The 71,262-nt window shown below is 44.7% G+C and overlaps 1 protein-coding gene across 14 annotated transcripts; it reads left to right on the forward strand.

Moving 5' to 3' along the window:
- The first annotated feature begins 20,945 nt into the window (after window positions 1-20,945).
- On the forward strand, window positions 20,946-55,117 carry FAM204A (family with sequence similarity 204 member A). Of its 14 annotated transcripts, XM_008270593.5 has the most exons (11): window positions 21,164-21,212; window positions 21,759-21,939; window positions 22,921-23,234; window positions 23,422-23,506; window positions 26,666-26,907; window positions 27,686-27,773; window positions 27,906-27,936; window positions 28,116-28,215; window positions 39,475-39,564; window positions 54,040-54,146; window positions 54,463-55,117. In XM_008270593.5, exons 5-11 carry the CDS (start codon window positions 26,674-26,676, stop codon window positions 54,512-54,514), a joined length of 702 nt encoding a protein of 233 aa, XP_008268815.3. In that variant the 5' UTR covers window positions 21,164-21,212; window positions 21,759-21,939; window positions 22,921-23,234; window positions 23,422-23,506; window positions 26,666-26,673; the 3' UTR covers window positions 54,515-55,117. The 14 variants fall into 14 exon arrangements, with proteins under 14 accessions (XP_002718729.4, XP_089170073.1, XP_008268815.3 ...); XM_008270592.5 differs by lacking the exon at window positions 23,422-23,506; XM_051824214.3 differs by lacking the exon at window positions 22,921-23,234.
- Window positions 55,118-71,262: the final 16,145 nt, after the last annotated feature.

The following is a 71,262-nucleotide window of genomic DNA, read 5'->3' on the forward strand; positions in this document are numbered from 1 at the left end:
CTGGTCAGGAGAAAGAGCACACACAGCAAATGTTAGTGTGCCCCCGGCATGATGCTGGGCACTGCACAAGGCGTATTTCCCTCATAATATCCCGATCGGGGTAGGTGTGGTAGGAGGAGAACTGAGAAGATGCCGACATCTGGGTCACACGCAAGGATCTCTCAGGACAGTGGCTCATTTGGGGACCCGGCCGACCCAGAAATCGGAATACCCCTTGATGACAAAATCCAGGAGTGAAACCGTAGGCTGGCTAGGCTATCAGCTTATTCGTTCATCCATGAGTACTCACATCCTACTGGAGACGGTTCAGGAAGCATTTTCCTGCACACCTAGAATGGGTCTAAGGCCTCGGGAACAAAGCTACAGAGGAGGACATGGCATTTGCATTGAAGGGACTTTCAGGTTAGTCAGTGCGTGGCTCTGAGGGGTCAGGGCTGGATGGAGATGGTCAAGGGCAACCTCAAAGTGGACGGTGTCCCCGGACCATTGCAGAGAGCTCATCTGGAGCCTGCCTGTGTGACAGAATGGAGGACTCCGAGCTCTTGCACTGTTCCAGCTCCTTCTGAGATCTGGACCAGCAACGGGGACGGCTCCTACACACTCAGAACTTCAGCCTCACCCAGTGCATCCTTGACCTGATGAGTTGCATCTGAACTCCTGAGTGTGACAGCGGAGGCCTTCTGTGGTTAAGCCCTACCACGATATTCTAGTTTTTTCTGCTGCGTGTGCACCCCCACCTGCAGCCCTACTGTGCTGCTCGGTGCTGCTTCCACTTCCCAGTGTTCGATTCTCCCAGTTTCCCCCCTACCCCCAGATGGCCTCTGCAGCACAGACCATCACAATACTGGCTGTCAGCTCAGGCCCCGCTCCCATGCCGAAGTCTGCCTCGAAAATGTTCCTTGGTGGCCTTTCTCTTGAGTGCCTTGAGAAATCCACCTTAATGCTCTCAGGATTGTAAAAATCCAACATTGCTTACTGTGGATAACTCAAAACAATAATGTCCAGGTTTTTGCAGACACATCACAGCCCTCTCATGGTTTCAAGTTCCTCAAGCACAGGACGGGTTTTATCCATCCTTCTATCTCGCCCAGATCTGCTCGCTTTAGCGCCGGCGTGTCTACCTGAGGCTCGGATCATAGTGAGAAATGAATAAGTATTTATCTGAACGAATGAATTATGCTGAGGACTTTTTATAGCTAAATGTAGAGATTTTTAAAAATGTATGTGAGATTTATGGTCAACGATGTTATTACCATGCCTTTCTTGCTAATTTCATAATACTCTAAAGAAATTACCAATAAAATTATTATGTGGTGGGATTAATGAAGCGCTTGTGCTTTCTTCGAATGTCAGGCCAAATCTGTCTCTGACCATTGGTTATTGCTGGAAATTCTACTGCCTCCACCTTCGGAACAAACCACTTTAGCGATGAATTATTTAATTCATGCTGAGAGCATTTCAGGACTTCAGGTTGTTCACCTTTCAGAGTTCCTCAGGTATTCTGCAAGAATTGATGAGCTAAAATATTCCCAGGTTAGAGGTCGTAACGTCACTGAAGATTGAGTGCACGTTTTTGTCATCCAATCATAGCATCAGGTGACGCGCATTCCTGCTGCAGGCATGGTTCTTATTAGGCCAAAGCTTTTCAGTCTGTACAATTAATGGTTCATTGCACACTAGGGAGCATTTATTAATTTTCATTTTACTTGTTTTTTGAAGGTTATGGAGGTTAAGGGTTCTAAGTTGGAGTTATTGAAATTTTAAAAGGTGTAAATAGGTAAATATTATGGTTCCTGGAAAAGTGAGACGTTTTTCCCTTTAAGCTTGTGATTAATATGACTAATAAAAATGTCATCAGCCTTCGCTGCCAAGGTGACACAGTCAGAAAGACATTTCCAATGTGAGTGTGTGGTTGGGTTTCCATAGCAATAGGACATTTTTGAGAGACTGTTTCAAATAGAAAATTACTTTTACAAATAGATTCATGATGCTTTGTTGTTTTTACACAATAATTATAAATAAAAGCCGGTATCTTTCTATGGGTTAACTAAAGATTTTTGCTTGACTACATTTGTTAGCTTGTATCAGTTCTGGGGACACAGGGACTATGCTTTCTCTTATCAGATCAGGCAACATGAATACTATTCTTGTTTGAAGCCTTAATTTCTAGAAAGTGAGCTGCCTACCTGTACTTTTGTGGACAGGTAACTCATTTATATTTTAATTTAGTAGTGAAGTAGTCAGCTCCTTATGCTACTAAGCAAAGGTGTCTGGTGTTGGCATTTGGATATCTTAATACATATTTAATTTTGGGATAGGCCAAGCAGGATTTTCTAAATGGCTTTATTGAGAAATAATCACATACCATATAGCTCATCCATTTTGTTTTAAAGATCGTTTTATTTATTTGAAAGGCAGAGTTACATAGAGGCAGAGGTGGGGTGGGGGGTACAGTCTTCTCTCTGCTGGTTCACTCCCCAAATGGCTGCAACGGTCAGAGCTGCACTGATCCGAAGCCAGGAGCTTGGAACTTCTTCCAGGTATCCCATGTGGGAGCAGGGGCCCAAGGACTTGGGCCATCTTCCACTGCTTTCCCAGGCCATAGCAGAGAGCTGGATCAGAAGTGGAGCAGCCAGGACTCAAACTGGCACTCATATGGGATGCTGGCACTGCAGGCGGCAGCTTTACCTGCTATACCACTGCACTGGCCCCAGCTCATCATTTTTGAAAAGATTTATTTATTTTATTTATTTGAAAGGCAGAGTGACAGAGAGGTTTTCCTTCCACTGGTCCACTCCTCAAATGGCCAGAATGGCCATGGCTGGTCTGGGCCATGGAATTAGGAACTCCATCCTGGTCCCCTACATGAGTGGCAGGGACCCACACATCAGCTGCTTTCCCAGGCACATTAGCAGGGAGCTGGATGGAAAGTGAAGCCAGTACCAGAACAGATGCTCATAGTGGATGCCAGTGTCGCAGGCGGCAGCTTAACCTGCTGCACAGTCACATCAGCTCCAGGTCATCCATTTCAAAGCACACATTTAATAGCTTTTAAATTTTTATTTACTTCTTTGTTTTTATTTGAATGGGAGGGAGGAAGGGAGGGAGAGAGAGAGAAAGAGAGAGAGAGACTGTCTTCCATCCACTAGTTCACTTCCCAATGCCTGCAATGGCCAGGGCTGAGTCAGGCCAAACTGGGGGATGGAAACTCCATCCAGGTCTCCCGTGTGAGTGATGGGAAGCCAAGTACATGAGTAATCACCTGCCACCTCCAAGGGTGCACACTTGCAGGAAGCTGGAATTGGAAGCAGAGCCAAGACTCGAACCCAAGCACACCAACATGGGACATGGGTGTCCCAAGCAGTGCCTTAACCATTGGGCCAAATACTTACTTTGAAATCTATTCACAAGTTGTGCAACTATCACATTTTTAGCACCCCAAAAAGAGATCCTGTGCCCATCAGTAGCCACTCCTCATTCTCTTCACCCTACAGTCCTGGTCAACCACTAATCTTATTTCTGTCTCCACTGATTAAGGAGCATTTAGAAAACAAATTTCAATTATCTCAAAGTTTTGGTGGTTTTATCATTTCATTAAAATGAATACATTTAATATGGCCATTGACCTGAAACTCCGGCCATTTTTCATGTTAGAATTTTTATTTTCAAAATAATATAACAGGTTTACAGTTATTTCAAATCCACTGGTAAACTGCATACGTTAGGTTTGCCTGTGTTCCTTTTCTACTTGGTTGGTTCTACGGGAGTTTTATATTTATGCCTCCATAAATGCAGAAATGCTAAGTAAGAAAGATGGTGAATATGTAAGTCAGCTTGAAACATACTCAGAACAGCAGCTCAATGCAGGCCACGGTTTCAACCCTCCTTCTTCTTCTCCAGCTCCTTCTCTCTCACCAACACACACACACACACACACACACACACACAGTAGGCATGGTCACATTTAGTGGGCAGACTTTCTGCAGTGACAAGAAACAGAAATCCATGTCCAGTATTGACATATTTTTATGCGTTCTGTAAAAATAGCATGTGTTGTATGTTTTGCATATGTATATGGTTTATTTTCAAATCACAAGAGATCTTCTAGAGGCTAGAAATGCTAAAGCAGAAATATATAAAATAGTGTTCTAGGTAGATGCTGCTTGGTTCTACTGATCTCATTCATGGCATTATTAAAAAACTCACAGTTGGGGCCAGCACTGTGGCACACTAGGCTGATCCTCCACCTGTGGTTCTGGCACCCCATATGGGCACCGGTTCTAGTCCTGGCTGCTCCTCTCCCAGTACAGCTCTCTGCTATGGCCTGGGAAAGCAGTAGAGGATGGCATAAATGCGTTGACCCATGCACCCACATGGGAGACTCGGAAGAAGCTCCTGGCTCCTGGTTTCGGGTCGGCACAGCTCTGTTTGTTGCGGCCATTTGGGGAGTGAACCAACGGAAGGAAGACCTTTCTCTCTCTCTCTCTCTCTCACTGTCTGTAATTCTACTTGTCAAATAAATAAATAAAAATCTAAAAAAAAAAAAACAAAGTCATTTATTCATTCACTCATAACACATTGGTCAATGAGTGACAGTGTGAAGGGCACAATGCAAGGCCCCATGGGATAATGGACGGCTGAAACTCTGCTCCCTCGGGGACTGCTTTAGCACATAAAAGGGTGGCTGTCTTCTCAGAAGGAAAGAGCGCGATGAATCATGCATCTTTTCCTTTTTCTGGAACAGCTGTAGCTCATATTTTGCAGGAAAATTCAGCATAATTGGTGTATACCCATCTTTTTAGGTGAATTAGGCCTTCACTGACAGATAACCCATTTTGTTCTAAAATTCAACAAACTCTCGGAAAATCTTATTCCACAGGATCTTTTGAATATGTCATTTGCCATTTATATTTGATGGCCTTAAGCAAAAAAAAGTTATAAAAAGGTATTAATGCAAGTAGATAATAAAGCTGCATTCTATAAATCTATAGCAGCTTACAGTAATCATTAAAGCATGCACAAGTCTTTCATCTATTCAAAAATATGCAGTGCACAGAATGTCTGCTAAGGTGCATGACAAGTCAGAGTTAAATATATATTAATAAATGAATTAGCTTCATAAATAATAGCCATAATGACATTTTAGGAGACAATAAGTCTGAGGATTGTCAGAAAACGGCTGATGTATGAGCTTCACGTCTCAGTGATTCTTCAAAATGAACAGGCTCTGTGAGATAGTTCAGACCCGCGACCAGCCTATTTCCTTGAATAATTTACTTGTTGTCAATTTGTACAGCCACATTACACATGCAAATTGTGCTGCCTGTGCAAACACCACTTGGAGATGATAAAAACAAATTTACGAAGGCTATAGAAGAAGGATTTATTTCACTTTCTCACCCAGGTCAAGCAATACATGTATCTGACGATTGTGTGTACCCAATTTTGTTGTAATTATATCAGCAAATTATTCCTTATAATCTTATTATTTTTAGCAGTCTCCTTGTGCTTGGGATAATTAGCTTTCTTCACTCAGTGTAAAAACAATTCAACTTGCCAGCCAGGCAGGGCATAGCTCCATTATCTGTTTTGGGTTTAAATTTATTCCCTATATTCTTGGACACTTTGTGTAAATTAAAAATTTCATAGTCCCTAATACTGTACACGCTGTTCATTCAGTGATGAATTAAGGCCCCTAAACCTCTCCGTTTGCTATTAGATATCTCACCCACTTTATATGTTAATCTGTGCTAATGAATTCCACAACCCCTAGCCACAGCGAGATGACTAAAATTATTACCACTTACAGAGATATGCCTTTTTCATTTAAAGTTCAATTCAAATTGGTCCCATAAACAGTCTGCCACACAAAGATACCTCCTATAAAGGGGAGTTACTTACCTATAAGTACGCTTCTCTGAAGGTAGTATTATCTTTGGCTGCACATTCCCAGGTCATGTGCCCTCAGGGCCGTGGCACAGGGAAGAGGACTCGTCCCCCACGGGCAGGTCTTTCTCTCCTCGGGGCTCCTCAATCGCTCTGTGGCCTGGATTCCCCGGGGAGTTCCTGTGCCACACCCCTTTGCCCAGCCAGTCCCGCTCTGAGATCCACAGGCCCCAGGTCTAGTAGTAGGGTTGTGGGTCTACCAACTGGCAGTGGAAGGACTGGTTATCAACAACATCCTGGAAGCAGGAAGCAGGGCGTCCATCGATGCAGTTACCTGTGGAGTGATGGGCTGGGTTCTTCCTGCAACATAGAATGTGAAATTTACAATCTATATGTGTCTATGCTTTAAATGAATAACATTTTTATGGAGGAAATAATTTGTCTCTTTATGGAAGAACTAGAAAATATAAACAAAAAGGATAAAAATCACACGTATTCCCACAAGTAGTCTCACCACCCACTGATGGCCACAACCGGAATCTAGTGTCTGTTTTTACAGATTTTCTACTTAGAAACCCTCTGAAGATGACAAGAAAATCGCCAGTCTTGTCACGTCCCCTTCCCATTCCAGCCAGAGGTCCTACCACAGGGTGCCTGCCCTATTTTCCCGGAAGCCTCCACCTTAACCCATTTGAAGAATGTTACTTGCTGGGATAGGTTTCTCGCACAGCGATTAAGACGCTGCTTGAGACAGAGGTACCCTGCAGTGGAGTGTCTTGTTTGAGTCCTGTCTCTTCCGCTTCTGATTCAGCGTCCTGCTAACGTGCATCCTGGGAGGCAGCAAATGACAGCTGAAGTACTTGTCCCTGCCACTCGTGTTGGGGACCCAGATGGAGCTCCTGGCTCCTGGTTTCCACCCGGCCCAGCCCTGGCTGTTGCAGGCATTTGGGAAGTGAGCCAGCAGGTGGAAGATTGCTCTCTCTCACTCGCTCTCTCTCTCAAATAAAATAAATGTAAAAAAAAATCAAGGCATGCTATTTGCTGTCTTCTCTAAAGTGGAGTGATCCCTAGAGTTGCAGGTGCTAAGCCTTCGGGCTGCACTCGCCTGTCATCAGCAGAACATTTGAGCAAGTTCTCCGGCTGCTTTAGCTCCAACGCACCTGTAATTCCCGCTTTCTGAAGTCAGTTTTCACAGACACCACAGCAAGGCAGAGCGGAAGGCGCTGTCGCGAGGCAGGCTCCTCATACGGGCCTCCTCATTCCCGACGCGCGCGCGGAGTGATTGACAGGTTTGGGAAGTGTCTCAGCTGCCTGGCTGGCCCCGCATTTGAGCTTCAGAACCTTGGCCGGTGGAGAATGGAAGGGAACTCGGCAGGTCCAGAGGCTTCCATAACCTGTGAGGACAGGATTAGCGCCCAGGTCTTTGCGACTCCTTAACACGATGCTTCCCATTTTTAATTGTTGCCCTTAATTGTCACTTAGGACTTGGGCATGGAGGGCATTGGTGCATTTTCAGTGTTTCTCCTGGAAGACACATCGTTTCCAAAGGTAAATCTTTGGAAAGCTTTTTGGTTAGAAATTCAAAGCTTCATTGACCAGTTTACTTTGAGCTTCCTTAATTATTCACCATCTGGAGAAGGCTATTTACATACAGCAAACATTTTGCTTCCAGACAGCTTCAAATAGTCTACCTTGTAGAGGACCCTCTACTTAAAAGTCAAAATAACGGACCGGTGTTGTGGTGCAGCAGGTTAAGCTGCTGCTTGCCAACAGTAGCATCCCATGTTAGAGAATGGTTAGAGACCTGGCTGCTCCGCTTCTGATCCAGCTCCCTGCTAATGCTCCTGGGAAAGCAGTGAGGATGGCCCAATGCTTGGGTCTCTGTCACCCATGTGGGAGACACAGATGGAGCTCCTGGCTCCGGCCTGACCTGGCCTGGCCATTGTGGCCATTTGGGGAGTGAACTACAGGAAGGACGATCTCTTTCCCTCTTTTGCTCCCTCTCTTTCTGACATTCTGCCTTTCAAATGAATAAAAATAAATCTTTTTTATATAAGTTGAAACAAGCTCTTGAGAATGAATTTCCCCCCCGCCCCCATCTGTGGTTACGAAAATGCCCACAGAGGAAATTGATTCAACATCACATCTGGGAGCAGCACAGTTAGGGCCCCGCCGAGCCCTTCCCTCTGCTTTGCCTCTTAGCCAGACACAGGCTCACACACACATGCAGTGAGGATGGCGACTCAGGTGTGGTATGGCGTGTGGCAGTAACTTGGACTTTGAGGAACAATTTAACATCATTTTAAAATCTGAAGTCATCAAGTGCACGAAGGATTGAGCAGCCTACAGTTCCCATGAGCTAAAGCTCGGCAGAGCCCGATGGCAGCTCCTAACAGGGCATCTTTCTGCACGTGTGGTCTGTTCTTCCGTGAAGCAAATTCCTGAAGACTAAGCATGTGCCCTGGAACACGCGGGTGTCCCCAGGGCCTCATCCCCCGTGGGAACCTCCAAGGGCAGTTTGACTCTAGCAAGGCCAAACCCAGAGATGTACGACACGGATGTGGCGGGCTCTCTGTGCTCGGCCGTCCTCCAGAGCATCCCCACCTTCTCGTCTAGCTGGGCCTTCTCAGTGGCCTGCGACCACCTGCTCTTCCTGCCACTGGTTAAAGCCACCTCTCTGGAACCTGGCTGGTCAGGTGGTCACACCGACATGCACTGGACTGACAGTGTTATGTGTTTACTCTCAGGACCAATTTCTGTTGACTGGGAGAAATTCTGCAGATGGTATTTAGGGGCCATGAAAATGTTCCCAATGACCATCAAATGATGGGATGCAGCTCAAGGTTCTCTGTGGTTGTGGACATTTTAGTGGAAGAATAGCTGGATGCCGTGTGGGAGAGCTGGGGACTGTTCCCAGTTGACGTGACAACTCATTCTTTCGGGGAAATGGCTTACTTACCTGCAAAGGGGATAACAAGAAATGAATGGGCCAGCATGTGTGCAAGCACTTGGAATGGTGCTGACATTAAGGACGTGCTCAGTTCAGGTTAGAAAGATTCTCGATTCTCCTCCTTGTCTTCCTCCTCCCATTCTTCCCGGGAGAGGAACCTTGGGACAGAAGAAAGCACATAGGCTCGGGAGTCCGGTGATCCTGGCCTCGGCTCTGGACTCTGGCACTTGCCAGCTCTGTGACTGTGAGTGTTCACCTCTCTGAACTTTGACTTCCTTTTGTAGAAAATAAGGATATTAAAAGTCTCTCTAACTGCTGTAAACACAGAGTGCGATAACGTATGTGTTATGTTTATCAAGATGTTCTGTGCCTGACAGACACACATTAGTGGACTTTTATTAATACTAATAAAGGTAAAAGGCATGAAAACATTTAAATTCTACAGCACAATTTTCTAAATATTAAATTGCCTCTTACTGTCACTTAACTAAATATGAATGTTAGCTTGTTTGAATTTAAATAGAGTTTCCAGGTTTATGAACCATAAATATAATTTCTTTTATGCAAACATTTTCCTACTATCTAAAACAAATAAAAACACAATAGTACTAGACAGAGGAGACATCCCAGTGATGTTCTAAGGAGATGCTAGTGAGTGGATTGTTGCTATAAAAATGCATTTCATACTCGGAAAATATGCAATACATGCTAATAAGATTTAATGAATTTAATAGCTAGAAAAAAGAAAATACAGAAATCCTACTATTGGGTAAAATTATGGAGGTAAGTCTTTGAGTTTCTATTTATCTGAAAATATAGACAACTGAAATTTTTTTCTCAGCATCTTTTAAGTCCTATTACTAATTTGAAAAAGTTTACGATAATATTGTTATAAAATATTAGATAGTTGCCTTTACATCAGAAAAAATGAATCCTCTATATTCCATACTAAAATAATAACATACAATCTACTTTGCAATGATAGCTCAGAATATGCTTCTTTAAAAGTTGTTTTAACTTTTAAAAATTGTTCTAGTCCTATCCATCATACTCTCCAGTTTTGCTTCTTTTCTTCCTCCATGGAGTCAGTTCGCAAACGCTTTATATTAATCCCCTTCTAAAATTTTTTCCAGGGTCTGTGGTTGAAACTGAGAGTATAGTCTTTTGTTTTTGTATTCAGTTCTATTGCCAGTTTTTTTCCTCTAGTTTATTGCTACAACCAACTGATGAGCTTCTCTAAATCTAGATGGTTCCATGAGCCTGGCATTTAAGGGTCTACACAACTAGATGGTTAAACTTCCCCATTTTTTCTGGGGAAATTCAGGTTCAGGGAAGCTTGAACAGTTGAGCATGGTCACACACGTCTGTGACTGCACAGCGAGGCCCCGTCATTAAGTCATGCTACTTTTCAAACCTAAATATGGCATATAATCCCTCAAGTTTTCCTAAAATGAATTTCCCTATTGCATACATGTAACACGTTCCTTAAATCCTCTTAAGACAAGTGCAGATTCTACTGTTATCAAGCAGCACTCCTGGAATCCCAGTCTGATTCCGTTTCTTTCCACTTGCTACAGTCATGGCACATAACATTGTCTGCTTTACATTAGGGTTATTTACATCTGTCTGTCTTGGATGCCAGGAACCATGTCTTATCTGTCTTATTTAATCATCCTTCCCTTTTATCCTAAAACATTCAGTGTTTCTCATACTACATAAATCGAATTCAAATTCCATTTTAAAGAGAATAAAGTGAGATGCCATGATTTTGTAAGAAATTAAAGTGTTTTTTTCTCAGTTCTAATGGCAATTATTAACTAGCTGTTACTGTATAGAATAATTTTTCTCAAAAAGAAAAATATTTCTCAATAAGACAAAATAATAGATAAGGAACATTTATGCCAAGTGTACTCATTACTTATCACTTAAATATTTGCCAGAATCCCACTGTCTAGCACGGTAGTTAATGCAAATGTCAACGCCCACTTCAGGTCATGGAGAAGTAAGATCCGCCTGATCCACCTTTCCGCAGATATTGGCTATAGATTCTGGAATGTGCAATAACGACTTGAAGGCACTGGAAAGACATAAAAGCAAGTGGGTCCTGGAAAGGCCAGATACTTGGAAGGAGAGGGCTGCTGGGGTGAGTTTATCATTGTTTTTCACTTTTTGTCCTAAGACTGGGTCACAGCCAGCACTGTGAAGAGAGACTGAAAATTGAATAGAAACCTCGTCTTAGATGGGAAAGAGTTTGGGTCAATTGCAACTGCTAGAAAAATAAAGAGGAATGTTGGAAAGGAGAGAGGCAGAGAAGACTCTACATATACACAAGGCTGTAGTCCCTGGATGACACTGGAACTATGCAAGTGTGGGACAGACTCCTCAGAGGCCCCGAAGGCTGCAAACAGAACTCAGATGTGCGCTGCCTCCTATTTCTGGGGAGACTGACTTGTGCTTCAGGCTCAGCCAAGTTAACTGCCTAATTTTTTCATAAATCAATATTCTTTAGGGAACATAATAAAATGCAGAGTTTCTATAATATATTGTTCACAATTTCCAGAATAAAATCCAAAATTACTTGTGATATAAAGAAACAGGGAAACATGAACCATTTTCAAGAAAGAAAATTCAATAGAAAAGAATCCCAAAATGACCCCAATGTTGGAATAAAAAGATAAAAAAAATTTTTTAAAGATGTATCTATTTATTTGAAAGGCAGAGTGACAGAGAGAGAGGTGGGGAGAGACAGAGATCTTCCATTCACTGGGTCACTTTCCAAATGACTGCAACAGCCAGGGCTGAGCCAAGCCAAAGCTAAGAGCCAGGAACTCCATCTGGATCTCCTTCATGGGTGGCAGGGACCCAAGCACTACCATTTTCTGCTGTTTTCCCAGGCATATTAGCAAGGAGCTGGATGGGAAGTGGAGCAGTTCAGACATGAACTGGTGCCCATCTGAGATGCTGGCATTGCAGGTAGTGGCTTAACCTGCAATACCACAATGCCAGCCCCAAGAATTTCAAAGTAGTTATGTGTAAGCAGGAAAGGGAAATACAATAATGAAAAGGTAAGAAACCTCAAAAAAGAACTAAATGAAAATTATAGAACAGATTAATAAAATAAAAATTTCAATAGATAGCTTGAAATTAGAATGTATTTGACAGCAGGAAGAATCTCAGAACTTGAAAATAGGCAAATAAAAATCATATACTTTGAAGAACAGAGGAAATATTACCTTGAAAAATGACCAGCACCTCAGTAGCCCATAAGTAAATAACAAGAGATCTAATACTGGAGTAAAGTAATAAGAGAATGAGCTAGAAAAACATTTGAAGAAACAGTGACTGAAAATCTCCTAAATTTTGTAAAGACATAAATTTTACAGTTCGAGAAATTCAGTGAACTTGAAGCAAATTATTTAAAACACGACTAGCACATGTAGAAACATTACAGTCAAACTACTGAAAAAACAAGAACAATCTTGCAAGAAGCCGCAGGGAAATGATACAGTTCATACTGAGAGCAGTGACCCAAAGGAGCTGTAGCAGAAACAACAGAGACCAAAAGACAGTGGCAGAACAGCTGTACAGGGATGAAAGAAGCAGCCTCTATCCAGAAGAAGATGCTTCAAGAATGAAGGTGATTCCACTTCCGAGGAGATGATAAGCCAGGAAGAGGGGCCAGTGTTGAGATGCAGCCGGTCAAGTCACTCTTGTGATGCATATCAGAGTTCCAGTTCAAGTCCTGGCTGCTCCTCTTGATCCAGCTTCCTGCTAATGCACCTGGAAAGGCAGAGGAAGATGGCCCAAGGGCTTGGACCCTGCCAAACATGTGAGCAACCTGGATGCACACCTGGCTCCCAGTGACAGCCTGGCCCACACCTGGTAGTTCTGGGCATTTGGGGAGTGAAGTGGCAAATGGAAGATCTCTCTCTCTCTCTCTCTCTCTCTCTGACTTTGCAATAAATAAATAAGTTTTTCTGATGAGAAAGCTATAAAGAGCATTGCTCATAATTGTGTGTAAATGGCAAAATTATAGCTCTCCTTGAACCCACAGGACAATAATGCACAGGGAAAACCCGCAGCTGCAGACCAGGGAGAACGGGCTCCTTCAGGGGCAGATGAGGCGGGAGCACTGGCTCGCCCGAGGAAAGCAGGGAGCAGAGAAGGAATGAGGAAAAGAGAAAACGTCTGGAAAGCTGTTAACTTAAATTTGATCATGCCCATAATTACATTAAATATAAATGCTCTGGCTACAACAGTTAGAAGAGATTGGCAGGATAAAAAAGCAAGGTCTACAAATGGATTGTTTAGAAGAAACAAATTTTAAATGTAAATGCATAGATACATGTAAATGCATAGTCCACAGTGGCATGAAGGAACTTGAGTTGATGGCAATATTGTAGATAGTAATTTTGATAGTGTTTACATGACTATTTGTATTTGTCAAATCTCATAGTGAACACATTATAAGGGTGAATTTGGTTTGCATATAAATTAGATTCTATGTAAATTACACCTCAATAACTCTGACTTAAAAAAAGAATGAAGGCAAAATATATTTATCAAGTAAAAGAAAACTAAGAAAATATATCGCAGCAAACCTACAAGACAAGCCAAAGAAGATTCTTTAGAAAGACAGTAAGTGAAAGCAGATGTAAACTCAGATATATAGGATGGAATGGAGATCATGAGAAATATTAAATACGTGGATAAAGGTAAACATCCATTTTCCCACTTTATTCCATTAAAATCATTTGAATTAAAGCAAAAAATATAATTCAATGTGAGACTTACAACATATGCAGATGTAGGACACATGACAATACAAGGCTTGGGTCCTGTACAGTTCCAAGGTTTCTAATTTTACGCAAACTGTTAAAATAACTAACTTTAATAGTCCATGAAAACTTGAAGATAGATACTGCAAGCCCTCGAGTTACCATAACAATAAGACTGAGAGGTAAAGATAAAAAGCCAAAGTGTAAAGTAGAAAGAATTTCTAGAAAGGACCTGCAAGTGAGCTTGGGAAGTGGACATTGCCATTGGTGTGGGCAGGCCGTGAGCAGGTCTGTGTGGCTGGTTTGGTTGGGTAGGCAGAGAATATGTGTACAATTCCAAGACCATAGAACAGATCCTGCTCTTCCTAACTGGAATTAAATAACAATTAAACTTGCCTAAAGTTCAAAGATACAAAGCAATCTGAATAATTTTAGACAAAACAGTGAGGGGAAGATTGTGTGTGGTGGATCATTTAGGATGTCCTCAGTTTAGCAAATACACGGCTTCTAAGTGTCTATTTCTAAGAAGTATAGCAAATCTAAAAAGATTATTCATTAGTGACCATGTTCTGACTGGGATTAGATGATGCTATGGAAGATGATGCTATGTTGCAACACAAACCAAACACAATAAATAACAACACTAAAAGAGAAATGATCCCCCTTGCTTTGAAGGATGGAAACTTTGGAGCAGATTCTTCTGGCCACATGCAAAGTGAGACGCTAATTCTTTAATTTTTTCACTTTAGACTTACAGTTCTTTTTTTTTTTTCTGCAAAAGCACATCATCACCTTGTGCTTGGCAGTTACGATTACTGTGTGGGGCTCAGTGTTTCGTGGGTCACAAAAGAGATGAGAAGAACACACTGAAGTTACTTAGCTACAAATGGAGAAGAGGCTTCGGGGTGTTGTGCCTGTTCTTTGCACCTGCATCTATGGGTAAGTGGCTGGCTGACCACGGAAATGCCATACTCTGGACAAGAAGAATCAAAGAAGAGGCAGAGAGCTCTTTTTAGGTTCTATCTAGACCAAGAAGAAAGTGTGTTGGGTCAATTCCCAAGAGTACCACCAGGAGGCCACCTACAGGACCACCACTCACTGGGACAGCTCTGTCGTTTGGAATAAATTGAAGACATGGTGGGGATGGAAAGGAGGGAACCACTGATGGACAGCAGTTTGTCTGTAAGTCAGATTTAATTGAAGATGTTTTACAATACAGGAGGTATCCCTACAGGCTAGGTTGGTTTCATAAAACTAAACAAACAATATGAATGGGTAGAAAGCTGGTGGCAATAATAAGAGCAGAGGCATGAAAGCTGAAATGGGAAGCACTGGATAAATGAGGGGAAAATATCAGACTTGATAGTTAGTACTGTCCCTTATCCTCTCCTCATTGCCTTTCTTCAGATACTAATCACTGGCTCCGTAACAGCCCGCTACCCAGGAGCCTTTCATGTTGGTTCAAAAACCTCCAAATCATCTTTCATGTTCACAGACTGAAACACTAATCTCCCTGAGCACTTGCTTCCCTGTGTCACCTCTGGATCAGAATCCTGTAATTCAAGTTATTCTATCAGGTCAGAACTTACTGTCTGCCTTGGGGGAGGCTCTGTCAGTCTAGCCCAAGTTGGTTTCTTAAGTCTTTCCTAACCCATCCCAATCCTGCCACTCTGCATTTGTTCACATGATGCCCCTAATCCACCTTCCCCGTTCCTGTTCATCCCATGCAATGCCATCTCCATGTCGGCCATCTTTCTAGCCTCTTCACAACCATCGGCTCAGCACCTGCTACACAACAAGCAGTGTCATGCGGGAGCTCACAACCTTGGAGGAGACCAACCTGATACAACCTTAGCTGTGCTCTGCGGCAACCACTATGAAGGCAGAGGAGGAACACGTGAACTACAGGAGTCAGGAAGTGCGTAACTCAGGAAGCAATATATGGAGGATGCAAATAGCGCCACAGATGGGGCAGGTGTTGCGGTGCAGTGCTGCTTGGGGGTGTCTGTGTCCCACATGGGAGTGCTGATTTGAGTCTAGGCTATTCTGCTTCTAGTCCAGTTTCCTGCTGATGTGCCTGGAAGGCAGTGAATGACGGTCAAGCACTTGGGTCCTTGTCAGCCACGTGGGAGACTCAGATGGAGCTCTTGGCTTCTGGCTTCCCCCTGGTTCAGCCTTGGTTGTTGTGGGCATTTGGGGGGGAGTGAATCAGTGGATGGAAGACTGCTGTATGTGTGTGTGTGTGTGTGTGTGTGTGTGTGAGATTCTGCCTTTCAAATAATAAATAAGCCATAAAAATAGTTCAGCAGGTATAAAATAGAAAGGCCTTTTAAGCAAAGGAAAGAGCGAGTGCTAGATTCCATCTACCTTGCTTTCCCACCTTAGGACTTCCACAATTCAGTTTATATCAGAATCTCGTCAGTTTGGTAATTATGGTGTAGAATCTTTCATGATGTCTCGGACTAAAACCCTCTGGAAGGGCCAGTCCTTAGCTCCTCAGATCTTCGCATGGCGCTGAGTGCGGCACACACAGCGGAAGGGCGTGAAGATACTGACAGCTGAATCTGCCGATCTCTCACCATTCATACGCTCCTTTGTTTTTACAAGTGAGAGAAGGAAACACAGGTTTATTAGCCACCAGCTACATGCCAGGCTCTGTGTTACGATGGTTCCTTCATTAAGAGATTAATCAGGCGGTGGGGTGTTTTGGAAGACGAAGGCCTTCAGAAAAGGGAGACCAACAAGGACTTCAATGAGGAAACCAGGTAGACGGCACAGGATGCCTCTGCGGCCCACTCGCTAGGTACTGAGAGGAGGCGGGAGAAGAGACATCATGCTGAAGCCTCACTCTTCTCCTGAGCTCCCACCAGACATGCAGGCCCACGAGGCAGTGACGATGTCTCCAGTCTGTCGTCTGCCCTGCGCTGGGATGTATCGGGGCACTCCTCTTAAAAGCAGCAGTGTGGGATGCCGAGGGCAGCATGAGCTTCGGAGCCCAGTGAAACTCCCCGACCTTGATTCTGGACGTTCTTTGCTGTGTGATCACAGGCAAGTTCCTTCAATTCTTTTGTTGCTAAGATTTTTTTTTACAAAGGTTTATTTATCTATTTATTTATTTGAGAGGTAGAGTTACAGACAGAGATGGGGAGAGACAGAGAGACAGATCTTCTTTCCATTGGTTCACTTCCCAAATGGCAATGGCTGGAGCTTCTAAATGACTGGGCCGATCTAAAGCCAGGAGCCAGGAGCTTCTTCTGGATCTCACTCACAGGTGCAGGGGCCTAAGCACTTGGGCCATCTTCTACTGCTTTCCCAGGCCATGGCAGAGAGCTGGATTGGAAGAGGAGCAGCAGGGACTAGAACTGGCACCCATATGGGATGCTGGTGCCACAGCATCTGTAAAATGAATGCTACTATGGCACAGCGCTGGCCCCCTTTAAGATTTTATTTATTTGAAACACAGAGTTACAGACAGAAAGAGAGAAAAACAGAGAGAGAGGTCTTCCATCCACTGTTACTCCCCAAATCTCCACAACGGCCAGAGCTGGACCACCAGGCCATCAGCAGGGAGCTGGATTGGAAGAGGAGCAGCAGGACTCGAACCGGCGCCTGTATGAGAAGTCAGTGCTACAGGAGAAGGCCTAGCCTGCTCTGCCACAACACCAGCCCCTCTTCAACTCTGGGAGTCTTCATTACCTTATCTGTAAAATGGATGTGGTAAAAACTACTTCAAAGGGACCTATAAGAGAGTCAACGCAAAATAACTAGCAGACATGTTCCATAAGCCTCCTCTTGAGCCCCTCATCTCTCCCTAGAGACCACCTATTACACCTGAGGAATAACCAATAAAGAAAACGTGACTTTCTCTGGCAACATCCTTTATAACACAAATTTTGTTTCCTCAAATGTCAATTCTTGTTGATGTCATAGTATTAGTTGTTCAATATATTCTTGGAAGACTAATATTGTTTATAGATGTTTCAGTCTTCAAACTTAAAGAATAAATCCAGATAGAGAAATTACTGTTCCATTAGTCATGAAAGATATCAACACAATTTCTAAAATTCAGAAATCTCTGGTTTTGATTTTTTTTTTCCAAATCACTAGAGCTCTTTTTCCTTCAATGCTAAAAAAGAGGCATTTTGTACAGAGGGAAATTAATTATTCTCTTTCTCAGTTTCAGCAAGAAGTACATTTATTATATGCCCAACAAAGTTGTATTCACTTTTCCCAACAGAGAAATGTGTATTTAAGGGGTTTCATTATATTTGGAGAGATTTTTCATCAATCAGAGATTTAACGGCCACCAAAAAGATCTCCACAATTAATCTTTTATAACATGGGTGTGACTTATAATCTCTACACTAAAAGAATTATTAAATATAAGGAAAAACTATTCACAAGCGATTATGTTCCTCGGGAAAGAAAAACCGCTTTGTGTTTTTAAAGATATGGTTGAGAATTTAAATGAAACATACATGCCTGAAATTAGTGCCAGATGCAACACAATCCAGGCACGACTCACAACTGCACCAGGTATTTCACTGCGATGTACTAAAAGGTATTCAACAATTCTATAGAACGCTCACAAACACAAGTATTTCATTCACAAAATGCATGGCTTGGCAGGTTTCCAGGGCAGGCATTTGCTAGAAGGAAGGTGAATTTATTGATTAGAATAAATCACATGACTGACATTCCTCCCACAAAACGGCCAAAACAGAAATACTCAGAAACTGAAGACCTCTCCACTGGAGCCAGAAGGAAAGTCTGGGCTATTCTTTACATGTATCATGGGAATCCAATAATGTCATCCAGCGAACAGGTATTTGAGCATTCTCAGTTTAATTTCCAAATATTTATTTTAAGAATACCAAATTTTAAAATACTAATTTTTGCAGTAGGACTTTCCAAAAATTTTGACATGAGTTTTTAATTCATTAGAGTACTTACAATTATATTCTCCCCCTAGCCCTTGCACATTTCTAGGCACTAAAGAATGTAGCGAGTATTCTTTAATGGAGCATACATAGAAACAGTAGTGATAGTTCTTAAGGATGCCAGTGGTCCTTCCTACTCCATACCTCAGTTCCTCCTCTTCTGCCCTTTCTTTCTCCATTCTGTTCACACTTTCACCATCAGCAATTGTTATGGACTGAATGGTTATAGACCTCCAACTTTCATATGGTGAAGTCAGAACCCACAGTGAGGGTGTATTTGGAGCTGGGCCTCTAAGGAAGTACATTAGGTTAAAAAAAAAAGTCAAAAGGGTGGGGCCCTATCCAATAGGATTAGTGTCCTCTTAAGAAGAGATGTCAGAGGGGCTGGTGCCATGGTGCGGTAGGTTAATCCTCTGCCCGGGGTGCTGGCATCCCATATGGACGCTGGTTTGAGTCCCGGCCATTCCACTTCCAATCCAGATCTCTGCTATGGCCTGGGAAAGCAGTAGAAGATGGCCCAAGTCCTGCATCCACATGGGAGACCTGGAAGAAACTCCTGGCTCCTGGCTTCAGATTGGTGCATCTCCGGCCGTTGCAGCCATTTGGGGAGTGAACCAACGGAAGGAAGACCTTTCTCTCTGTCTCTGCCTCTGTCTGTAACTCTACCTAATAAATAAAGAAAATCTTAAAAAAAAAAAAAAAAAAACGAGAGAGAGAGAGGGAGAGAGAGAGATGCCAGGGAGCTCCTGCAACCTGTACACATGAAGAAGTCATGCTTCTGCGGGGAGGTGGGTAGCATTAGAGAAAGGAGCTGAGGTTCTGCAGTCCGCGCTGCCGTGTGCAGCAGCTCCAGCCACGGCTTGACAGCCAACTCACGGTTCCATAGCTTTGGTCAACCTGCTGCATGACAGCCCCAGGCGCAGGCGACCTGTGCATTGGTCCTGTCTGGCACAAGCAGCTGTGGCCACGCCAGCCCACATGGCAGCCTGGCTTGGCTGCATGACTGCTGGGTCTGTACCACGCAGATTCCCTCTCTGTGCCCCCTCGCAGGCGGCCTTGCATGTAGCACCGAGCCCCCTCCCATTTCCATGTAGCAACACCGCAAGTTCCATAAGGTTGCACATGTAGAACTCACTCCAGCTGGAAATGACCAGTACAGCTGCAGGATGTGTCCCTGCAATGCGCTGTAGGTCATTCCAGTGTCAGCAATAAGACCCTCATGGCCGCCTCTCCCACTCCCCATCCTACACCTGGTGCCTGGCACTTCCCGCCATTTCCGAAAAGGGACCGGACTTGAGTGGTACCAAAGCCCCACCCCAAAGTCTGCTTTTTAAAAATTCAATGAAGCCCCACCCCAAATACGTGTGGCTGCTGCGGCAGCGGTGGGGCGCACCACTACACCCCCATAAAAGGGCAGGGGATAACTTGTTCAGAGTTTTTGTATTTTGTGTTCTTGTTTGTTCATTCTCTCTCCCTCCTTGTCTCTCTCTTTCCCAACTTGTTGGGGGTCTTTGTGTTTTGGCTTTTTGTTCTCTTTCTCTGTGAAGCTTTCCTGCATGCAATCCTCCAATGTGCACTTGTGCTTTGCTGCTGCCCTCTGCATACCTATACGCCTCCACCTTGAATTCTTCCACTTGTGGAGGGCAGAGCCTGGAGTAGCCCAGCCCAGGGCCCGAGACCACAACGGTTTGAGCACACAGCGAGGTGGCAGCTACCTGCGAGCTGACAGGGGAGATCTTGGAATGAACCTCCCTTGCAGTCAATTTGTTGTTTAAGTCACAGTCTGAGGTGTCTCGTTTGGCAGCCCAACTACACTAATTTTACAGCACCTAGGAGGCCCAATGCTTGTTGCTTCCACACACTCTTCCCTTAAAGATTTGGATCCAAGGAAACCTATGGGGAAGCTGGACAGATCTGACCAGAGTTCAGACAGTCCCTTAGGTCATTCTGCTTTGCTTCCGTGACCAGGTTTGTAGGATTTAGGCACGAAGGGGGCGCAGGGACATCATCACTTCCATCAGCGCCGTCTGAGCAGCGCTGTTGGTCTCTGAGCCTCTACTGGTTCTATTCCACTCGAGAGTCCTCTTCTCAAATAAACGCTGCTAAATTTTATTTATTTTTGAGGTTTTACTTTCACAAGTGGCAGGGCACTGTTCCAGAAAGCGGACGCGCTGCCGAAGCAGTACCATCCCACGGCGGGACAACTTGGGGCCAGGGCCGCGCGGCCGGTCAGCGCGAGCACCTGCGGGGCCTGGGACCGAGCCGGCGCTCCGGAAATGGGCGCGGAGAGAAACCAAGGAGGCCGGGGGTGGGAAGATGGATGAGAAGGAGCCCAAGGGCCCGGGGAGCGTCCGCAGCGACGGACGGAGTCGGCACTTTCCTCCCTCGGCCGCACCGCAGGGACTGCAGAGAACAAAGCCTTCAAAAGCCTTCGGAAGCACCAGATAAACGGTGCGAGGAAGGGAGGAGGAGGAGGAGGCAGAAGAAAGAAACCACTTCTTCTGGTCCCACTGGAAAGCCAGGCCGGGGGAGGCCGGTTGCCTTGGCGACCCTGGGGCCAGAGCGGCCGCCGCCCATTGGCTGAGACGCCGGAGCCAATGAGAAGGCGCAATGTTGACGGGGTGTTAAGATGGCTGCCAGTCGGCCGCTTCCTGACCGGTGAGTATGGGTTACTGCGGGGCCGGTTCCCGGCGGGCGCGGGCTTCGACGTGACGGGTCCGGGAGGCCCCAGGAGGGCAGCTGAGGAAGCCAGCGTGGGTAGTGTCCGTTCCTCGGCCGAGCTGCCCGGAGCGGGCTAGGAAAGCTGCGGCCTGGGCCCAGGGAAGCGACAGCGGAGGTGGCCTCCGCTCTGTGTGGACGGGGCGTCGCGGCAGAGGGTCCGTTCGTCCGCCTCACCGCGGCCAGAGTGAGGGGGATGAGGAGGCTCCGGCCGGCGGAGACGCGCTGGCGTTTCCTTGCTGTGCCGCGGGAACCAGCTCCGGTGCGGGCGGAGCGCCGCCGTCCGAGGCGCGAGGCGGAGTCCCGCGGCTTGCGGCCGCCGCGGGCGCTGGCGCCGGGAGCCTGCGGAGCTCGGGGGTGCAGGCGGCGGCGGAGGGGTCCCTTCGCGGAGCCGCCCTCTGGCGCCCCCGGACCTTGTGAGTGCTTAGCGGCATGGACGTCGAACGAGCCCTGAAAGGCCACTGGCGACTTGTCTTTCCGAGCAAGGTCGGGGGCCAAGCCTGCACGAAGCTGTCCCGTGGAAGCATTCCGCCTGCGTGCACGGTCCTGCCCAACGAATGGGGCGTCTGCGTGAGCAGGCCGGCAGCTGAAATCCGCGCCCGGGCCTGTGGTTCAGGTGTGCTCTCCGTAACTTGTTAACAAAAGGGAACGCATCTCCTAAAAGCAGGTGGGACATCCGCGCTCATGTTGATGTAAGATGCTTGAAAGAAAAAAAAAATCTTTATGTAGCCAGTTCCAAATCAGAAAAACTGATTTTTGTGTAAATTATTTAACAAGATCATCAGATTGGTGAGTGGTGGTTTCTGATAACTGGACAGGTGAGGTTAAGTTTAGATCAGAGAAGATTCAGATTTGGTGGTCATTTCTAACTGAATACAGAATTTGAGAAAGAAGATAATTCAGCTTGATGAAAATGGAATTTAAGTTCTAGAATATTAAAGCCAGGAAACATTTACCCATTGAGCTAATTAGATTATGCTTTATGGGTTTTGGCGATCAGAGGTTGCCTGGTATTCCAGAAGATATGAGATTAAATTCAAGCGCCTGAGTGTCACTTTGATGCATGCAATCTAGTATAACATCTTGTATAAGTACAGACGAAAGTGTGCTTAACCAAATTTTAACAAGGCCCTCGTTACAGGCTAGAATCACTCTTCTCAAATTTTTGTCTCCAAAAATATGTTACCGCTGAAAGCTCTGCCCTCTAAAAGTGAATGATTTAAAGCCATAGAGTTCTACTTTTTTTTTTTTTTTTTAAGGATCAGTGGATGGCAATGTATTAGGCATGTCAGTTGCCTCATCCACAGAAAGGGTGTAAGGTAGTAGTTCCTAGTGCGGGTTGTCAGGAGGGTTAGTGGTGAGCCAGTGCTCTGCTCCTTTTTCTCTTTCTAGTTCCGTGTCTTACTGTGCCTGAGCTCCCCCCACCCCCACCTCGGTGTCCCGAGGTGCAGAATCTCGGCCAGCTTGCTGGCCAGACACAGACCTTATCCCCTGAGTAGGGGAGGTTCATCAGGGTTGCATCTGGCTGGGAGAGAATGGAGTGTGGCTACTCTGGGTATTTGGGCACTTAGAATATTAAGATCATCAAGAAACAGTTTAGAGCTGAGAGACATCTCACAAATCTCCTGATTAAACTTTTGTTTTGTAGCCTCTGAGTGGAGAGCCAGACAGATACAACTGCTTGTCCCTAATCCTGTTGCCCAGGACTGGAAACCATCTCCTGGCTTTCAAGACCCAGTGTCTCCTCTACCCAGGACCTCTCAGTCCTGGCGCAGCCCAGAGCCCCTTTCTTATCATTTGCTATCCCGGTGGATTCTGTACTTTGAGAGATGTGTTGACTAAACGTGTCGGTCAGTTGCCTCTCCTGTGAAAATCAGGCCACAGCTCCTAATCCGAGCCTGTGGTGAGCACGTGGAGAAGAATGCGGACTGCCTCGCCGACTTTGGGGCTCCTCAGCTAAAGGTGATGTTTCACTGGGAGGAGGAGTAAAACATGTTGGGCGTTTTGAATGTTGACATTAGTTTAGACACCATTACTGTCTTTATAGGGCTTGGTAGAGACCTTAGATTAGGAACCCTGAACTGTGCCCTGTGCTGTGCATTGTTTTCTGCCCAAGTGTGCTAAATAACGGCTATGGTTGGTTTTCCAGTGCATAAAAGAGCCTAGCTAGTGAGACTGGGATGGTACATGAATATTTCCAGTGCGTGGAGAACTCTGTGAGCCCAGGACTAAAGGTGTGTTGTGCATAGCGCTTGCAGGATGTTTCTTTAGAGCAGTTGTGGGATGGAATAAGTCCTATCTCTGGAGGTGGATGGAGGGGCTATGAGATGGAGAAGTGATATTCAAAACCAGAGAGAAAAGGGGATTCTGAATCATTTACATTTTCCTCAGAGCTAAAATGATTACATTTGCAGTTATTTGAGTTGCAGGATGAAAAATGAAAGCTTATGAGTTACTATATTGGTTGTTAAATGCATTTGGCTATAGCTACACTTAAATATGTTAAGTTTCTATTTCTCTGGTATTCCATATCCCTTGAGAATGGCTGAGTGGATTTTCACAGTTAATGGGCAATGTGGGATTATCTGCTTTAAAATAAAGAGGTAAAAAAAAAATTAAAAGATACAGTCTAAAAGGCATGGGTAAGAGACTTTTGGAAGAAATGGAGATTCATCCTTAAGAGCAACCGGAACAGGACTAACAAGAGGCCTGATGTGGTACCGGGGCAGAGTGTGTGACCGACGTGCGTGCTGTAGGAGACACTGCAAACAGGAACCCCAAGTGCAGTGGCCAAGCAGCCACTCGTACGTCGTGATTTACGGTTGACGGACAACTCCGTGAGTGGCAGCCGTTACCTGCTGTCATCGGCGCCTACAGAGTCGTCTTATTTCTTTCCTAAGTCACAGGAAAGTGACACATGGCTTGAGAGATTTCCAAGAAATGAGTTCAGAACAACCTTATTTGAATTTTGCCTTATTTCCTGGATTTGGAAGTGGATTCCACTTTTCTCTGTAGATTATACTAGGCAGATGCTATACTGAGGACAGGTCTTCATCAGCAGAGTTAAAAGTGGATAAATTTGAGAGTCCAAAAAGCATCAGAAGTGGTAACTGCTCGAGGCTGATGAGGAAGCCTGGGGGGCCGCGAGACAGCTCCGCAGAGGGAAGCACGTTTGGGTGCCCATTGCGTGGGCGACTGCCCTGCAGAGAGACTGAAGCAGTGGGCAGCAGGAGACCCTTGGGGCACGTGCATCTCATGAACACTCACACCTAAGGTCTAGGCTGACTACCGACATAAATTTGCTGTGTGTGGGTATGCGTCCTTCCATGAGGCTAAGGATTTTTGTTGTATGTGCTTCTGACCGCAAGGTCTTGAAGAGTGCCTGGTACACAGCAGGCATGTAGAAGGTTCTGGGACAAGGAAAGAAACAGTGATTCCTGACGGATCCCAGCAATGCTAAAACATGCGGTTTGTTGCTGTTCTTAAGTTCTTAATGGACGATGAGCCTACAGGGATGTCAATGGCAAAGTCCTGTTGTAGTTTACTATAGTAAAGGAGTGGTTCTACTCAGAAGAGTAGAAATATTTTTGTTAATAGTATCACTTCTGTTTTCCAATATTGGCTTATTTTTACAGGATGTCCTTCATGTTGTTAGAGTATCTCAGGACTACCTCTGTTGCAACCTTTAAAATCCACAGGCCTAGTTTAGGAATGCGTCGAGGTTTTTTGGGTGCTGGAGCTTATGTAATTTTCTTTAAAGAAAAAAAAGGAATGCAAATTCTGAGTAGAAAATTAGGTTCCGAGCTTTGAAAGAAACTGTGCAGATGAGGAGCCTGGAAGCTTAAGCTCCATTATTTTAATTTGTCTCTCATTTTATTGCTCCACTCAGAAAATCAATACCAAATTTTTTTTTATAGAAACTTCATGGAAACCAAGGAAGTAAATGATTTGTGTCAATTGCTAGGTGAATGCAGCACAAATAATAGAAACTTCTAAGCTATCTTCTGAACACTGCCACCCATAATAGAAGTGAAAGCATGCGCTGTGGTCAGAGAAACAGCAAAAAGCACCTGACATTTATTAAGCCCCTTGGACCTCCTAAACACTTTCTTGCGTCGCTTACCTCATTTAATCCTCAGAAAACTCTACAAGCAATGTAATGATCCTTGAATTCAGATAAAGACGCTGCAGATCGGAGATCTGAAGTGATTTCCTCACTGGTAGTCGGTGGAGTGGTGAGATGCCAGACTCCTGAAAAAGCCAAGAGAGTAACTTGCTGAGGTTATTTCAGAGAAGCAACCGCTGATGAGGCTGAGCCAGTACCACAGAAGTAAGACCTCATTCCTTGGACCTGGCAAGGAGTCCTTAAAAAAGAACAGGAATCTGTTATTCAGCGTGGTGCAAGCCCCCTGGTGCCTTTGTCTCTGCGAGAAGGGTGATCTTTGCTCCCTGGGTTAATCACAGTGTGGGACACAACACCGAAAACACATTGCGCTCCTGTCTCACTCCTTATGGTAGTAAATCATGGGCAGGACAACCAACTTTGGATTGGATTGTAGACATCTTTTGAAGGATATAGTGCTGGTTCAGCATGTATGCTAAAATGCACTGAGCTTTCATAATTGTAGCAGATGAGTACAACTCTCATTTCTTAAATCACTTTCATCAACTTAACAATGGTTAATTGTTCTAACAGTGAGCCCTGAACTTTTAGCATTGGTTTCTTAACTATAGTGTTATCACTCAAAAAACAAAACTAAACAAAACAACCCAGAACCAAAGCAGTGCATGTTTGTTAAATTGTAAGTACTGTATTTTGTTTGGTATTATTTTAGCAAATAGTATAAAATTTAGAACCAAGACGTCTTTCTTACTACTATTTATGTAGCTTCAAAATATTTGAAGTAATTGTTTTCCAGCTCCTTAGAAAATAAATTCCCCTGAAAGTTCTCTGCATTCATTTGCAGTGAAACGGTCACTTTCTTTTACTCTCTGATTGATACAGCGTGAAGTGTAATATTTTAATTTTTAAATTTTCTGTAGAGTTTATTGTTAGACTGTTAACATTCTTGAGAATGTTTAACTGAATTTCACTTTTTTAGACAGTTATCTTTATTAGACAATCAAATCCTAATTTCCTTACTTATCTGTAGGTGTGTGCTCTAAAAAGCTTGTTAAACTGCTGTAAAACTTTTTTTTACTTATACAAGATTTTAAATATGTTAATATGAAAGTTTTACTCTGTTTTTAGGTTTTTTTAGAAGGAAGTTCAGATACCTGTTTTCAAGTCATTGGTGTAATTATTAGGCTCCTGGGTGTCTTTTAATGGTTTTAAAATCATTTTCATGGCTACTCATGTAATATATATGTCTAAATTCATCTTTTTCCTGTAGAAGAAAAGATGTGGAGTGGGCTGCTGCCTCCTGGCCTAAATGAAAGTGATGTTGAGTCAAATTCTGAAGATGAAGCCACACCAGATAACTCTGGACTTAACTCCCAAGACGGTGAAGAGGATGGGACTATTAGGAACACAGAAATCTCAGATTTACCCACAGATGGACCAAAAGCTGAAACAGAGACGATTGTAAATGCATATGAGGCGTGTCCTTCTGGAATTCCCTTAAACATGTGGAATGTAGGTTTTCCCTGACGCTATCCTTATTAAAACCTGTGTGTGTGTGTGTGTGTGTGTGTGTGTATGTATGTGTTTTCTTGGGATATAACAGTTAGGGAAGATGGACTCAGAATACTTTTACTATTTTATGAGTCATTGGCCACTTGGATTCTTGCTTTTAGTTTTTTCATAAAAAGAAAAAGGAAAAAAATCAGTACATATGGTTAGCTGTTTTGCCTACCATGATACATGAGGAGTTTGTATCCTCATTTTTGTCTTTGTTATCTATCTGAGTCATTGGGTATCACTCAGATTATCAAATAATTTATTTCAAAACCAATGAATAACAAAACTTAGGTTGTGAGAACTTGAAGAACAGAATCTCAAGAACTCAACCACTTTAATTAAATTGATACTTTATAAATACCAGACTATAATTTTATTGCTTAACAGATGTGTTATTTTTATTTTAGAATTTATTTATTTGAAAGGCTGAGTGACAGGCAGAGACACAGACATCTGATGGTTTATTTCCAGTGGCCCCAGCAGCCCCAGGCTGAAGTCAGGAGCCGGGAACTTCATCCTGGTCTCCCATGTGTGTGGCAGAGGCCCAAACACTTGGGCCATCTTCCACTGCCTTCACAGGTACATTAGCAGGAAGCTGGATTGAAAGCAAAGCAGCCAGGATTTGAAAATGGCAAATGGCAGCTTAACTGCTGGTCCCCATTTGTTATTTTTAAATGCATATTTTTCTGCAGTGTGTGTTTGCCTCTCAACTTTTTTTTTTACTTTTACATAGAAATTTCAAGAATTGCATAAAAAACATTCTGAACAGAAAATCTCAACCTCAAAATTTAGAGGGAAAAAAAGGAAATGCTCCAGAAAAGGTATTTTGTTTTAATCCAGGTGATTAGTAGTGTTAATACTAATGTATAACTGAGTTCAGTAATTTTTTAAAAACATACTTTTGAAGTAATGGTTGAATACTGAAGTATTGACACTTTGTGAATTCTTTTCAGATAAATTGAAGAATGAAAAAGAATCTCATGGGTAGGTAGAATTTAATAGTTGTCTATCCTAGGCTATGTTATAGGACTTGTCCAAATTGTTGAGCTACTTTTTTTTGAGCTGATCAGACATGACAACTAGTATTGTAATATAATTGTAGTAACCAATTAAAATGAGTACATTTTGTGTAAAACAAAGCAAATTTAATTCTGTCTCTGCAGTGAACAGTCCTCAAATGAAACCCAGTGGAAGGAGCTTACTCAGTATTTTGGAGTCAATGATCGATTTGAACCCCCTGTTAAAAAGAAAAAAGTTGAAAAAGTAAGATCTTTTTTATTGGATCTTATGTTACCTCATAGGAGTCTTGCCTAAAGTACTTGTCCTCATCAGTTCATTCAGTTGAAAAGTTAAAATGTTGATTGTGTCTCAGAAAAGACGTGATAAGTAAATTCTTAGTTACACGTCATTTTAAAATGTTATGAAGCAAAAGAACAAACAGTTTGTTATGAAAACGTGGGAACCTTCCTTTAGTTTGGGTGCTCAGAGAAGGCCTTTCTTTTTTTCTTTTTAAGATTTTATTTATTTGAAAGGCAGAGTTACAAGGTCGGGGGGAGATCCTGATCCTCCAGCTGTTGGTTCACTCCCCAACGGCTGCAGTGGCCAGGGCCAGACTATGCCAGAGCCGGGATCCAAGAGCTTCATCCTGGTCTCCCACGTGGGTATAGTGTCCCAAACATCTGGGCCATCTTCTGCTGCCTTCTCAGGCCATTAGTAGGGAGTTGGATGGGAAGTGGAGCAGCTGGGACATGAACCGGCACCCATATGGGATGTGGGCTTTGCAGGTGGCAGCTTTAGCTGCTGTACTGCAATGGCAGCTGCCCAGAGAAGGCCTTAGGAGTCACCATCTCACTGAGAGCTGTAGGATGTGCAGAAAGCCCTGTTTGTAGAGAACGCCAGTGCAGAGTTGGTAATACGGGCAGCATCCTTGGGCAGGTTCGTTCTGCAACATTAGAGTAAGAAACCAGCCTGGCTGGAATGGAGTCAGCAGGGCAGGGGATGGGTAGGCAGGGACCAAGGTGTGAAGAAGTCAAATGGTGTAGGAAGGAAGTGAGTTTTATTCAAAGTGTATCATTATTTATTTATTCAAAGAGCATCATTAAAAGGTTTTAAGTCAAGGGAGTAGTTTGATTTATGTTTGAAAAAATCATCCCGTTATATGGGGAATGATGGCAGGTGGGACGAAAGTAGGTAAGAGAATGGATAGGAGACTGTTTTAGGCGCGAGATAGATGGTAGACCAAACAAACATGGTGCTACTGAAAATTAAGAACAATGGATGGATCTGAGGCGTAGTAGAGAAATAGAATTAGCAGTGTTTGCCTCTGGGTTGCATGTAAGGTGGTGGGGAGGGCTTGCAGCATTAAGGAGGAAGACTGAGTGTGCAGAGTTGTGCCTTGGGCAGTAGTGCGCGGCGTGATGCTGGGTTGGGAGGGGAAGATTTAGAGTGGAGCCTGTCTGCATTTTGTTTTGGAGCATGGGTGTGTTGCCTGGAGAACAGGTTCAGAGTGGGTGGCTGGTGTAATGAGATAGGGGCTCAGGGTGAGTGTGAGCTTGGCACTTGTGGACCTGGGGAGCTCTCCGTCTGTAGAACTCAGTAAAGGCTGCAGTGCATGGACAGTGTCCACGGTTTCCGGGAACCTGGAAATCAGATGCGAGTGGTCTGGCAAGGGTGCAGGGGCTAGGTGAAGCCCAGTGTATCGTATTCTGTGTGTGGAGGGACACTCCTTGACTCATAGTTCGTTGTGTGTATTTAGAAACCTTTGCTGTGTTCTAATCAGTTGCTATTTCTCACAAGAAACCTTTCCTTTTAAATTCTTCTTGGGATGGATGCTGTCACAACAAAATTCTGTATGTAAATTTTTTTATTTCAATTTTGCAAAGAATTCTTGCCCAGAAATAGTCCCTAGAACACTGAGGAATTGGAAGCAGGATCACTTTCTGTGGCAGCTAGTCCCTGCTGTGGAGCAGTCTCCTTCCTGCACATGTCCAAGGGGGGCAGTTCCTACAAAGAAAGGTCACTGGTAAAGCCGGAATGAAAACTCTGGTTTCAGGACCACAATCTGGGTTTCCTGGCCGCGCTGCAGAAGGGGTGGTAGCCATTTGAAAGTGTGATTGCCGTGTTCCCTTTGCAGTTCTGGTGGGCTGAGAGGAGGGGCCCGGCCGCGGGAGTGGCTGCGCTTGTCTGTCCAGTCCGCTCTAAACCACCAGGGAGTCGACGCTGCGTCCCCTGTGCCTTCTCCAGCAGACCTGCTGTAGGGTCGCAGCCACTGTCCAGGTTACTCTCTCCCAGAGTGAGTGGTTGAATAGTGGTTCTGTAGGAGGTATTTGTAAACTTTTACTTGTGAGTGAGATAGTTTTTGGTTTTCAGCTGTTTGCAGAATGTGTATGTTTTCTTATAACATTGTTGACTTTAGACTGTCTCAGTTGTTTCTTAGTGAAATCAAAGCCATGAAATGAACATTTTAGCCTTTCTAAGGAGAATTGAATTTTGTACCATGTGTCTTTGTTAGAATTTCAATATTATTGAACTTATGAAACTGTATCTTCTTGATACTGGTTAAGTATGGGTAACTTCTTCATTGTCTAGAACTTGGAATTTGTGTGGAGTTAATTTAATATAGGATGCTAGGATTCTTTGTGCATAATCTTTTAAAGCAACTCCTTTTAGGAGCCAGTGTTCTGTTTCACATTATGCATTTGATGTATTCTAGAATAAAATTTTAAGTCTTAAGCAACATTTTAAAAAGAGATCTTTGTTTAAGGGAAAATGTAAGACCTCTTTTAAGTTCTTTTGTAATCACCCCTGATGTATGTTATGAGATCTATGTTATGAAAACTATGTTTTCCTAACAGTAGTTGTTCCTGTCTTTAAATGGTACCTGGATAAGAAGTTGTGGCTGTTTCTGAACAAGGAAACCGATGCTGGCCAGGCTTCTATCTGTCCAGAGTTTTGCCAGCACTTAATATTCAACAAATGAATGCAAGCGAAGAGGGAAGGGGGGATTTAGTGGAGCCCGATTATTTCTTCTCGTGAAGTTCTGTGTAATTGCTTGCTCCAGGTTCATTCCTTTTTCTGGGATCACCCTTTTTTGCTGTTGTGGTAAAGTCCCTACTGTGAATCCACAGTGAATAAACTTCGAAGAATGTCCACATTCGAGGCACAAGGATAAAAGCTAAGAGTAGGTATTGAGTCCAGCAGATAGTAGCCCCTGCCCTCACCATCTAGAGAGGATCATGAAATTTTGTGGATTTTCAGTCCGTTATCTTACTTATCTGGCGCAGAGGCAGGTCTGCTCCCTTGTCTCTCTACCAGAGCCGTTTTATTTTGTATTCATGCAGCCCTCAAGAATGGTAAAACAAAGCAAACTTCTTAATCTTGTCTGTTGTGCAGTCTTTTTGTTTGGAAAGCTGCCAAGAATGTCTGTTTACAGCACTGCTGTCGCTGGCTTCCAGAGCACACTGAGAGACTTGTGTTTTTAAATATAGTCATCGTAATATCCAAAGCTGGTTTTATGTTCTTTGTATTAAATATAGCTATAATACTGTGTTTCTGGCAGCAGTTCTGGGACTTACTAATAATTCTGAGATCATAAAATAATTATCTTGAATCTATGTGGGAATTTATTTAGAATAGATTTTTTAAAAAGATTTATTTATTTATTTGAAAGGCAGAGTTACACAGAGAGAAGGAAAGGCAGAGAGAGCGAGAGCTCTTCTATCTGTTGGTTCGCCCCCCAACTGGCCGCAACGGCCAGAGCTGTGCCAGTCTGAAGCCAGGAGCCAGGAGCTTCTGCTGGGTCTCCCATGCGGGTGCAGGAGCCCACAGACTTGGGCCATCTTCTACTGCTTTCCCAGGCCACGGCAGAGATCTGGATTGGAAGTGGAGCAGCTGGGACTCAAACCGGCGTCCATATGGGATGCTGGCACTGCAGATGGCGGCTTTACCCACTATGCCACAGTGCTGGCTCCTAGAATAAATTTTACTGATTAACTTCACTAAATGTCTCAAGTGTTCTTTAGTTGAATCAATTTGATTAGTCAGTAGTCATTATTGAAGTAGTTTTATGCTTACCTACTAGATGCTTTTTGAATTGAAAAACTAGCTGTACTTTCATTAATTTTTAGAGTAATTGTACAGTGTCTGGTGGTTTTTAAAAGTTGTTGGTGAGAGGAAACTGCTGTTGTATTGTGTGGCTTTTTTGTAGCAGAGTGCTTTTTGCAACCACTCCAATACATGTTTAAGTAAAGTGCTGGCTGCCTTGTATACAGGAGGTGTACGGGTGTGCTATTGGGAAGGAGGCATTGGTCGGGGGAGGCTTCTGGTGGTCCTGGGAATTTTCCCTAGTGTCAGTTACGAAGTGTTCTCCTTGGATCCCCAAGTAATCCATGTGGGTGGGTGGGGTGGGCCACTAGTGTTCTCATGATACAGACGAAAGAACTGAAGCTGAGCACAATTTGTCCAGACAGACAGCAGCTCAGCAGTGAAATGACACTGTGAGCCTAAGTCATTTGCTTCCAAAGGTAGATGTTTCTCAGTAGCTGAACTTGGTTTCTTACATACTGGGCTTAAATGATCTAAGTGGATGAGACTTGCATAGGTATGGAGGTGACAGATCATAAATTAATATATGAGTTAGTACATAAGAGTAGTTCCCCCCTTCTTTATGGAGAAATTGCAGCCTTTTTACCCCTATTTTGTCCTGTCACAGTAAAGAAAGCTTCAGTGGATAATTCATTTGTATTAAGATTTAAACATTGATTGTGTTATCTAAGTAAAAGGTGTAGTAGCAGAACTTCTGTCGTATTGGCTTAAAGGCCTTTAATCAATGATTTTTTTTTTTAATTTGTAGGTAATAGTACTTTTTTTAACAGCAGTTTTTTTTTGTTTTGTTTTAAGATTTATTTATGTATTTGAAAGAGTTATACAGAGAGAGGAGAGACAGAGAAAGAAAGAGATAGAGAGGTCTTCCATCTGATGGTTCACTCTACAATTGGCTGCAATGGCTGGAGCTGCGCTGATCTGAAGCCAGGAACCAGGAACTTTTTCTGGGTCTCCCACGTGGGTGCAGGGGCCCAAGGAATTGAGCCATCTTCTACTGCTTTCCTGGGCCATAGCAGAGAGCTGGATCGGAAGTGGAGCAGCTGGGTCTCAAACGGGCGCCCATATGGGATGCCAGCACTTCAGGCCAGGGTGTTAACTTGTACCACAGCGCTGGCCCCAATGAATGTATTGTTAAAAGATATTCTGTATGTATACACATGGATGGCTAGTCCATAATATTAAACCTGGTGCCAAAGGTTTCTTAGATAATTGTAGTCATGACTTCCTGACAAGCTTAGCAAAACTGTTCATTAGAGGTTAGTTGTTGCCTGTTGGGAACTTCTGAGGCACTGTGCTTAGAGGAATTCTCCACCTGTGGCCACATCACCATCTATAAGCTCATTGTTGGTGCTGGATTATCTTTGGCTAAATGTGGTTCTAGCCACAAGGCAGCTTAGAAGTCCACCATGGCGTGGCAGCTGATCAGCAGTGCCTGGTGCCTCCTGCCTCTCCTGGGGCTTGGGAGATGTCCTGGAGAAGTCAAGCAAGGCTGCTCTTGGGTTCAACTTCAGACTTAAACTAATTAATGGAATCTGAGTTATGAGACCATTTACTGACTCAGATTTGAATTCTTGCATTTGTTCTTAGTCTGAGCCTTGAAGAGCTCTGCTGTGGTCTGTAACTGTAAAGATGAATCTTGTTCTTTGCATTAGTGGTGTTCTGATATTTAGATAGAATAATAGCAACGGCTGATCATTTACCGAATGACGGCTATATTCTAAAAACCTGGGTAAGTATTTTAGGTATATTTTCCTTGACTCTTAATGTAACCTCGCAGAAAACATAGCTTTACTCTCATTTTATTGCTCCTAGGCAGTTGCAGCCCATGGAGTTGTAGAATCTCACCAGGGTGCTTAGTTGCTGAGTATGAGAGCTGGGGTTTGAGCCTGTCTAGCCTCCCCACCTGTGCTCCTGGAATCTGTTAGGGACTTAGGGTCTTAAGAAGGTGGAAATGTTACACAGAAGAATTTTTTTTTTAAATAAGGTAAGTGTTTTTAACGCACATGAGATGTTAGTATGTTCTTAAAGAAATAGGAAGTTTAGGTATAGACATGGAACTAGAAATTTCTTAGAACCAGAGAAGTGATTACATTTTACTTAACTTGCCAAAAAGAAAGGAGGGAGGGAGAAAAAGAATTATATCTAGTTTATATTATAAATTATAAATATTTTATAAATAATTATATCTAACTATTACTGTTGAAATTTTTAACAACTTTTAGAAGAGCTAACAACAACGTTGAAAAGAAAGTGTAAAGCTAGGATTTTATTTCTGGAAGGGAATTTTGGTTGCCCAAGCCAATCCACTCATTGTCTTTGAGGACACTGAGGCTTGCGAGTCAGTGCCCTCTCACCCGCTGCAGTGGCCACGTTTCCTGACTGCCAGCCCAGCATCCTCTCTGCTTTGCTCTGCCTACAGCCTGAGATGCTGCTCATAATGGCTGGGGCACTGGGAGTTGGTTGGTGCTGAGAAGATGCATTTGTAGTTTCAACTGATTTATTTCCACATGAAAATTATACCTTTGAGCTCAGTGAGCCATAGGTTTCTAGAAAGAGCAGTGTTCTTTCTCCCCTTTGTGAAATGAATCTTTAAGCTGTGGCTCCATGGTAATGAGAGGAAGATTAGCAAGTTGCTGATCAGCTGGCCCCCCATCCCCAGATTGTTCATGGGAGTTGCTAGAAAAAATAAAGTGGTGTTTTTTGTTTGTGTGTTGGTTTTCTCCTGTCACTGATCCATGATACTTCTAGGTGCTGGTGTAGAGGAATAGCCACACCCAGGTCTTCTGTCCTCCCAGGAAGCCTGGATAATCAGAAGGGAGCAGAGCCGCTGTGTGGACCAAGCAGGACAGGCTCACTAGTGACCAGGTGGCTTAGGTGAAAGATTGGAACAGAGCTGAGCTGCTTGATTCATTGGCTAGGAGCAGATAAGGTCAGAGTTGAGGTACCAGGTACCCCAGAATTTGTAATTCTCAAGGAAAATTGATGTTTTCTATTAATGAATTGTTTCGTGTATTTCAGTGGCATCCGAGGAGATACCACATATTCTGCACAGGAAGGAGGGGTTATTAATGTTTTCTAAATAAGATCACTTCTTCCAGTGCATACTGAATAGTGAGTACTAAGTTGCACCTGTAGGTAGCTCCGGGAGCCAAGATGGAGGTGATGTTCTCCATGTCTTCAAGGAATGTGTTTCCGAGTGTTGGGGTCGATCCACGTGTGAACAAGTACAGCAGCGTGTGGCCCTTCCTTCACAGTAGGAGTACTGCCACCTGGGTAGTAGAATTCCCTTGGGAACTTCCCCTCGCAGTGGATGTGTAGTGGATGGTCCCAGTCTGGGTGGGGTCCTTTGAGCACGAGGCAGGCGTGGGTCACTGTGCTGTGAACACCTCCTTGACAGCACATAACCCGGCTGGGGCCTCCTGCACGGGAGGCGCTGGGCTGCATCCTGGGATACACCGTGCTGGTGGACCTGGAGTCTGCCCTTCCCGAGGTGGAACACAGGAGGGGAGGCAGCCACACTACTCACTGTGGTGTGTGTCGGGCTGGTGGAGACAGGAGGGGCTGTGGCAGCAGAGAGCGCTGGGGGCAGGGGCGTGGCAGAGTAGCTATGCAGGGCCGAGGGGACACGCCTAAATGGAGAAAGTGACATTTAACGTGAGCCTCAAAGAACACTGAAGACTTTTCAAAGGGATGCTCATAGGAGTCACAGGGACCATGAGGAAAATGGTGAATGTGGCCAGAGATTTGGAAGCATAGTGTTGCTAAAGGTGGGCCTGAAAGTCACGTGGGGACCCTCTTGTGAGGGGGTTGGATGCTGTTCAGAGGGAGTAAAGAAACAGGTGTTTGAGCAGGGCAGTGACATAATGACTGTTTTAGAAAGGACCAGTTTGGAGATGTTTATAAAATCCCAAATATGGAATAATGAGGCTTGGAAGAAGCACAGAGGGAAGAACAAGAAACTGCAAAAAATAAAGTGCAGTCAGGAGCAAGAGATTGGAGACACTGAAGACAGCTAAGGATTTGTCAAGGGCAGCGAGGTAGGAGAGAGGTAGGTCAGAAAGGGGTAAGCACGTTGTAGACAATAAAATCAAAGACCCCGCCTTTGAGGCCTTCAATGTGAAAATGACTAACAAGTGGCTGGAGGTGTCGATCTTAGGATGGGGAGAAGCCAGGTGTTTGAATTATCTAGAGATGTAATTAAGCACATCAGAGTCCTAGGACTGAGTAGATCACTGGGGAAGGTGAAGAGTGAGAGGGAGAGGAAGCTGATCGTATGACCTTGAGGACACTGTGACTAGGGCAACATGAGGACGTGGTAGATCATTTACGAATTAGGATGCAGCATAGATGTCTGTGTGGTGCAGCAGTTAAGTCCCTGCTTAGGATGCCTGGATCCCTTATCAGAGTGCCTGGTTCAAGTCCTTGCTACTCCAGTTCCAATTCAGCTGCCTGCTGAAGTACTTGAGAGGCAGCAGGTGGTAGCTAAAGTGCTTGGATCCTGGCCACCCATGGGAGAGACTTGGTTGGACTTCTAAGCTCATAGTTTTGACCTGGCCCAGTCCTGGTTGTTGGAGGCATTTGGGGAGTAAACCAGCTGGAAGATCTACCTATCTTCTGTCTCTACCTTTCAAATAAAAAGTGAAAATAAATAAATAAAGTTTAAAAAAGAATGAGGATACAGTTGTCATAAATTTTAGCTCACATTGGAATCAAGTCATGAATTGCTGGACTGTATCCCAGAGTTTCTAATTCAGAGACTTTGCAGTTCTAACAAGTTCCCACTGCTAGTCCAGAACTCACACTTTGAGAACGTTGTCTTGGATCCAGTTGGGGGGTGATCTTAGTTGCAAGTTAGAGAGGAAGGACAGGAGAATCAGGAAGGGACAGGTAGACTGTGAGAGTACATGTAGGAGCTCCAGGGAATGAGCCTCCAGGTGAGGACAGAGCAGGTTCTGTGGGTGAGGACTTGGGACGAGTGGAGAGTTGTATTCAGAGAGCAGCCTTCCGCGTGGTGGAGCTCCCAGGTCTCTACCGTGACCCACAGCAGTCCAGTTCCAAAATACTCTTCTACAGGAGATGAGACGGAGCCTAATGCAACCCAGTGTGCTGCTTCCTTCCTTGAGGAAGGTCTCATGGTCCCCCTCTCTTACCAAGTCATCTGGACAAAGCTGTGCCTAGTCATGGAGTTGATGTGCATTCTGGCACAGCTCCTTCCCTTTGCATGGACAGAATAAGCAGTTCATGGGTTGACACTGTTCACAGGCCAGAGTGGATACCCAGGCCACCGTTGGAGTGGTCCTGGTGTGAAGTGTAGAGTTGGAGCTCCCTGAAGATGCAGGATGGTGGGGAAGTGAGTCCAGGGTGTTGTTTGAATTAGGGGAGTTCTGCAGAAACACAAGGAAGGGAAACTCCTGAAGACTGGTAGATGACCACAGGGCGAGGACGAGGAGAAGGCACTAGAGCCGTGTGGCCTGTGGCTTCCAGCTACGCTGAGGAGCAGGCGAGTAAGATAATTGACCGTCCAAGCCCTTCGCTGGGGTTTGTGAGAATAGACAGTGCCCACCTAACAGACATCAGTGACCGCCTCACTGGTTTTGTTTCCATTATCTTTTTAGACAAATTATGTTGTGGTTATTTTTTCAGTAACAAAATTTCTCTCAGTTGACTGGTATAATGAAGAAATACAGTGATGGGGGAGACATCCTTAGGAGGGCAGGAGAGGCCTAGGTGAGACACTCTATAAACTGAAGATGCAGGTTAAAGGACACAGGAGATAAGCCATTGTTAGGGTAACATTTCTTAGAAGAGGCAAGTATTAAACCAGCTAAAATATTCTTGCTGTAATTGTTTTCACAAGCCAGAACTCAGTTTATGTTTAAGATTTCCCATAAGTATATAATAAGTCCTACCTAGTGACAATTTCCTGAGTAACCAGTGATTATTCATTTTACAGGGGTGTGCATTGTGGAGCAGTGGGTTAAGCTGCTACTTAGGATGCGCGAATACCATATTGGAGTGCCAGTTCGAGTCCTGGCTACTCCACTTCTAATCCAGCTTTCTGCTAATGAATCCTGGGAGGGAGCAGATGATGTCTCAAGTGCTTGGACCCCTGCACTCACACGTGAGACCCAGATGGAGTTCCTGGTTCCTGGCTTCTGCCTGACTTAGCTCTGTTTTGGGAAGTTGGGATATAAAGCAGCAATTGGATGATATCCACCTCTCCCCAACTCTTCCTTTTAGAAAGATGAACTTTTTAAAAAAAATTTCCATAGGAAAACAAAATAATTAGTGCAGATAATTTTCCTCTCATGTTTAATATTCAGTGACACGGCCACAGTCACAGACTGATGGGCTGTTGAATCAAAGTCTTAGCTGTAGGAATGGGCAGTAGAGAAAAGAAGCCGAAGGTTGTGGTTGAGGACATGGGCTCCGAGCAAGCCTGGGTCTGTGGGATGGTTGTCCTGCTGACACACTGCGCCTCTGGCCAATTTATATGTATGGTGGCCGTGTAATATATAAGTGTTTCCTCATCTTTAAAACAAGGTAACAGTGTTAGGAGGATTAAATCAACATTCTTACAGTTCTGAGTCCTGGAATTATATCTATAATTTTTGTAACTATTATAGTCCTGTGTCACTTAGCAACTGAAGACACATTCATCTTCATGAGACATCACACAAACTAAGATGGCTGCAGCGACACTGGGTGATACAGTCTTACGGGAACACCTTGTATATGCAGTCCGTCGTTGACCAAAACCTCAAATGTGGCACATGACTTTTTTTTTTCTTTTTTTTTAGGATTCATTTATTTGAAAGGCAGAGTTACAGAGAGGGAGAGAAAGGGAGGCAGATCGGTGTTCTATCTGGTGGTTCACTCTTCAGATGATCTCATTATCTGGAGCTGGGTCAGACAGAAGCCAGGAGCTTAGAACTCCATGCAGTTCTCTGGAGTAGATGGTAGGGGTCCAAGTACGTGGGCCATCTTCCATTGCTTTCCCAGCACGTTATCAAGGAGCTGGGTGGGAAGTGGAGCAACTGGGACTTGAACCCGTACCCGTATGGGATGCTAGCATTGCAGATGGTGGCTTAGTCTTCTGTACCACGATGCTGGTCCCAATAACTGTATTCTCATTAGCTTCGTTGTTATTAAGGGAAAACATAGACTTTGGATTCACAAAAAATCTGCATTTGCATCTCCTTTTAATTAGTTCAAGAAGTTATTTGACCTTGAGAAAAACCTTGTAATGTATGTGAGACTTCCATTCGTTCCTGGAAATAGTGCCAGCCACCTTCCTGGGTTAGTGTGAGGATTCAGTGGTCTTTGTGAGTGATGTGTACGAGGTCATGTGATGGATTTGGCTGGCAAATGTCTGCCTTTGTTTCCTGCCCTTGATTTGTAACTTTCCTCCTTTTCTAGTCAGGCCTCGAGAAGAGGATCGACCAGGCTGTGGAGGAGTGGGATGTTGAGAAGGCCGAGGAGCTCAGCAACCAGCTGGCTACGCGCGAGGTGAGTCAGCCGAGATGCCTTTGTCTGTGCTCCCGAGTTGTCCGAGATGCATGCGGGTTCTTTTGTTACCGTTAGTAAGTTCACTGCTAAGTGTGTGACCTGAGGCATTTCTTCTTGTCCATTTTCTTCCCTCTTGTTCTGCATTTATTTTTTTAAATTTTTTTTAGATTTATTTTTTTGAAAGGCACAGTTACAGAGAGGCAGAGGCAGAGAGAGAGACAGAGAGATTTTCCATCTGTTGGTTCACGCCCCAAATGGCTGTCATGGCTTGAGTTGGGCTGATCTGAAGCCAGGAGCTTCTTCCGGGCCCCTCCCTGGGTGCAGGAGCCCAAGCCCTTGGTCATCTTCTGCTTTCCCAGGCCGTAGCAGAGAGATGGATCGGAAGGGTGGCAGCTGGGCCTCGAACTGGCATCCATATGGGATGGCGGTACTGCAGGCGGCGGCTTTACCTGCTATGCCACAGCGCTGACTCACGCCACGTATTTTTTAAATTCAAGGTTTCATTATTGTCTTCAGTGTCTTTAAATTATTCTGGTCTAAAACTTACGCTGGGGATAACCCTTAGATTTTTCCTAGATCTAAAGTTGTTCAGGTCTGACTAAATGGCAGTTTTCTTTTTCACTTTGCATCTCTAACTCAGCCTGGAGCAGCTTTATGCTCTGAGGTCACATCCCTCACCTTTCCTTGACTCTTGCCAAGATGCTTTTTTTACTGCACACTCTGCACATCCTCCTGTCTTCCAGGCAATTTTCAGGCTTTCCTTCCTTTGATAAAACCTGGTAGATACATTGAATATTCTTTTTCCAACTACAGAAGGCCCTAGAAGACTCTCAGGTCCCTGACCTCCCCAGCTGAGAATGTGCCAGTGTGAAGCGCTCACATTGCTACATGTGTGCTGTTGTCAATGTTCTGTGATCCCTTTCGGTCCTTTCTAGGAAAAAATCTCCAGACCATGGCATCTGCTTCTCAGGCCTGGATCCTTCTCTGCTTTGCCTCATTCTTAAGCCGCAGTTAGTGCTTCCTGTGTTACTTGTGTAAGCTGCTGCTCAGCGTTCTTACTTGCAGGTGAACTTTTTCCAAACTAAACTGGAAATGAACTTGCTGTTTCATAGACTCGTCTGTAGACGTACTGTTGTGCTCTTTCATCACCAGATGTCACAAAATCTGTGACTTGCATCTCTTCCTCCTCTATTTTTGCCTGCAGAACTTCAGTGTCTTGTGACTTTTATATTTTTATATAGGGAAAAAACATGTTCAGAAGAGGGACTTAGGGGTTCTGAAATTATCTTTTTTCTGAAGCCTTTTAAAATCAATTGTGCCACTAAGTACTTCTGTGTATAATATGTGAGTGTATGTGTGTGTGTATTGATGGCTAATATAAAGAATACCATAGTCTTGGATGTTAGCTAGGGCGTAGGCAAGAAGTAGCATAAATGGCAGTTATATGACCTTTCAAAAAATAAAATAGCTTTATTTTTTAGTATACTACATTTAACATAGGATTTATGGTTTCAGCCGCTTTCACGCGATTCCCCAGTGCTAATGAGCACATTTGTGTTGTTGGGCAGCCACCAGCATCGTCCATCTTCAGAGCTCTGTTCGTCTTGCAGGACTGAAACTCTATGCCCATCAGACAGTAGCTCCCTCTTTTCCCCTTCACAACCACCTGTGTCCCTGTGAATCTGACTTCTGTAGGTCCCTCTTAAGTGGATCCTGTAATATTTGTCATTTATTGTCTGATGTGTTTCACTTAGTGTAAGGTTTTCGGGATTCATAGGTGTTGAATGAATCAGAACTGTCTGCCTAAAACTGAATAATACTCCATTGCATGCATGTGCTAGATTCTCGTATTGTTACATTTTGTGTATATTTCGGTCTATAGGTGGACACTTTTGAGTTGCTTCCACCTTTTGCCTGTGGTGAACAATGCTGGGACAAACATGGGTATTCACACCGTCCTCTGCATCCTTGGTTTCACTTCTTGTGAGTCTGTACGAGAAGTGGAATTGCTGCACTTTGCTTGCGTTTTCTTATAAGATACCGTTCTCCCCTTCCCATCTTATGGTACTTCTATGTTTACAGCGTGACACTATTTTGTCTCCAAAGTAACTATATTTTGATTCACTGAGTAAAGCTTTTATTATAGATAATGGTATTTTATTGCTCTTATTTTCGAACAGAAAGATACTGGTATTACATGTTTATAAAATGAATTTGAAAGTGTTGAATGGTGCCTCAGACTTGGGTTTCACTGTAAGTCGTTTCGCTGGCTTCTTCAGTGTGAAAGGTGCATATCCATAGGTGGGGAGCTGTGCCAAAGGTCACTTCTAGAATTCTCTTCAGCGAATGTAGCATCTGTGGCTTGTTAATAAGTAACTGGCACTTAGAACTTACATGTTCATCAAAGCGCTGTAGAAATAGTGGTTTAATTTCTTGGCTAGCTTGAAAGGATGGAAGGCAGTGCTTGCCTGTCGCCTCTCGTGGCTCTAACGACAGTCCAGTGAGATGTTGTGTTGGGGTGGGGCTTGGTTTGAGATCTGAGGGCTTTCAGAGCCTGGAAAGCAGGCAGGGCAGCAGGCCCCTGTCACTGGTGTGGATCTCGCTGGAGTGGGGGCTGCAGAAGCGGGGGCTGCCTGGTCTGAATGCCTACCTCACTTGGATCAGGTTCAAACCTTTCTAGACAGCTGGTGCTTAATGCCTCCCTGGTGGTGAGGTAGTGCCATGTGTTGAACAGGTATCTCCTGAACCCCTTTAGGATTCCAGGACCATGTTACTGGCTGCGGTGGCAGACAGTGTACTGAGTAGCTCTGGAGAAGGCTGGCACGTAAGAAGTACCAGCAGGACTGTGGACTGTGGCTCCCTGTTGATTTTAGGGTTGCTGTGGGCTTCTGTCTTTCCACTGGTCTCTGTGCTTGTCCAGTGTTCCTTTGGGAAGCCTTGATAGTTACGTATGTTCTGATCTCTTCTAAATACAAGAGTGGCTGTGAGCAGCGGAGCCCCGGGTCAGCGAGTCTCTGGCTCGGCCTTGCTCAGGAGGAGAGCGTACTGCAAGCCTGGTCGTCGGCACTGAAGTGAGGGCTCTGCGTGCCCACTGCCGGCCGCGCATTGCACTTTTAATTTTGGTATTTATTTGGGAAGCTGACAGAACTCCTGGCCACTGGGTCACTCCTCATAATGGGGGGGGGGGGCTGGAGCCAGAAACCGGGAACTCAGTGCAGGTGGGTGGCAGGAACCATCACCACTGTCGTGGAGGATCTGTACTGGGGGAAGCCGGAGTCAGCATTCGGAGCTGGGACCGTGTGGGACTCAAGCATGTTAACTGTTAGGCTACACACCAGCTCTGATTCTGTGATTTGAACACATTTTACTGTTAAAAAATAAATAAGGTACTTTTATTTTGAATTTATTTCAGACTTTCAGAAAGTTGCGAAATTTGAGAGTTTCCTATTTACCCTTCATCCAGGTACCTGAAGTGTCAGTATTTTACAACATCTGCTTTCATTGTTTCTAATCTATGCACTTTTATTTAAATTTTCTAATTATACCACTAATTTCCCTTATAACAAAAAAAAATTTTGTTTTCCCACTGTATTTTGTTGCCAGGTTTCTTTGGTCTTTATTCCTCAGTCTATGTTTCTCGTGACCTTAACTTTTTTGAAGGATAGATAGAGGTCAGTTATTTTTTAGCATGGCTCTCAAGTTTGGCTTATCTGATTTTTCTTCATAATTAATTTCAGCTATGCTTTTTTGTCAGAAGAAATCATAAAAGTGATGGTGTATCTTCAGGGCAGGCTACCCTGGGCCATGAGCTATCTGTTCGCTCCATTTATTGATGGGTTACTTTGAGCATTTGATTAAACTAGTGTTTCTGTTTCTCTATTGTGATGTTACTGTTTTCCCCTTTGTAACAGATGAGTATCTTAGGGGACATGGGGAGTAATGTGAGACCCTATAAACATTCTGTCTCTCATACTTTCAGATTGCTAGTGTTAGCATCCACTGCTTATATTTTTTTTTCTGATTTTGCTTGGGACAGTTAATATTATGGCGATTATGAAATGACTTTAGATTTTTAGCAAGTGTTTTTTTTTTCTTCTTTTGAAGTTTATTGTTTATTTGCAAGGCAGAGATACAGAGAGAAGGGGGAGAAAGAGAGAGAGAGATCGATCGATGTTCCATCCACTGATTTTACTCCCCAATGGCAGCAACAGTCAGGGCAGGGCCAGGCTGAAGCCAGGAGCCAGGAGCTTCTTCCGGTCATCCACGTGGGTGTGGGGTCCAAGAACTTGGGCCATCTTCCACTGCTTTCCCGGGTGCATTAGCAGGGAGCTGGGTTGGAAGTGGAGCAACTAGGACTCGAAACAGTGCCATATATTTGGGATACCAACACTGCAGGTGGAGCCTTAACCATCTATGCACAGCACTGGCCCCTAGAAAGTGATCTGATTATATTCTGTCTTCACCTGGCAATCCAAATCTAAAATTTGGCTTCAGTGAGATTTGGATTATAGAATCTTTTCTGTATTTTAAATCTTTGGTAAAACTGGACAATTGAATATAGTTTTCCTAAACAATGCACCTGGCTGGGATGGGGTCACTGACATTTAACCCACCCAAGGTTTTCAGCACTGGTAAGGAGAGTAGATATTTTTCTCAAGTATTCTTTTTATTTCCAGACAAATGCTTTGTCCTCATAAAATACATTTATTTAGTGTGGGATTATAGAATTCTGATTGAAAGAAAGAAGTTCAGATCCTGTTTTCTTCTGTGTGTAAGTGGGAAAACATCTAGATATTTGCTGTGTCGACACAAACAATGGGAAACTAATTGATGCCACCACTAGTTAAGGACTAGTAAAGAGGAACCAGTCAAGATGGAACTCTTGAATGGATGGTTGAGTTTGTGAAATTTCATTTTTTGTATTTCCCCCAAGTGCCAATCACCACAGATGTGAGAGATGGGATTTTGAGAGGCTGTGTGAGTTTGGGCCAGAAGCCCTTCTGGATTAAATGTGTACATGCACGGCGGTGTTCTTTAGGAAATCAGGTATATTGGTTTTCAATCAGTCACATTTTCTTTTTTCACGAAGCAGTGACTGGGACCTGCTGATAAAGCCTTTGCTCAGAGGCACAGATTCCAGAGTTCCGAAAGCCTTTTCCAGCCATAATAAGTGAAACTAATTTTTGATGTTTAACATTTATAAGCCTGTGAAACCAATAGGGCAGCGTCAGTAGAGAGAAAAATGAAGCCAAAGTAGAACCATGTTTGAGAATAGGCCTTGAAAGCAGTTCCTCCAGAAAACAGCATGCCAGAAATAAGGCTGCTGGCGCGTCGTCCTGTGGCACAGCAAGCCCGCGTTTCCCCAGAACCTTTGCTGTGAATTAATGATGACGTTAGGACGTGCGATCGGGCTGCAGGGGATGACTCCTGTTCACATGTGTGAAGCCAGTGTGCTGCAGTTGGTGTTGTTTGGAGACTGCCTCCCGTTGGTGACTAGGTTGTTAATAGTCTGGGAGGAGAGGTGAAGTGGGAATGTGTAGCTGGGCTTTTATCGTGGGAAAAATAGTGCTTTACGACATTTGTTGTGCAGAAGAGGTATTTGAGCCTACTTGTGACTTATTAACCTCAGGCTTGGTTACTTGCTAATCACTGATAATGACCCTTACAAATTCCATCCTTCTGTCCAGTCTTCCTGACACTTTGTCTTCATTATCATCTAGATCATACCAGTGTATAGAAATCAGAAGAAACAAGTATTTTGAAATTAAATTCTAAAGCCTGGGTCTAACTAAGTAGGCAGCAGTTAGATTGACTCTCATATTTTAGGAACAAGGTTTTACTGTAGGCATCATTGTATTAGTGTTTTGGCAACGGAACAGTGTGTTCCCACCATCTCATAAGTCATTCCTACGTTACCTAGATAGATGGCTCGGGTCAGCTTCAGTTATGACTGTACAGTGTCAGGGCAGAAATGAGTAGGGAAGAGAAGCTACCTATAAATTTTATTTGAATTTTGTGTGACTTATGCTTTTAAAGATTAAACTTTTTCTGTAAGTAATTGAAAGGGTCACTACACTTGACTCCTTGACAACACCAGTACTTCAGGTTGTAACATTGAAACACTTTCATGCAAGCTAGAATGAGAAGTTATGTCTGAGGATTTGCAAGGTATTCATATTCACATCTGAGATACTTTGGTTACAACCCCTATCCTCTTTGCTGAGGCCAAAACCCTTCAATTTAGAATAAGGATACCATAAAATGTTTTCCTATTTTAAAGCTCCTTTTCTTGAATTTATAAATGAAAAATCTAAGACAGTGACTTGCTGTTGAGCATATTTATTTAGAAATCTAACCAAGTTATCACAAGTAGAAATGATAAAAATATATATATCAGAGTGTATTTCATTTTAAGTATTATATTGGTAAGATGCATTATGCCAGGGATTTAATTTTAATTTTATTATAAGGTGAACTGTTTATATTTTTGGTTTGCAAATTATACATTAATAATATCAAAGTATGACTTGTTTGTTAATATTTAAATAAAGAAGGTCAGAATGGCCTTGTTCCAAGTACCAAAGTTTGACCCAGTTGAGTTGTTTTCTTTCTTAGCTATGTGAATTAAAAGCGCTCTGAATTTGGTCTGTTAGTTGTAGCCTAAGCTCTGCTTTCAGAGTAGTTTCCTGGGAAGTTGGAAAGCATACTCATTAAAAGGCTGTCTGTGAACATTTGAGGAGACCATTTCTGCAATTTATGTTAACTTCTAGAAAATAAAGGCTCTGGTGCTGCAGCACTTGGTCTAGTGTGCGTATTTTCCAGGTCACTTTATTGTGAGGCTTTGGTTTCATTTGGTTGTTAATTTTAAGTGGATGGCAGTGCTGTGTTGTCTCAAGTTTGAAGCTTCCTGCCCCTGGCCAAAAGCAGCACTCCCAAAGAATACTATTTTGACAGATTACCTGTCAGACTACCTGGTTGTTAACATCTCCTTAGCTCAAAATGGAAGCATTTGTTTAAATTTTTAACTAGAGATACTATCACACTTAACGTTACTCCTAGTCAGTGCTATTATGTTTGTATCAAAAATAAAGCCAGAAATAGCTGAATTGAAAGACCTATTACAGTGAAGCAAATGTTTTGGTTCTGAATCCTTTATTCTATAATCCAGAGGGGAATTGTTTTCTCCCTATTTTCATGAATACTTTCTTTATGTAGAAATATCTCAACCGTGTTTCTAAGGCAAAACAACCTGCTCAGAAACACAGCTGAATAGTATATTGCAACCAGCCATTATAAGGACACATCCCTGGGACCTGGACCCTGCTGCAGGAGGACAGGTCCTCTGTATTGTCTTAATTACTGTGAATTCCAATCACTGAAGATTGGTAAACACAGGAAGAATGCAGCGATTATTGTTTACTTGTATATATCAAGAATTTGAATCTAATGTCTCCACCTCAACATCTTATTTTTGTGGAAAGGGAATTATTTTGCCACTAGTAGGGGTTGTATATGATAAATGCAATGTAACTGTAGGTCTTGCTCTAAAATCCAGTAGTTAAATTTTTCCTTTCACGGTCATTTCATCCAGAGTCACCTAATATCTGCAAGCTCTCACCTCGCTTTCATATTTTAATACTCTTTGATTCCTTCCCTTTTCTTTTATTTATTCATTTTTGTCTCTTTCTGGTTAGGCAGTGGAGTTTAGGACCACTGATTAGCCAAGAAGGGGAGGGTGAGACACTGGGGAGGAATACCTCCAATCACTGAAGGGGTATTGGCCAGGAGGGCAGGTGGGAGACTCTGCCTTTGAGAGGGCCATTTCAGAATGAATTCCCTGTCCTTAACTTTGGTCGTCTCTTGTTTCATGGTGTGGGCATAGTCTGTGGGGCTTGTTAAATGCTTATTTTAGTTCTTGCAAGCCTTGTTCTCAAAGAATGACAAGTTCTTGTAAAGCATTCAGTTGTTCCGTGCAGATGAACACATCATGATGTGTGGGAAATAAGCTATGTTTGTCCAAGTAAGGGAGGGCCTAGACGAATTCCTATACATCCAGTTTAAAGATAGGCTCATCCACCCAGAAATCGTGTCTACCCTTGAAGTTGGAGCATTTTAACAGGAGAAACTGTTTTGGTGCTCAGTGGTGGGTTCCCCGTGTGGTTTTAGGTGTGTGTACTCACATCTCCCTGGAGTGGGGATGTTTTCTTTCAACCTTTGGGGCCTGACTGGGTGCTCACCTCAAATGGTGTTCCTTATGCTCTCTTTTAATTATGTTTATCTGTGCTTTTAACTAACCTTAAAAAAAGATTTCAGATGTTACAAGTCTAATTAAAGAGACAGACAAAGCACAGTTTATACTGTAGATTTTTTCTGCAGTTCAATTAATCAGCATGTTTTCTCTTTTAATTAAAACCATTTTAGTAAATTAAAGCCCACAGCAAAACACATATATAATTTGTTTGTAATTAGCTCTTAATTGGTGGTAGTTGAAGCTTAGCACCCTTGGTTTCTTTCTTCATGATTGCCATTTTATTAGCAGCCAGTCATTAATTAATCTTTTTCTAATTAGCTTATAAAACTGTTGATGGCACATTATTGTAAATGTGATTTTAAGTTCAAAGCTTGTTAATAGGCTTTCTTACTTAGAAGAACAGAGATAAAGAAATTGCTGAAAACAGTACTACAGTTCTTTTAAAAAACTGTCTCTTATGGGGGCTGTGTAAAGCATCTAACAGCTTATGGTTCATTTTTTAATGCTTTTTTCCCCCTTATGAATGAAGTAAGTTGCTTGAATATAAATGTCTATGTTTGGGGATAATTTCAACGGAATAACATCTTTTCTCCCTCCTTTGGAATACTGTAATCTACATATAATTTGAAGCCTTAATAGTCATCATTAAAACAGGTGTTAAGTAAACTATTTCACTGTGGTATCAAAGTTGAGTGTATTAATCATATCTGCAAATGTTTGTGTATGTACAGTTGTGCACATATATGTTAAAAGATTTGTGTATAAGTCGTTTGTGCTTTAAAAACTGGGGTTGCTGGATTTTGCTTTGAAATGATATGAAGTTGGTGTAAACATAAATAGATGTGTGTACAATTATCTATGCGTATAGATATATGTAATATACAAACATGCACACATATGTACATGCACATTTCAGGATAACAGTAAAATTAGGGTATCTCTTGCAGCAGAGAGAAAGTGACTTGATTTAGAGTCTGGTATAGCTTAGTTGCTGTCATCAGAGCTTTGGCATCTCAGGTGTGACCATGGAGCGAAAGGTACCAGTCCAGATGTAGACATCCGGAATTTACTATTGCACGTACCATATGAAATTGTGGTTTGAGTGAAACACATTAGCCACATTCTACTCTTTATTGAAATATACCACTGGCTTCATAAAACCCCTTAGCTGTGTGGTGATCTGAGCTATTTTTTTGTTGCTATTAGTGGAAAGTTTTGAGAGTTACAAAAAAACCGCACAGCATTACCAGTCAGTGGAAGTGCTTTTTCTTATTTGCTTCTTGAACTTTGCATGTTATTTCAACTTTGGCTACTTCTTTGCTTGTTTTTTAGAAGGCATTTTATGATGCCATGCAAGAGACACTAGGAAGGGATAGCTGACAAGGAAAAAATTAAAAATTGGATAAAAAGTAAATGAATAATGTCATATTACTAAAAAGATGAGAGGCTAATTTGTGCCGACTTTTTGCTAATTTTGTTCAAGCCTCAAAATGAGGAGCTGTCACCCGTTCTGTGTAGCACTGATGACAGTGCCAATGATCCATGAAATAAGCTGCCGCTGGCTTTGTTCTGATAAGAATGAACAAATCTGCACAATGTTCGGCTCCCAGAATCTCATTTTCATACTTGCATGCAGGCTAAAAGAAATAAGCTGTTTGCAGGCTTGATTAATCAGACATTGGAGGGGTTTTTGTCTCTTTGATCTCTTTCGTCTCCTAGGTAACTTGCTTGACATTAATGTTGAGCTTGAGTAAAGACAATCAGGAATTGTCGACCAAACTGATAGAAAAATTAAAGACCTTAACGCTTTAAGTGCTCCAGCAATGGTTCCGCTTTACTTCAGAAAACAGCTGTTTTCATTTAATTAAAGAACAAAAGAGAATGGCATAAATATTTTTCATAGAGACCTATTATTCCATAAAAAGTTAAAGTATGATAATTGGTATTTTTAAGTAAGTGCCTTGAAAGTGTTCAAAAGGGGGGAAAACTTCATAAATCTGTTAAAAGCTAGTAATTTTGAGATGAGTAAAATATTTTATGAAATGGATAAGAAGTTTACAGTTATGCTGGATTAAGCTGTTTGAGTCAAATGCTTCAAATGATTATCAGCAAACTTTATAATGACAAGATTTTGCGAGAAAAACTAACTTTATTTTGAAGTTTGTCTTTTAAAAATCTCTACTCTGAGGATGTGCCATTATATCTATTTTACAGCCCAATATGATTTACACACGCTAAACCTGTAAAATGGAAAGGAATTAAAAAAATGTCGCCGTGCATTCGCTTGAGGTTATGCAGACGCTTTTACAAATCTTCCAAGTGGCTGCAGAGATGAATGCCTCAAGGGTCCAGCCGGGGCCCTGCTTTCCCAACCAGCTAAAGCCCTTATCTTAAATCCAAGCAAAGTACCATTAATCTTTTTGAAAGACCTTTTATGGCTTTTAATATATCCCAAATTAGAACATTTTACACCCTTGGTTCCTGAAATATGGTGATAAAAAGCCTTTAGAGCTTAATTTTCCTTACCGCATGCTCTGACCAATTTGCAGTTCTTTGTGATAATGTTTAGACACCTTAATTAAAATGCAGCAAAATATTGGATGTTCTATATGGAAAATGCTGATTCTTTGGCTACACATACGAGAAATTCTGTATATATTTTTATTCATTTAAAAAAATGTCTTCCCACTTTGTGTTGCCGGAGTTATCTGATGACCCAACACAGTTTTTAATATAAAAACCATTGACCAAGCTTTTGTGGTGTTTACCTTGGGCATGGAGATGCATTTTTCTTTTTATAGACGCGAAAGGGGGATTCTTGTCGGCCTGTTTTGTTTGTTTGTAATACTGAAACGTGGTGTGATATTCTTTTATATTCTGGAACACGGGTCAGTCATCTTGACGGGGAAACGGTGTTCCTCCTTAACCAGCTCTTCCATAGAAAGTCTTCTTCTCCTTTTATGCTTATCCATTGAAGAACATTCCATTTAACCTAACCCAAGGTAAAATACAGTTAGAAAAACACCATTGACAGGAACGAGTCATTTTGAAAGTGTTGCCTGTGCATCTAATCATTTATTATGTTTATTTAGTTCACAAAATAACGGTGCCCTCTCGTGTGAATCCTTGCTTCATGCGTTCTTACGAATTCCTTTCTACAAGTCTCGCGGAGCCTTTGCCCCGAGTCTTTGCTCTGGTGCTGATTGTGCTGGGTTTGGCCATGGCATTGCAGGAATACGGAAGGCTTTCACAGCCGTGGAGTCAAGGTGAGGAGTCCATTGAAGTCACGTGGTGCATGGCCAGACACACTGAGGTGCTCTTCGGGCTGTCCGTCCTAAATCCAGGAAACCCAAATTTCCAATTGGGAAATTTCAATAAGTTAAAAACACAAGCTATATCTTAATTGCAACCGTTATAGAATTTTCTCATACTGTTAATGCTGCCTGCAAATATGATTCACATCACTTTTGTTTTTCACCCAAGGTATAGGCTTAGTTTAAATACAAGGTAATAGTTGAATGGGTCTTTTTGGGGGGAGTGGACTTGGCAAAGCTATATCAAATTTACGTTGATGGACCTGGCGCTGTGGGGTAACAGGTGAAGCTGCTGCCACTGCCTGCAGTGCCGGCATCCCATACGGGCTCTGGTTTGAGTCCCGGCTGCTGCACTTCCCATCCAGCTCTCTGCCATGGCCTGAGAAGGCAATAGAAGATGGCCCAAGTCCTTGGCTTCAGTTCCAGGTGTTGCAGCCATTTGGGGAGTGAACCAGTGGATGGAGGAACTCTCTCTGTCTCTGCCTCTCCCTCTGCTTCTTTGTAACTCTGCCTTTCACATAAATAAATAAATCTTAAAAAATTTACATTGATATATAATACATAGAATGGAGTTATTTGAAAAATGCAGATGTCTTGTGTTTTGCCTTTTGGATATGTAATACAGCAAAGAGATTAAATTGTCCACATGCATGTGGAAAGACCCGTTGTGCATCTCAAACATAGGTAGCAAGCTGTGTTTTATGGCAGAAGACAGTTTGTGAGGTGCGTTGATGGATCTCCTGGTATCCCATGGTACCATCCTATTTCCCAGCGCCCTTGCATTTAGCTGGTATACCTGAGTGGTTCAGACCAGTGGACTAGGAGCAGAAATGAGTGTTGTTTCTGGACTAAAGCATTTAAGAACCAGCCTGAGACCCTCCAGCCCTTCTGCCACGGTAAACCTGAGAGCCCCGTTGAGAGGCTGGCACCACAGGGTGAGAGCCCTGCTCCTCCATAGGGACTCATTGAAGCAAGAAATCAAAGTCCAACCAGTGCGATTTGGGGATTTGTTTGATACTATGGTGCTGACAGTGTAACCTGAAGATGCGAATTTTTTACACATGTGAGTAGTAGTGGATTACAAGTGGATAGTTTTTTAGTGTCTGTGGTTGATGTCTTTAAAGATTTGTGTGTTTATTTGAAAGAGTTACAGAAAAAGATCTTCTAGCCACTGGTTCACTCCCCAAAATGGGTGCAGCAGCCAGGACTGGGTCCGGGTGAAGCCAAGAGCCAGAAGCTTTCTCTAGGTGTCCCACGTGGGTGGCAGGGGCCCAAGGACTCGAGCTGTCCTCTGTTGCTTTCCCAGGTGCATCAGCAGGGAGCTGGATTAGAAGTGGAGCAGCCAGGACTCAAACTGGCACCCATACGGCATGCCAGCATCTCAGGCAGTGACTTAACCTGCTGTGCCACAGTGCTAGCTGTGGGGACACTTTTTTTTTTTTTAATTTTTTTGGACAAAATTAGACAGTGAGAGAGAGAGAAAGGTCTTCCTTCCATTGGTTCACCCCCTAAATGGCCCCTATGGCTGGTGCGCTGTGCCGTGCTGATCCAAAGCCAGGAGCCAGGTGCTTCCTCCTGGTCTCCCATGCGGGTGCAGGACCCAAGCACTTGGGCCATCCTCCACTGCCTTCCTGGGCCACAGCAGAGAGCTGGACTGGAAGAGGAGCAGCCGGGACAGAATCCAGTGCCCCAACCGGGACTAGAACCCGGGGTGTTGGCACCGCAGGCGGAGGATTAGCCTAGTGAGCCGTGGTGCCGGCCAGTGGGGACACTTTTAAAATAAGAGCACTGAAGGCGGGCGTTCTGCCAAGTGGTTAAGATGCCTGTGTGCTGTATCAGAGTGTCGGGGTTCCATGCCTGACTACTCCTGCTAATGAGGATCTTGGGAGGCAGCAATGATGGTCCAAGTAATTGGGTCCCTGCTACCCCTGTGGGACACCTGGATTGAGTTCCCAGCTCTGGCACCAGCCCTGCCCTGTCCAGGCTGTTTGCAGGCCCTTGGGGAGTATATCAGCAGATGAGAGCTAGCTAGCTCACTCCACTCTCTCTCCCCCCTACTCAAATAAATTAAAAAAAAAAAAAAAAAAAAGGCTCACTAGAAGTAAAAGGTACCAGCATCCTTGTCCTGGAGATACATGCTGGCAAATGGTTATGCACTTTGGGAGAGGCTGGAGAAAGGAATGGGGAGCTGAGGGAGGGCTGAAGCAGCATAGAAACAGGACTGCTTCCAACGGGGTGGAGGGGTCTTCAGGGTGAGGACTGTGGCACCGGCAGAGGACTTCAGGGCCGGGAGCAGAGGCCCTGCGCTGGGAACATCTGGGTTCCAGGGGCCTGGTGCCCAGCCTTTCCCCCTCTTACTCTTTGCTCTCTCGGTGAATTGAAAGCTGTTGCCCATCATGCAAGCTGTATTTATGAAGTAGTAATTAGCTTTCCCATGTTTTATTAATCACATCTATGACTGCCAATCAGAATTTCTGATCAGCCAGAGATAACTGGTGTGACCATACTGAGTGCTGTAATTCTAGCCCAGAGCAAAGAAACTTGATGTCTCTGTCAGTCTGTGCAGCCTTATCAGGGGTAGATTCCTGTTCAGCCTACTGAAATGCTGAAATAGCTTTCGGATCCTCATTACTACCTTTGTGGGCCCTCGAGGGGCCTCGGTTTGGGAATGATTTCCATCCAGGAGACTGTTCAACTCGGATAAAGGGTCTGCTGGGAGGTAAGGAGGCAAGGGAAGGTGGCCCTTGTCTGTGCATTTGTTATACTTGGTTCAGGGAGGCCTGAGCATAGCATTTCTCATTTCTAGACATGGCTTTCTTACCCACCACTCCTCCGTTATTTATTATACATCTTGTATTAGCTGGAATATTTATTTTCTCTTTTTTCTATTTTTCTCTTTGTAATTATTAGCTTGGTGTGAAAATTGCCAAAGCAATTGCCTGCCACAAGTTTGTAAAAGCCAAAAAGGAGGCTGAGAATTCACAGGCTGCTCGAAAAAAGAAGAAGCTTGCATGGGGGTAAGTTGGCTTCAGATTTTTAGTAGGTATTCTCCTGACTTTGCAGGGGCTGCAGGAGTCCTGCAGGTGCAGTTTAGGAGTGCATTTTGTGTATGGTTGGGATTCACTGTGGCAGCTGTGTCCTTGCTGAGTATTGATCAGATTCTAAGTATGGAGGCATTTCTTCATCCTGTTTAATGTTTATTTTATAATCTGTGGAGTGTGCTAAACAGTTTTTAAGTTTGTTTTTCTTTGGTCACTTTGTATACATGTTATTCCAGCAAAGTATTTATTTTATTTTAGACAGAAATTGAAATTTTTATCTTCTTCACTCTAGGTTTGAAGCCAAGAAGAGATGGGAAACCAAAAGCAACATGGGATATATGTGACTTGGCGCTGCTGCAAGATGCCTGTGGACTCTGTGCCCAATTCCTGAGAACACCTCCTGCTCGTGTTAATGTGTCAGGAAATTGAGAAAAGTAGGAAAAAATAAGCATAAAATTTGGGAGTTGGTTATCAGCCCTTTTCAATCTTTTTTTCTAAGGAGTTCATGTTATTGAAGTGAATGAAGTGAACCATTTGTTACAAGAAATGCTATTTGTATAAGAAATCTGAGCATACATATTGGAAAAAAGGGTAGGGCTGTATTTATTTATTTATATAAGTCTACAGTAGAAAATCAATTTTGCTTTTCATCTGTTTGGTATAGCATAACCAATGAGCTTCTTGTACTTTCTTATCTGTATTTGGTGTAACTGGAATCGTGTTTTTAAGATTGGAATTTGTTTATAATGGATTGGTTGTAAGTTCAAAAAGTCTCAATTCATACTGTCTTTAAAATGACTTTAATTACCTTAGTCATGTAAAAGTAATTACTGATTCTTTATTGGCAAAAGTAGAGTGATATTCCATAGTCACATAGTAAAAGCAATTGATTAATTTTGTGTACTTTCAGGTCAAATATTACAATAAAAAATGGACAGACTGTCGTATTTGGAGGCTGATTTAAATTCAGTGCTGCCTAGAAATGTCTTCCTAAGTATCTCTCACAGTCATGTCATTCTTTAAATTATGGGATGATTCTTAGAACAGAAAATGGTGTAATTGTACTAAGCAGACAATTATGACTCAGGATAATACAACTTCGAACCATCTGAGAACTGATTTAGTTTTCACTCCTTTTCCCTGTTACTCCTTGGAAGATTGAAGGCATTAATGTGGCTAAGGAGAGGAATGGTGCATGGTATGTAGTTTGCATTAGAGGTGTATTTCACTTCTAAAGGGTTGGCCAGGAAGCCTGGAAACGTGGGAAGACAAGTGGGTTAGCAAGACCAAAGTTTATGCTGCAATTTGAGCTGGGCCTTCGGTGTTTTGGTGCCTTTTTCCCTACTCAGATCTCTGTGGAGCTGAATAACTGCTTATTGTTGGTCTGGTGAGTCCATCTATTCTCCTTAGCCTTCTCAGAGGTTTAACAAAAATTGTATTAATTCCTGGTGACATACTTAATTTTTTTTCTGTATTCTGGAGTAGATGAATAACTAGGTGCTATTTAAGAGCCCAGAAGCCATAGCTTGCTTCCATGTCATCGAGAAAAGCCAGCATAGGGGGAAGATTTGAGGAGATAGAGCATCTAACTAATTCATCATGGAAAGGAGTCCAAGCCAAATATTGGCAAATCTTGCATTTTATGATTTAATATTCCTTGTTCCATTCTGTAGACGTTATCATGGACTGCTTACCTACAGCATCCTATTCTAAAAATCCATGGTGGGGGAAGTACCTGCTCCACAGTGCAGTGGTTTTGCCTGAAACATTAAAAATGCTGTTGCTGAGCAGGCCGGTGCCGTGGGTGTTCTCGGCTGGGGAGCCAGCACACGGATATCTCCCCTGTCCTTAGAGCCTTTGGTGCCGCTGTAGGCATGGTTCACTCTTCTTCTCATGCTAAGACCTTCCCAGAGTGACGCCTCTCCCCCTTGGGGTCTGACCTGGGAGCCTCTGACCTGAAACCCAGCCACCTAACCCATGCAGCTCTCTGGGTGCTGTCCTCGGGGTGCTCTGTACGTTAACTGAGCGGGAGCCAGTGTGGGGGGGACCAAATGGAGCGGCGGATTCATTTGATAAAGGAAGCCACATCGCCTAAACCCCTCCTCTGATGGGGACACGAGTTGTGGAAGCTCCAGAACCTTACGATCCAGCAGAAGAGGGGGTGGGGAGGGAATGGTTGGGGAGGGGAAGGGCCTGGCTGTCTGGGGTTGGCCCTGCTGGCATGTCTTGTGGGACCCGTTTTATCTGATCAGCTTTAATATGAATTAGACGTTTTCCTGATAAAAGCAGTAAATGGGAACGCTATTTCTAGAGTGCCTGTGTTGCCCAGAGGGGGCCGTCATTTGTCCTCTTCATTCTGGTCCCAGCAAAATAGAGGTTCTTTCTGGGTTGGTAATAACTTCAGTTCCTGAAGCCTCAGCATGTGTATTTACTGCCGGCAGAATGCTTGAGTTAGATTAGCGATGTAAATGTCAGTTGTTGTTAACTGAGATTACTATGTTTCGGGCCATCGGTCTGACATTAATGTAACTGATTTACTGTTTAAGTCCTTCAGGGTAGGACAGTGTACTGAGGAGCAGTAATTTTGAGCTTTACAGCACTGGTTCTGAGCAGTGAGTTTGGGGGTGCATTTCTGTTTGGGAGCCCTCAGGATGTTTCTGATTCTCAGAGAACATTCTATTTCTTTCACCAGAAGTAGAACTTGAATATGTAATTTCAGGCTTGCTATAATTAGTTCTGATGACAGAGTTAAATACCTCGGCCAAGACTGTAAATCAGCAGTTAAGCAGGTTTCTGCAGCTGATTGTAAATCTCTTTCTCCCTATTTTAAACGCTTATTTATTTAGGTAGACAGCTAAGGGAGGGTAGGCCAGGAACAGGAATAAAATGTTATCCGAACTGCAGGTAACAGCTGAGAACCTTACATTTAAAATCTCCTGATTTCTCTTAGACCTTTTGTCTAAAATGTTATCTTTCAAATATCTTAATAACTTGCTTATTAATAACTAGTAAGAGAAGTTTGGGTTTAATTCTTAAGGTATGGAAATACAGTTTGCCGGATGTAAAAATTTTCATATGTTAGGCAAAAATAACAACTTTTTGGAAATACATGCGAGTACTTCGGAAGGTTCATGGAAAATGCATATTATGAAAAAACTGCATGAGTTTCCAAATTTTTTGTGTCAAAATAAGCTTACCTTTCAACTCCAGTTTTTTCCCATGAACTTTCCAAAATACTTTCATCTATCTTGAGATTTAAAAATATATATATAAATGAGGTTGAAGTTTAAGATGTCAAGTGTGCAGGTGTCTTGTTTTTGGAAAGAGATCATAAATGAACGAAGTTTGGGGAAACTGATGTTATGTCAGTCCTCGTTTCGGAAGGTTGACTTGGTAAAACGAGGCAGCCAAGTGAGAACCACTGAAACAACCCAAGTTTCTCTGCATTGGCAGAAGTTGCTTTTATTTTTAGTTTCTGGCAGAGCTACAAATGCTTTGCATGTCAATTTAATATTTTTTCAGGCCAACTGTTTATTCATTGGCTTAAAATTTACACTCTGCTAAAGTCTTAGCTCTGACTTTCATGAAACAAATAGTAATATTTGTACATGAAAATCTTTTTCCAAAACCGAATATAGATTTGAATTTGTTGTACCAGCACCATCTTAACACTGTCATGGATCTGAAAGTACTCTGAGAAGTCTCAGACAGTACCAGCTCCTGGCAAGGATATCATTATGCAGTAAAAGAGCATCTTTCTAGGTTTTCAAACTGAAATGAATGGAGGCTTCATGCTAGACTGTGTGTTACAGTAAGTTTCGGTGAATTGTCATGACGTTTTATCAGTGTATACAAGGCTACTTCAGAAAGTTCATGGAAGATTGAATTGAAGATATTTATTTTGGTGTAAAGAATTGAAATTCATGCAATTTTTTTCCATAATACATATTTTTCATGAAGTTTTTTAAGAGCTCTATATGCATGGATTTCAAAATTTTTGCACCTAAATGAACTTCTGTTTTTTTAAAGATTTAATTATTTATTTGAAAGTCAGAGTTACACAGAGAAAGGCAGAGAGAGACAGAGAGAGAGAGAGAGATCTTTCATCTGCTGGTTCACTCCTCAGTTGGCTTCAGTGGCCGGAGCTGTGCCGATCCGAAGCCAGGAGCCAGGAGCTTCTTCCAGGTCTCCCACGTGGGTGCAGGGGCCCAAGGACTTGGGACATCTACTGCTTTCCCATGCCATAGCAGAGAGCTGGATCAGAAGTGGAGCAGCGGGGTCTCAAACTGGTGCCCATATGGGATGCCGGCACTACAGGCGGTGGCTTAAGCCACTATACCAGAGTGCCAGCCCCATGAACTTAGGCTTTTTAAAAAAATTTTATTTGAGAGGCAAAGAGAATCCCCATCCACTGGTTCACGCCCCTAAATGCCTGTGATGGTTGGGGCTGGGCCAGACTGCAGCCAGGAGCAAGGAACTCAGTGTTTGTCTCCCACCAGGCTAGCAGGGACCCAACCTCTAGAGCCATCACTTGCTGCCTCCTGAGGTGTGCATTTGTCAGAAACGAGTCAGGAGTGAGCCGGAATTCTATCTCAGCCACGTCAGTGTTGTATGTGGGCGGATTAAGCAGCCATTTAACTATGAGGCCAAACACTTGCCCCTAAATTTCTTTTAATTCCATTTTCCAGGAACTTTATGAAGTACCCTCGTAGCTCATTCTTGACTTTCTATTATACTTAGGCATTGAAATCCATTTTCCATTTTTGAGGTTGAAGTGCTCTGTAGTTTCTTATTAGATGAGCACCACCGTGTCTTCAGTCCTGATTACTTCACCATCCCTGGGCACGGCCCCCTCTCCCCCATCGCTCAGTGTTGGGCGGTCATCAGCACCAAGACCTGCTGGGGAAGGGGCTCCATGGCAGTGAAGACCGGGGCGGCGCATGGCAGATCACGGTTGCCGAGAAGAACTGGGAAGCAGTCACACCGTGTCGCTGCGGCGTTAGAACAGAGTGTGTTGACTGTTCAGTAGCACCTCCGTGGGCTCACGTGGGAGAGCCCTGGTGGTGGGTGTTCACTGTGCTCCACTGGACTCGTCCTCAGGTACAGCCCCGCCCTCCGAGTAGCTTCCTCCACGCTGGTTTGCGTGGCCACAATCTCAGGAACACAGCTGTAGGCTTCTGGGGGAACAGCTTGTGGAGTGCCACGCAGAGGCTGTGTGTTGGGGGGAGGGTGCTGGCAAGGTCAGGAATTCGCTGGGGAAACTACCTTTTCATTAGGTAGTTCATCGGGTTCAAATAGAAAACTTTCTTCCAAGTGAGATGGCATTCTTAGGAAATGGAACCTTAAGTATTGCACATTTTTTGGGGGGTGGGGGGTGGGGAGCTGGTCCACACTTTGTTTATTGCCTTATAGAAAACATTTTACAAAATAAGAAGGTAGACGTCCCCTTTAATATCTTCATGTAAAAATTCTACAGTGCAAGACCGTGATTACTTTTAAGTATGAAGACATCAAAAGCCAACCAGTACTTTAGTATATAGCACAGAAATTTTTTCTATCACTTTTTTTTTTTTTTTGACAGAGTTGGATAGTGAGAGAGAGAGACAGAGAGAAAGGTCTTCCTTTTTCTGTTGGTTTACCCCCCAAGTGGCCGCTACAGCCAGCGTGTTGCGGCTAGCGCACTCCGCCGATCCAAAGCCAGGAGCGAGGTGCTTCTCCTGGTCTCCCATGGGGTGCAGGGCCCAAGGACTTGGGCCATCCTCCACTGCACTCCTGGGCCACAGCAGAGAGCTGGCCTGGAAGAGGGGCAACTGGGACAGAATCCGGTGCCCCAACCGGGACTAGAACCTGGGGTGCCAGCGCCACAGGTGAAGGATTAGCCTAGTGAGCTGTGGCACCGGCCTCTATCACTTTGTTAAAAATGTTGACAAATTACTTGCTTGGGCTCTAAAATTAGTGTCCACTTCCTGTCCCTTGAAACTTTTTCTTCTCTTTTCTTTTCTTTTTTTTTTTTTTTTTTTTTTGACAGGCAGAGTGGACAGTGAGAGAGAAAGGCAGAGAGAAAGGTCTTCTTTGCCGTTGGTTCACCCTCCAATGGCCACTGTGGCCGGCGCACCGCGCTGATCCGAAGGCAGGAGCCAGGTGCTTCTCCTGGTCTCCCATGGGGTGCAGGGCCCAAGCACTTGGGCCATCCTCCACTGCACTCCCTGGCCACAGCAGAGAGCTGGCCTGGAAGAGGGGCACCTGGGAAAGAATCCAGCGCCCTGACCGGGACTAGAACCTGGTGTGCCGGCGCCGCTAGGCAGAGTATTAGCCTATTGAGCCGCAGCGCCAGCCTTTGAGACATTTTATATCCATACTGCATCATATTAATCCTGGTGCTCAAAACAGCTAAGAATCTCAAAAACCTCTCAGGTAGCTCAAATGGCTTTATACCAACTGGTGAAAGTCATACCAGAATACTTTGCATGTAATTTTCTGTCTGTTACCACAATAACAAAGTATAAAGCTGTTATACTTAAAAAAAAAAAAAAAAACCAACAAAATAATTTCAGTTTTCCTTTGCTAACATCATGTCTTAGCTCTTAAGAGAGAAAAACTTTCTTGGAGGGGGAAGTATTTTGTAAGTAAAAATGTCAGGTTTAAGTTAGTCATTACAAATGTCTTATTTAGGAAAGAAAGTGAACATTTTGATTCGTAAGAGTAAAAATTTCATCACTACAAGCTTAATTTAAAGCTAAAAAATTGTAACATGTCAAACTAATATAAATCAGTATATTCTGTTGTTTTTCAAAGAGTTCATAATTGAGGAACAGTAGTTTATGTAAGATGCCTTTCCAACATTTGGTCAGATTCGCAGGTGTAAGAAGCCCTAAGCAAAGGATAGATACCTCCTGAGCTTCCTGGTCCTCGTGTCTTCACTGAGGGCAGTAGACCGCGTGCCCTTTGACAGCCCTCCCAGCCTACAGGTTTATGTAGAATCGTTAACCTGTGTGCTCAAGAAGTGTTTCACTCGGTGTTATTTTCCAGATAAACACAGTTCTCCCATGTAAGTGCATGCTGTTCTTTCAATGTTTAGATTTTTACTTTAAAATTTATTTTCAAGGTATCTGTCTGTCACCTTAAAAGAAGATAAGATACGGCTAACAACAAAGCCTCCTACTTTTGGCTCTCGCTCTAATGCTATGCAACTTTGGACCAGGCTCTGTGTGAAAATGAGGGTGGTGCACCTGCCAGCTGCCTTGAAGACCAACAGAGCGACCATAATACATCAAAGTATTTGTAAACTACAAATTGCCACATGGATGCAAAGGATTGTCATCATAAATCTAAGTTGACTTTTCCCTGGTTAAAGAAAAAAAAATCTGGATTTTAGAAAATAGGCATTCTTTGTCAATACTTAACGCATTTATGATTCTGACCCTGGTTATCTGTCTTCTAATCACACTTCTGATCGCACCATGCCTTGACTCAGTTTCTCTCTCCTGGAGTCCAGAAATCTGACCTTGAAATAGGTGGAAACTATTACTTTAGCAACTATACTGTCATCACTATTCACTGGAATACAGGAGATCTATATCTTCTGTATATATAAATACAGGAGTAGTATCATAACTACACTGGCATCAGACTCACCTAGGGAGTGTTTTAAAGACGCGGATCTCTGGGTTCCTGCCCACAGGATTCCAACCCAGCAAGTCTGCAGCAGGACCTGGAAAAACTTCTTAAAAGCTTCCCAGGCAGTCACCAACAATCAACTGATTAGGTCAGTTTCAGGGATTCACTGCTCTGTCTTCAATTTCTTTCTTTTCTTTCTTTTTTTTTTTTTTTAATTTTTTAACAGGCAGAGTGGACAGTGAAAGAGAGAGAGACAGAGAGAAAGGTCTTCCTTTGCCGTTGGTTCACCCTCCAATGGCCGCCGCGGCCGGCGCGCTGCAGCTGGCGCACCACGCTGATCCGATGGCAGGAGCCAGGAGCCAGGTGCTTTTCCTGGTCTCCCATGGGGTGCAGGGCCCAAGCACCTGGGCCATCCTCCACTGCACTCCCTGGCCACAGCAGAGAGCTGGCCTGGAAGAGGGGCAACCGGGACAGAATCCGGCGCCCCAACCGGGACTAGAACCCGGTGTGCCGGCGCCGCAAGGCGGAGGATTAGCCTAGTGAGCCGCGATGCCAGCCTTCAATTTCTTCTCTATAATTTTAGCAGCTGCCAGTTCATGTTTAATATAAAATTTTCCCCTTGCATCCCATCACCAGCACATTGAAAAAGATTGCCCATGATCTTGGCTTAGATCCACAGGGAACTAGTCATTACTATCTTTTACAGTAAAAATTTAAGATTATAAATTAATTGCAGAGCTAAGACAGCGCATGTAGGCAGTGAGAGGCAGCTGGTCCTAGGTTTACATGGTGTATGTGTTCTCCTTTATTTGTAGTTGGTCGCCATCTTATTTTGTGAGCAGACCGGGTTGTTTAAGGAGACTCAGCATACCCAGGTCCCGGGGGAAGGGAGGATAGCGAAGCCCGAGCTCCTGAGAGCTCCCCTGCCAGGTGTCCTCCTGTGCCTGCTCGTTGGCACCGTCCCAGCACCTGCAGCCCACACTGCCCCCTCGGCCCCTGGGCTTCCGCTTGCACAACTGCTGCAGGGGGCCTGCTCTGTGACAGGTATGGAATGAGGTAATCCTCTCCCACCTCTCATTTCTGAAGGGTGTGTCTGTCCAGTTATTACTTGTCCGTCGAACTGAAAGGTCTAGAAACCAACAGCTCCAGTACAAGCTGTAATTATTGATGTCTGCTTCGTATTCTTCTGTACGTTCTGGCATTTGATCAAGAAGTTAATATATCACTTGATGTTCAGGCTGAATGTGCCGCAGCTATCAAGGTTTTATTGCTTGATGGATAGCATACAATTATGGCTGCCCAGAATGAAAAGTTGTTTTCGTTTGTAGGATGAGTGATCCCTGAAGAAGTAATTATGAATGTCACAAGCAGTTGGGAAACAAAGAAGCTTTGCATTTCTTTGAATTCCTCCCTACATGAAAATCTAAGAAATATTTACTGAACACCCCTATGGCAGGTACTAAACTACCTGGCAGTTGCCGAGATGGCTGATAGGCGCAGGCTGCGGAAGCTGCAGGAACCGTGTTTTAGACAAGTCGAATTTCAGGTGAGCTCTTAGAAAAATAGTGACTTTTCTTTATTTAGTACAAAGAAGTAATCTACATGTAATAAATGAAATAATCCAGACTTTAAAATTCCAGTTGCCTGGATGTAATCCTCTGTCGGATTTCCCAGCTGGGCGGTCAGCTGGAGGCCGGGCCCCCCGTGCCCACAGCGCAGTGATGGCCTGGCTGCCCTGACTCGTTACCTGTGCTCGCTCGACAGGTGGCAGGCACTTGGGAATGAATGCCTCTGTCTGTTCTGTTGCATTGGTAAAGTTTTTCTCTTTAAAAATATAGATGCATATATATTTATTTATTTGAAAGGCAGAGTTACGGGGTGGCGTTGGCAGAAGAGAGAGAGGACATCCGTCACTGGCTCACTCCCCAAATGGCCAGCACAGCTAGGGCTGGGCCAGACCAAAGCCAGGAGCTTCCTCTGGGTCTCCCATCTAAGTGCAGGGCCCAAGGACTTGGACCATCCTCCACTGCTTTCCCAGGCACATTGGCAGGGAGGTGGTTTGGAAGTGGAGCAACCAGAACTCAAATCAGTTGCCCATATGGGATGCTGACATCCCGGGTGACAGCTTAATGCTACACCACAATGCCGGCCCCATTTATATGTATAAAATAAATAAATAAATATATATATATATATATATTTTTTTTTTGAGAGCTCCCATTCACTGTTCACTCCCCAAATCCTGCAATGGCGAGGACTGAACCAGTCTGAAGTGGATCCAGGAACTGAATCCGTATCTCCCATATGGTGATGCACTACCTACCGGAACCATCACTTCTGCCTCCAGGGTCTGCATCAGGAGGGGGCTGGAGTTGGAGTGGAGCTAATACCAAAACCCAGGCACTCTAACGTGGAATTTAGATGTCTTAACCACTAGGTCAAATACTCGCCCCATGGGGTAATGTCAAGCTTAGGAGTTTTTCTTAAACTGTGTCAATGTATCCTTTATGTTAGAATGCCTGTGTCCCAGGGCCTGCTCACGATAGGGTGTTGCTAGTAACTGCTGCGACAGATGTGTCCCCAAAATGAAACGACTCAAGCGCAGTAGTTTCTTTTTTGCTCCTGGAACAAAGGAGCATGTTCCTGTGAACGGAGGACTCTGCCACACGCAGCCATTCAGAGAGCCAGGGTGACAGCGGCTCTGCCTTGTCCCTCCTAATCCTGTGTGGCACCACGCCGGTGGCTGGCAGGGGACGGAGCACTCCCAGGAAGATGCGGACCTGGCTGGGAACTGGAGCGCGTTGTGTCTGCTCACTGCACTGGCTGGAACTTGGTTCCTTCCTTACACCTCCCTGTGCGAGAGGCTGGGAAAGGTAGACTGGCTGTTTCCCAGGAGGAGGTGGAAATAAATCTCAGTACTTAGCCAGCATTGTCTGCCACATATGACCTTGAAGTGACATGCTGAGGTTTTGCTGATGTTAAATAGCACACACGCTGTTTGTGATTTGATGGAGTCGTTTTTGCTCGGATGTGTTGACAGAGCTGAGTTAGAATAGCCACTCCTGCTGCCACACCTCTGCTCAGGATCAGAGCCGGAGTCCTGCGGGGCTGATGGGAGCTCGCCAGGTAGATGCCGGCGCGAGAGCTTCCAGGCAGAGGGAGCAGCCGGGCATTCGCGTGGGGGCTATGGGAGTAGGGAAAGGCGGCCGACACACCCAGCTCTTAGTCCTGCCGGGAAGTTTGGGCTGGCGTGGGAAGGTTGGGTGGCCGTGGGGTGATGCCCCCGGGAGAAAGACAATTGCCATGCAAGTTTGGGATGACGTGTGATGCCTCGTTAGGATTTAGGGGAGTACATTTTGACTTGCTGTGTCAAGGCACTGTGGAACACCCTAGAATGTCAGGTGGACCGGTGTGTGTGTGTGTGGGGGGGTGGTCCTAGAGGACTGTCGGGCAGAAGACAGGCTGAGAGAAGAGGCCTTTCGACAGAACAAGTCCTGCTGAGCTGTCCAGCTCCACAGGGCCAAGAGGTGGCCTCAGATGGCGATGGTGAGCATGGTCGGAGCCGACGGCCGAGCTCGCATCGCAGTAGACGCTGGCTCAGGCAGGTGTCCTACAAGCAGAGCCTGTGAGGATGCGCACTCAGGGAAAGTCTGTAAGGAGGGAGCAAAGCCAGCGAGCCGCGAAGTCACTGCCCAGGGAAAAGCCTTGGCCGGCTGCCCAGGCAAAGGCTCTGTGAGCCCTGCTTGCAGCAAGGGAGTTCACCTTGGCCCCCTGCGTCAGCCCATCAGTGCCTGGGGCGGGGGCACCCCTGCCCTGGCAAGGGAGCCCCTGGCCTGGAGGCCCCTCCCAGCACAGGGGAATTCTCCAGAAAGGGCTCGGTGGGAACTGTTGGCAGCTGCCCCGGCGCTGGAGGATGAGTGTTGACCGCTGCTCCCGATGGCTGATAGTGAGGGGGCCAGCAGCCCTCACCACGGCTCCTGGGTCAGGGTCTGCACTGACAAGTAGCACGAGTGGTGGTTGAAGTCTGAGGGTTCCCTGACCCACTCTGTGCCTGCTTGTCGTGAGTGAGGCACAGAACAGATCGTGCTGGACATAGTGTGCTGTCTCTGAAACCAGATGTGAGTACTGACCCAAGAATAGATGAAGTATTTGCAGCTCATTTTAAATCGCCTTGTTCCTAACTTTCCCTTGACATGCAGTTCCACTCCACTGCTGCCGCCACCGGCCCCTCCCCTCCTCTGCCCACGGATCTCACACCTCAGAATGTATACTATGGAGATTTCTGAGCCCAACCCAGACGGGCAAACTGGATCTCCGAGCATGTGATCTGGATCTGTCTTGCTTTGTTTTGAAGCTCACAGGTGATTCTCATACAGCACCTGGCACAGGATTGCAGGCCTTCTACACTGAATGGATGGATGGATGGGTGGGTGGATGGATGGATGGGTGGATGGGTGGGTGGATGGATGGATGGGTGGGTGGGTGGGTGGATGGATGGGTGGGTGGGTGGGTGGATGGATGGATGGATGGGTGGGTGGATGGGTGGGTGGATGGATGGGTGGATGGGTGGATGGATGGATGGGTGGATGGGTGGGTGGATGGGTGGGTGGATGGATGGGTGGATGGGTGGGTGGATGGATGGGTGGGTGGGTGGGTGAATGGATGGATGGGTGGGTAGGTGGGTGGGTGGATATATGCACCTGTTCCTTCCAGTTTAGCTGTTTGAGGTCTTGTTTGGGTGTCTGTAATAAGTGCTACTGACTCCTGGAGAATAACAGAAGCTTTAGAACGACTATTATTTTTTTCTTAAAATTTCTTTTCAGCACTTTGAGAATTCATTGTTATATATATGCTTCTGCCTTAGAGAGACGCCTTAGTTCTTCATACATAATATGAATGAATGGAGACAAAGAACCAAGATTGTTAGGACTGTTCCCATGCAGTGCTGTCACACCGTCCCTCCCGGGAGGCCGGGCGTGTTGTACTGTACGAGATTTGTAGAGGGAAACAGGCCGCCGTTCTAGCATAAAAAGGCCTGGATTCATGGCCAGGCCGGGCACTTGTCCTTCCTCCACTCCAGTGCTCAAAGTGTAGTCCATATTCACCTGCAGGCAAATCACTTGTTGAAAACGTGAACTCCAGGCTCCCTCTCTGGGGCCCGGGCCTGAGAGCCAGCATTCTAATAAGCTGTGTGACTAGTGCCTGCTGAGGGAGAATTCCCGCCTTGGAGTGGCCCTTCCTTCCTCATGGGGAAGCTGGAAAGGGGAAGAGAGACAAGACAGCAGAACTAGCACATGTCATCACAGACCGTATAGCATGGAGAAACCCCAGTAGCGTAACTGCTCCTACACCCAGACTAGCTCTACTCAGTGAACTGCTTCATTAAAAATGAAAACAGTTCCATGGCAGAGACCCCAGTCGGAATCCTTGCTTGGCACTTGCTTCCTTGCCAACAGTGCTCAGAAACAGAAGAAATCTGAGGGGCACGGATGGTCAGGTTCCTTCCCGACGGTGGGGGCTAGAGTCCTCGATGTTTCTGTGCACCTTGGATGGCGTTTTTATCAAAGTCATAGACTACCAGAAGTGGCTCCAACCATTCTTGGAGTCGGAAACCTCGTAGTTGTGCAGCTCTGTCAAGAGCAAGCTGCCTTCTGACTGGGTGTCCCTTCCCTGTAACCCGCTGGCCGTGAGGATTGCTCACGGAGCTTTCCAAAGTTAGGATCCCATAACAGGGTCTGGGAGAAGTGGATTTTCCCTCTGCTGTGGTATGGATCTGCTTTGAGCATGTCCCCCAAAGGTGCTTGGGTTGGGAGCTTGGTCCTTAGTGTGGCCATGTTAATAGGTGGTGGAACCTAAAAGGGCAGAGGTCACAAGATTGGCTCCTCCCACTCTGGCTTCCTGTCTCCTGTGTAAACCCTTCCTCCTATGTAGGCTCCTACCTGGTGCCATGTACCATACGGTCGCAGTTGGCAGACCGTCCCCCTGCCGTTTGGACTGTGCTTCCAAAGCTGTGAGCTCTGTACATCTCTTTTCTTTGTTAAGAACCCAGAACTAGTTAATACTCCCTTGCCTTCTGTCCTTATTCTCACTACGAGTGAACTGAAGCCTTGAGATGCGCCTGGCCCCACAGCCAGCACCGAGAACACAGTGCTGAGCAGACTTGGTCCTGAGCTTCCCGGAGCTCACGCTGCAGACAGAATCAGAAAGTCACGGCGGGCCCCAAAGTGACGTCCTGTGCTGCAGCACCAGCACCGCTCCGGAAATGGAGACACGCAAGCCCTGGGCTCCAGCCAGACCTGAGTCAGAAACTGTTGCAAGGAGACCCACAGGGGGTTCTGATGCAACTCTGGGACCGGGCTCCCCTAGGGTGATCCATGGAGGAAAAGATGGCCGGGAGGGCGTGTTGCTGACAGCAGCAAATGCCAACACAGGGAAGACGCTACACGCCCCGCGCCCGGAGCAGCCCGGGCTTGAACCCCAGCCCTGCTCCAGAGGGCTCTGTAGCCTCAGGCAGGTTTCTAACTCACTGAGTCTTGGGTTCTCCTGAGAAGCGGAGCTAATAGTGGTCCCCATCTGATGGGACTGTGGGGAGTGAAGGGTTAATGAATATGTAAGTGCTTAGACTGGATCCTGGTGCAGGTACTTGGGAGCAAGGATGTCTGTATATAAGCAGCCTTGGGGACTTGAGGCATGGCCTCACTCCCATTGCAAATAGTTCAGTTCCCTAAACTCGGAATTGGCTCCTAAAGCACAAGCCGTGCCGTGTAGAGGCGTCATCCAGCCCTCTCAGTGTCACACTGTAGGCAGAAACGCTGAGACCGCGGCTACTGCTGTTGCCCTGAGCTGTAAGCGGTCCTGTTTCCGACCCAGGCGTTTGGTGTCTTCTACAAACATCCACGAGACAGCGGCAGCCAGTTGCTAACTTGCAAGGAGGAGGACGCGCCACAGTTCTGGGTGGTTCTGTGTGTGCCTGTGAGTGGTGGGTGGTAGTATTGTGCTTAACACTCCACTCTGTGCCAGTTTTCTGGAAGAAATCAAAGTAGAACCGTGGCACTGGCCTTCAGAGAGTTCCCAGAGGAGCCAAGGAGGTTGAGAATCATAAACGTGACCAGACACACACGGGGGTAGGAAAGCAAACAGGTTTGAATCCGAGCCTGCACACTCAGCAGCTGTGGGAACCCTCCAGCCCTCTGCTTCGTGTTGGTCAAGTGGTGGTCATCATAATGCTGCCTGTGCAGAGTGGCTGTGATCCCGGAGATAATGCGTCTGCAGGGTTTAGCAGGGCGCCAGGGATGGAGCGGGCACTTAGTCACCAGCCCTGGCGTTGCTGTATTTCTTTTGTGTCTGGGATGTGGCCCGCGTGTTTGCCATCTTCTCCCCGGACCTTCAGGGAAGGAAAGGCCCAAGGCCGCAGCACACTCCAAGCAGAAGCTGCCTTTCTCAGAACCACCTGCACTCCGCAGACGTCTTGATTCTCCTAAAGGCCTCCCCAGAGCTGAGCTCCGGGTGGTGGGGTGGGCAAAGGGCTGGCCTTGCAGTCGGACAGCTCTGCGTTCTCAGGGACCTGAGGCTGAATACCACGATGTAACAGCTGAGATTTTGCATGGTTGCCTGTGAGGATTTTATTGAAGGATACAAGGTATGTTCGGCCAGTGCTGTGCTGGGTGCCCTCGGCTGCCAGCCCGTGGCTTCCTGGGCTGCTTCTTTCTCGTGACTGTAACCCCAGGACCTTTCTCTTGAAAAAAAAAAAAAAAAAAAAAAAGATTTATTTTGCTTATTTGAAAGAGTTACAGGGAAAAGTAGAGACAGAGAGAGAGAGGTCTTCTATCTGCTAGTTCACTCCCCAAATGGCCGCAATGGCTGGAGCTGAGCCAATCCAAAGCCAGGAGCCTGGAGCTTCTTCCAGGTCTCCCACGAGCGTGCAGGGGCCCAAGCACTTAGACCATAAGCCGCTGCTTTCCCAGGCATCCTAGCAGGGCACTGGATCAGAAGTGGAGCAGCCGGGACTCACACCGGCACCTGTATGGGATGCAGACGCTGCAAGTCGGGGCTTTAACCCAATGCGCCGTGGCGCCCCCCCTCCCCCACCCCCCGCCCCAGGATCTTTCTCAATGATTCGCGCAGTGGGTGTTCAATGAAATTTGTTGACCAAATTGAGTTGAATGAAAAAGAAGTAATCAATTCTTTCATGGTTACTTTGGAGAGACTTCTGCGCTGACTTGTCCTCAATGTATTTTTCTGAAAGCAGAGTTCACAAAACTCATTTCCTCACCTCCCGCACGTCACTGGTTTCTAAGCTGCCGAAGGCCACAGACCCCTCTCCAGGAAGATGGACATGTGACCGTCAACGCTGCCTTTCGCACAGCGTTTGCCTGTGTCTCAGACTTCCTCTAACTTCCCCATTGAGAGGACCCTGCTTGAACACACCCATTCTGGGATGGCCAGCCCGCTGAGATGGCCAGGAAATCACACCCCATGTATCCGTCCCAAATCTGCTAGCCACATGGGCAGTCGACCGTTACTATCTTGTTCCTCTCGTTAAAGCCACGCAAGACTCACTTCCGATCTACTTGTTACTTAGGGTCAGCGAAGGGTTAAAGCAATTCAGGTGTTTTGAGTTCCTCATGGTAGATCTGTGGTTTCAAGATAACCTCTTGGAAATGCTCTTGGTGAAAGCAGGTTCATTCAGTCTTACTGCTGGTGCTTACAATCCTCCCCACCATCGTCTGGAGGGGAGAAAGCCCGATTGTCAAAGAGTTACCAGTCTTGCTTTGCCTTTGAGGACAGGAGCAGGAGGAGTAGGAGAGACTTGTCACAGCTGAAGGCTAGCAAGGGCCTGCTTGACCTCAGAGAACTATGCAGTGGGGCTAGTGATGGATTGAAGAGCCTGAGAAGGTGCCAGTGTAGGCACTGGCATCGTCAGCAATGAGGCCGTGAGCTTTCCCCATCTGGAAGCTGAAAATGGCAGGATCTGCTGCCCGGCACAAAGAAGATGCTGTGGGCCCAGAGGGAGCCGTCACTCAGCATGCACTGTCCAGGGGCCGTGGGAGGAGTACAGCCGCCATCTTGGCTTCTCTGGAGTGAGGCAGCACCACCGCGGCTCATGGTTGCTAGGCAACCGTTAGCCCACCGCTGCCCTTTTCCATTAAACATTATCTGCCTTCTTAGATTGTTTTAATTTATTTTTTAACCGCGGAAGGTAATGCGACAGCGAATTATCGGTGCAACCTCACGGGGAGAATGCATTTGAGGTTCCCAGATGGGCGAAGGCAGGGTTAGAGGACTCTTGGGTGGGATGAGGAAGGCAGGGACGCTTCCTCACCTGTCCTCCTGAGTCCTGAGGCCGAAAACAACACTGGACGACAAGGCCTGCGAGCTTTCCACTGATCCCTTTGGAAAAATCTCCTCCATCCTCCACTATGACCTGCCCCGAGCCGGAGCTTGTCCGAAAGCAGCTCCTACCAGCCAAGAATGG

This window comes from Oryctolagus cuniculus, chromosome 15 (assembly GCF_051225735.1).
Source record: "Oryctolagus cuniculus isolate XC-2025 breed Fujian yellow rabbit chromosome 15, ASM5122573v1, whole genome shotgun sequence".
NCBI lineage: Eukaryota > Metazoa > Chordata > Mammalia > Lagomorpha > Leporidae > Oryctolagus > Oryctolagus cuniculus.

Excerpts from the sequence above, each read along its gene's own strand:
- FAM204A (XM_002718683.6), top strand. The coding sequence starts at position 21,152 with ATGAGAAGGCGCAATGTTGACGGGGTGTTAAGATGGCTGCCAGTCGGC. Across the intron at positions 26,908-27,685 it reads TTCCCTTAAACATGTGGAAT|AAATTTCAAGAATTGCATAA; the intron begins GTAGGTTTTCCC and ends ACTTTTACATAG. Across the intron at positions 27,774-27,905 it reads AAGGAAATGCTCCAGAAAAG|ATAAATTGAAGAATGAAAAA; the intron begins GTATTTTGTTTT and ends AATTCTTTTCAG.